We start from the raw sequence: 72,089 nt of genomic DNA, 5'->3' as shown, positions 1-72,089 counted from the left end.
CAGCCATAACCCCCCTGTGTTTGCTTGTACTTTTGAAATGTAGATGCGGAAAAATAGTGGACCCAGGACTGAGCCCCGTGGGACAACACCTGTGACTGGCTGTGAGTATGACATGGCGCCAGCAACTATGACCGTGTGGGTTCTGTCACTTAGCCAGTTTGCAACCTCTGGCGAAGTATGTATTTACATTCAAGCAGACGGGTTTATCAATGATACCTGAGGGTGGTATTGTGTTGAAGGCCTTTGCCAGGTCTAGGTAGGCTGTATGGACTGCTTTGCCCTCATCAATGGCCTTGGTGACTGATCCTAAAAAGTCAGACACGTTTAAAAGGCATGATCTGTATTTGACCAAGCAAAACTGGGTTGGATCCAAAGTATGCAAGTCCCCTATGTCATTATGTATGACTTCCATCATGATCCTTCTCCATGGCTTTGCAGATAAGGCTTGTCAAGCTAATGGGATGGTAATTACCAGGGTCAGTGAATGCACCATCCTTGTGAAGTGGGACTACAGTTGCCTTGTGCCACTACTTGGAATGCGTATCCTGAGGTGAGGCTACGGTTAAACAGCTGTCCTAACTGTGGGTTTAATTCCCCATTGAGTTCATGGAGTACACAGCTGGGACACCATCTGGTCCCATGGATGCTGTGTTTACTGCCTTGGAGAGAGCATTTCACACCTGTGTGTCACAGAAGTTCCAGGATCTACAATCCTCTGGTATAGATATCTCTCCATGTGAGGGTGAGGGAGGGGAGAAGTTAGCACCGAACCTGTCGTCCATTATGTTGGCAATGTGTGTAGGTTCAGTCATCCTCACATCATTCTGAACCCAGTGTGAGCATATCTGGGAGTGTCCTCCCAGTTGTTCAACATAGCTAAAGAAGGCCTTATGATTGTCTGTCGAGTTCTTGTTGATTTCTCTGTTGAATTTCCCCTGGATGATTTCCTGACAGCCTGTAGGTTTTCACATACAATGAGCAAGGGTGTCTTACCTTACAAGTATTCCACTCTATCTTGTAGTAGCTACCTCCAGTCGTTCTAGAGCTTGTTCATGGCTGGGGTCCACCAGACTGGATGCTTGGCTTTGGTACAAAGAGTCTCAGTTTTGTATGGGATTGCCTGACTCATGCAGTCCTGTAGGTGCTGGTGGAAGGCATATGTACGTAATTCAGCGGTTTGAGTAATGTTTACCACTGGCTCAGGGCCTCAAAGGAGACCACAGTAGTGTTCAGAAGTGTAAATTCGGCTTTTGAGAAAGGTATATGTATGGTAACCGGCACCACACACAGCATTGCATGCCAATAGCAGAAGCTATTGTAGGTTGTCCAAACACAGGTGTGGAACATCATAGCAATAAACCACGCCTGGATGTGGGTAATGCTAGATATACTCACGGCAGACGTGGTGCGTTCCCGAGTCCGACGCCCGAGGGACCACACACATATGCGGCCTTATGCATAGGCCAACTAGGCAGCCTCCTAGGGCGCTCTACTCAGGGCACCTTTCAAGCCTTTATTTTGTGTAGGTAGACCAGGACGGGGTTAGCGGGTGATGTGGCGGTGGCATCATGGAGTACTTCTGCCTAGGGCACCACGTGACCTAAGGCCACTCTTGCCGTGGGTAAATACAGCAGTACCCACACCCAGACGCGGGTCATTGCTAGTATGACATATCATCTATGGCAAGAAACCATATATTCCCCAGACATAATGGCACAGCATAATGCCTGTCCGCCGCCTAAACGCCGACATACGCCACCCGCAGCGGTGTGGACGCATCGCGCGAGATGTCCGTTACCAATGTCGACACTGTCTCGCTCTGTGAAACAAAGTCAACATAGCGATTCAATACTAAACAGCGACGGAGAGGCCGATGTCCTCGTTGCTGAGCTGTTCAACCTGTTCCGCCATGTTAAATGTGTGTAGCAGAGCGGGACTGGCCCAAACTAAGCAACGGACATGTCCGTGGCTCAGTGAAAGCCATCACGCAATATTAAACCCATGTAATATGGCGAGACAGGTCATGAATACCGAGGGTTACTAATGGAAATAGGTCCGTTCGACCAGACCGTGTTCAATTACTATAACAACATCGACAACGGGTACGCCGGCCAATCAGCGCACATGGTTAGGAATTATGGGGGGGGACATGGTATCATAGACACGGACAAACCGTGGCCATGTGACTCATCTAACATTCATACACGGTCAGGGCAGTTCCGTACACTGGGCGGACAAGAGCAAACCCAAAGCACCACAGGGACACCCTGACCATCGAAGGCCTGTATGCGTTGAGGATATAAGCTCCTGTGATCTGAACATCCCTGCGGTCAAGACATATGCATCCTGGGCCATGAACGGGAGGGAATAAGGAATGTTTAACATGTAGTACCGCACCTTTCCCAGCAGGAGAAGGGATGCCAGTGACGTGCGTGAGTGCGGGGTGGTGGTGGGGATATGTAAATGTAGCTAAGTACCATGGGTATGCATATTAATGACACCGAACAGCTAACGTGTAGTGGTCACAGTAACCGGCAAATGTGAATGCAGTCCTGTTTGAATTACGACTATGGAACATATAAATGTGAACGTGTACGTAATGCGTCCATGCTGCAAAGACTGTTACATGTATAAAGGTGTACATGCGTTCCGCACACGTCCATCAACCGGATCACAGATATGTTACTGGAATAGTCACAACTAACACAGACCACGTAACCACACAGGGCCAGTAAACATATGGAGACAGAATACGGATATGCATGTGCGCCTGCGCGTAAACCACAATTAGGAAATGCACGCGGCGTGTGCGTGTGTGATCCCTCGAAGCAGGGCAGGTTAAGGATGTGTCCTCCACGTCAACCAGACAGGTCTCATAAATGTCAGCCTCTGAAAGTATGGAATCGGGCAATGCCATGTAAAGTACCATTAGAAATAGTGAGAAACACACGCTATGTGATGAGACAAACATAGAATGTGGATAGAATAACGTATGTGTTAGTAGTATGGATTGATGACGGTATGCATCAGTAACCCGACCCACTTGTCAGAAGGTGCCTCCGTACGAATTGCGCCCAGTTGGCTCACACTTGTTGACCGGGCTACGCTAGCTGGATATATGTCCAGTGTCAGCAGAGGCCCGTGGAAAAATGCCCCACACACAATCATAGCACAACATACCAAAGTACTCATATATGTAAACAAAAAAGAACAACAATAGAACGTGTCCTGAAAGGACTGGTTACACACAGATCCCAGACGACAGACAGATATATGGCTGGTGTGGAAGCACGTCACAATTATGGGATCAGGTCCCTAAAGAAGCAAGAAGGTCACACATGACACGCCAGCGAATTGCCAGATAGACACTGGTCAATGTAACACACAGCAAGATTGAGGGCCAACCAGCCGTACACCATGCCAGAACCTGTACAGCGGAAAGGTATGGCATGGTAATTGATGTGTACACAGGTAATCCACAGACAGTAACAAAGAAAGGTATGAAACGAGGGGTTCACATGTATACATCTACACACAGCAGCCCGACGGCCCGTATATATGACGCATGGACATAGATTTGTCACCGGAAAAGAAGATGTAAACAACTACAGTTCATTCCATTTCATATTGATATAGTTATGATACAGTCATATTCACACGTAACATTGTGACTTTCATTTACATTCATATTTATACATATTATGCTTCAATTGTACTTATTGATTCCATGCTTTGGAATCGTAATGCAACAGTTATACACATTGATATTTCATACCATGATCAACACACTACATTCTAAGGTTTACTCACAACAATTATCAACTATGTGTCAATATACTGATTGTATTGACCAATATTGTAGTTATATAAACACATTGTTGTTGTATTATTGTTTCCATTAAGTAATGTATGCAACACTGACTTGTATATGTCACGTTATCTTCAAGACATGGAGCACTGTCCACTTAACTATGAGCAGGTTTACTGATTAATTGACTTTAAACTGACTCTGAAGGAAGTGTATAAGGGACGACTATGTAATGTATTTCGTACTCCGACGATGACCCATGTTAGTGGGTGAAAGAGCTTAGTATGTTTTGACTGTGGAGTGTATCGTTTCTGTCATTGTCCATTTTGGCCTGATATATGTTCAAGGATGTCTTTTATGAAGATGACCAGGACTAAAGGTTTGCTGTATTTACGCTTACTGGCACGTGGATATGGATAGGCCAAGTAATACATAATATGGGTAGGCGAACAGACATCCGCGATTGGGGAACATACTGGCCAGATGTTGACAGTCCAACACGTTCTACACTTTACATATGCACATCGGTGTCCATTGTAGGACTCCAAAAATATACCCATTTGAGACATGAAACAGCTGCGGTCAACCCAGACGGTGTACAGCCGTGACTACGGCACAGCTATACATATGCACCACCAGCGTGTTCAAGGTTGATGACAACTGTCCATGAAATGCAGGACATATGAACAGAAATCCACAGATTGTCGTGTCCATATAAGTGAGTCCACATCCCAGTCCCGCATCCATGAAGGATGTGTAATGGGTACCGTGGAGGGTTGCAGCCATGGGATCCTGGGTATGCAAAATTGGGGCTCGGTGTTGTTTGGCAGATAATCCGTTGTCCCGCCCCGTGGGAGGGATGTGGGTATAGCCCGTGCCTTACTCCCCACCAATGATGCAAAGCATCCACCAGATAATGGTAAAAGCAGGTGTGAAATGTGTACAGCCCTATATTACTGTCCAGTAGGCAATTCCCATGGATGGACAGGTGTACGACCAAGATGGCACCCATAACTGGAAACCTGGTGGAATTACACAGCTGCAGTAAGGCATAACACAGGAAATACAGATAGGGAGTACAGTAGACACTCCCCATACAAAGTCAGACCGCCATGCGAATACCGGCGTACACAGCGCTCGATCCGCCAGCAACAAAATGGGGAGCACTCGCTACCATACAGCGGAACAGATGGGCGACCAGTGGAACACATACCAATGGCACACCAACAACGTCAACTCGGACGGTCATAGGATGTTGAAACACTGGCGTTCCCACCTATAAAGTACATCCTTCAATGAATCAATAGGGTCCACATGGTCTGGCTGTGTCATATTGACAATACAGTGGCGGATATGTCCTACTGGGCTGTCTGAGGATTTATGTAAAGCAGTTGCCAACCTGCAGCTTTGGATATACATCCATTATTTACAGTTCTAGAACATGGGTTTCGTAGCACAACATAATATGTGTAGTCAAACAGACATCCTCGAATGGGAACATACAGCAGCGGTCACAATCACTGGCCACATGGACCCGGTCCAACATGTCCAACATTTTACATATGCACATTTGTGTCCATTGTAGGACCCAAAAATTACATTATAACAGAACGACCAGCCATTTTGACCACCAGATGATGTGATAGCGTGACTATGGCACAGCTATACATATGCACCACCAGCGTGTTCAAGGTTGATGACGACTGTCCATGAAATGCAGGACATATGCACAGGAATCCCCAGATAGTCCAGTCCATAGATGTGTGTCCACATCCCATTCCTGCACACATGGAAGGTGTGCAATGGGTACTGTCGGGGGTTGCAGCCATGGGATCGTGGGTATGCAGAAATGGGTGTCGGACTTGATTGGCAGAAAAGCCGTTGTCCCGCCCCGTGTGTGGTGTGTGGGTATGGCATATGCGTTACTCCGCACTGATAATGCAAATCATCTACCTGAGAATGCTAAATACAGCTGTGACATGTGTACAGCCCTACACCAGTGTCCATGAGGCAGTTCCCATGGATGGACAAATGTACGTCCAGGATGGCACCCATAACTGCACACCTGGCGGAATCCCACAGCTGTAGTAAGGCAGAACACAGGGAACACATTTAGGGAGTACAGCAGACACTCCACATAGAATGTCAGGCCGCCGTGCGAATACCGGCGTACACAGCTCTCAACCTGCCAGCAAGTGACTGGGGATCACTCGCTTGCATACCGCGGAACAAATGTGCGACCTGCAGAACACATACTGATGGCATGCCCACAACGTGAACTAGGATGGTTATAGGATGGTTAAGCTATGGCGTACCCACATATAAAGAACATCCTTCAATGAATTAATAGGATCTACATGTTTCGCTCGTGTAAAGTTGACAAAACAGAGGCGGGAGTGTCCCAATGGGATATCTGCAGATAGGTGAAAGCAATTGTTAGCTTGCAACATTGGAATTACACCATTTGGGTACAGTGGCGGATAACCCGGTTCACGTAGCACTACATAATATGGGTACTCAAACAGACATCCGTGATTGCTGAACATACGGCAGCAGTCAGACCCACTGGCCAGATGGACACAGTACAATAGGTTCTACACTTGACATATGCACATTGGTGTCCATTGTAGGACCCAAAATTATCCGAATGCAATGTGAACAGGCGGCGATCTAGAGAACCAGAAGACCTGATAGCCGTGACTACGGCACAGCCACATATGTGCACCACCAGCGTTTTCAAGGTTGATGACAAGTGTCCATGACATGCAGGACATATGGATCGGACTCCCCAGGTTGCCGAGTCCACAGACGTGCGTCCACATCCCATTCACGCATACATGGAGGATGTGCAATGGGTACCGTCGAGGGTTGCAGACATGGGATCGTGGGTATGCAGAAATGGGGCTGTGTGTCGATTGGCAGATAATCCATCGTACCGCCCCGTGGGAGGTATGTGGGTATAGCACATGCGTTACTCCACAATAATAATGCAAATCATCCACCGGAGAATGCTAAATGCAGCTGTGATATGTGTACAGCCCTCTACCAGTGTCCAGTAGCCATTCCCATGGACGGACAAACGTTCGGTCAAGATGGCACCCATAACAGCACATCTGCTGGGATCACACAGCTGTAGTAAGGCAAAACACAGGGAATACAGATAGGGACTACAGTAGAGACTCCACATACAAAGTCAGACCGCTGTGCCAATACCAGCGTACACAGCACTCTTTTTCCCAGCAAGTGAATGGTGATCACTCGCTGCCATACCGCGGAACAAATGGACGACCTGCGGAACACATACTAATGGCACACCAACAACGTCAAATAGAAAGGGTATAGGATGTTAAAGCTATGGCATACACACATATAAAGAACATCCTGCAATGAATCAATAGGTTATACATGGTTTCTTCGTGTTAATGTGACAATACAGAGGCGGGAATGTCCCAATGGGATATCTGCGGATTAGTGAAAGCAATTGTTAGCCTGCATCATGGGAACTACACCATTTGGGTTCAGTGGCGGAAGACCCGGTTTACGTAGCACTACATAATATGGGTACTCAAACAGACATCCGTGACTGCTGGACATGCAGCGGAAGTCAAACACACTGGTCAGATGGACACAGTCCACTATGTTCTACACTTTACATATGCACACTGGTGTCCAGTGTAGGACCCCAAAATTTATCCTTACGCAATGCAACCTGCTGGCAGCGGAGACCCAGATGAAGCGGCAGCCGTGACTACGGCACAGCTACATATATACACCACCAGCGTGTCCAAGGTTAATGACAACTGTCCATGAACTGCAGGTGATATGCACATGAATCCCCAGATTGTCCAGTCCATACAGGTGCGTCCACATCACGTGGAGGTTGTGCAACGGGTACTGTCGAGGGCTGCAGCCATGGGATCGTGGGTATGCAGACATGGGTCTCGTGTTGATTGGCAGATGATCCGTTGTCCCGCCCTGTGTGAGGGATGTGGGTATGGCACATGCGTTACTCCGCACTAATTATGCAAATCACCCACCGGAGAATGCTAAATGCAGCTGTGAAATGTGTACAGCACTATACCAGTGTCCATTGGACAGTTCCCATGGATGGACAATCGTACGGCCAAGATGTCACCCATAAATGCAAACCTGGTGGAATCACACAGCTGTGGTAAGGCACAACACAGGGAATACAGATAGGGACTACAGTAGAGACTCCACATACGATGTCAGACCCATACACAGCACCCAATCTGCTAGAAGGTGAATGGGGATCACTCGCTACTATACCGCGGAACACATGGCCGACCTGTGGAACACATACTAACGGCACACCAACAACGTTAAGTGGGAAAGTCATAGGATCCTGACACTATGGCATTCACGCTTATGAAGAACATCCGTCAATGATTTAATAGGATCTACATTCTTTGGTTGTGTCCGTGTGCCGATACTGTGGCGGACATATCCTAATGGGACATTGGAGGATGACCTAAAGCTTCTCCTAGCCTGCATCATTGGATCTACACCATCCGGTTTCGGTTTAGAATACCCTGGTCAACGTAGCACTACATAATATGGGTAGCAACCACACATCCGCGATGGGGGAACATACAGCAGCGGTCAAACCCACTAGCCAGATGGACACAGTCCAACAAGGTCTACACTGTACATGTGCACAATGGTGTTCATAGTAGGGCCCCAGAGATTCATCCGTACGCAATGTCAACCAGCCACGATCGGGAGACCTGAAATAACTGACAGCCGTGTCTACGGTACAGCCAGACATATGCACCCCCAGCGTGTTCAGGGTTGATGACAGCTGTCCACAGAGGGCGTGACATATGTACAGATATTCCCATATTGTAGAGCCCATAGATGTGCGTCCACATCCCATTCCCGCACACATGCAGGATGTGTAATGGGTACCGTCGAGGGCTGCATCCATGGGATCCTGGGTATGCAGTAACGGGGCTCGGTGTTGTTTGGCAGATAATACGTTGTCCCGCACCATGGGAGGGATGTGGGAGTAGCACGTGCCTTACTCCCCACTGATAGTGCAAAGCATCCACCGTCTAATGCGAAATGCAGGTGTGAAATGTGTACTGCTCCATACCAGTGTCCAGTAGACACTCGCGAGGGATGGACAAGCGTAGGACCGAGATGGCACCCATAACCGCCAACTTGGTGTAACCACACAGCTGCAGTGAGGCATAACACAGGTAATACAGATGGGGAAACCAGTAGACACTCCACATACAAAGCCAGACCACTGTGCCAATACCGGCGTACACAGCTGTCAATATGCCAGCACCGGAATGGGGTTCACACGCTTCCGCATCGGGGAGACATGGGTGACCTGTGGAACACATACCAATGGCACAATATCAACGTCAGCTAGGAAAGCCATACGATGGTGAAACTATGGCGTCCCCACCAATGAAGGACATCCTTCTGTGAAGTAATACTGTTAATGTCAATTGACCATGGAATACACATAATCCACATCAAAGACCCGCTGGCACCTTATGGCACACAAAGCATGACACACATAGGTAGATGATACAGTCAACGTAGACGTTTCGTCCACGACAGGTCACATGTGGTATCCAAAGGTTACTCCATAGACATGTCAGCGCTATCACCCGTACGCTCCGTGAGACGTACACATAACATAGACGCGTCCAGGCTTTATATATCCCCCCTTACACTTCCATGTGTTACCTTCTGTGCAAACAATGAACATGTAACCACAGCATAGAAAGCACAGACGCAATGTTTACCACACACACATATGTTAACACCTCAGAAGGCATCCTATTAACACATGTATCATATGATATTGTACTATGCCGAATACTCATCATTGAATGATCTAACAATGTATATGGCAGATATGCACAGCATATCACTGTAATACAGTGGTACAGAACTGAATGAGTGGACGAATGTGTGCTAACCCTACATCTGTACCTAAACTACATCCATGTTACGGGGGCTTGCTCCACCTGCCTCTCAAAAGAGGCCTCATCAGTGTTCCATCGGTCAGCCCTGGTGTGTGGGCAACCCTCCACCTACTAAACCAAATAGATCCGCATACTATAGCATAGCTGATGAGGTCCCCCCTCTGGTATTACAACCTGGACATCGTAAAACGCCGAATGTAGATGTATGCCTTGTGATCTGCCCACATCCGGCCGTAGGCGTACAGCATTCCTGCAGCTGGCCAGGGTGCCGCACTACTAGGGCCACCTGTCTAGTAGGTGTGTCATGTAGGTATACCATGATGGGGCACCATGTGCTGTGGTGGTGGGTGCCAAGGAGCCCTACAGCCTAGGGCAGCAGTCGATCTAAGTCCGCAGCCGTAGGAGGGGTAGTACAGTCTGCAGGTATGTGCAGACATGCACATGAAACTGCGGTCCACAAGGATTAGCCATGGTGGCGACACATGCACAGATGGCTGTAGCGGGACACACACACAACCATGCATACAGCACAGGTAGACATACACACACCATAACTAGCCAAGTACACACAAGGTGTATGGCGTGTACGGGTACACTGCCAGGACAGCAAGGATAGCTGTGTGTTACGATATCCAGCAGATGTCAATACGGTGTTCTGGAATACGGACAGTGCATGGACAATGAGTGGATACGCAATGGACCACAGTCATATGTGTCTCCCGTGCAAATATGTGATACATGGGAAGGACAGCCATCCATGCTAGAGCAGCAGTACGGCCACAACATAGGTACGTAGATATACAATGACAGAGATACAGACGGACACATGTGGCAGGCCCAGGTGTGTCATGTACACAGCATCACCCCAGCACACCATAGCATGGTGTACGTGGAGATCACGCTACGGTGGTCGCCGACCACAACAGACACACAAGCGGTACACGAACTGCATACCGCCATCCAGAAACACAGGGATGGCGGCAGGATAGGTGTGTTATGCATAAACCACAAGGCAATACCATATGAACCCATGCAGCTGGGAGCATGGACACACACACACATGTGGCAGGCATGTTGTTTGACCACACACCCACATACCCAAACGCACAAACGTACAACACAGGTATGGAATGTGCTACGTGGACCACCGAGCACACCACCAGCAGAGGCACATGTACAGGTGGGTGGCAACATCCATAAAGGAATGGCCGCTGATAGCCGAGGTATGTGTTGCGAAGCGTCTAAAAGCTAGTTCATCTGCAGAGGCAGCTGGAAACACACACACACACACACACACACACGGAAGGGCCGGGAGTCGAACCTACGCCTATCTACATGATCTCACTACAGTATGAAGCATTTACAGAACGCGCTACCGAGTTTACTGAGCACAGCGCTGTCAGAGGCATACTTCTAGGCGGGTGACATCACTCATAAGACAATAGCCAGCAATAGCCGATGTATGTGTTGCGAAGCATCTAAAAGCTAGTTCATCTGCAGAGGCAGCTGGAAACACACACACACACACACAGAAGGGCCAGGAGTCGAACCTACGCCTATCTACATGATTTCACTACAGTATGAAGCATTTACAGAATGCGCTACCGAGTTTACTGAGCACAGCGCTGTCAGAGGCATACTTCTAGGCGGGTGACATCACTCGTAAGACAATAGCCGGCAATAGCCGAGGTATGTGTTGCGAAGCGTCTAAAAGCTAGTTCATCTGCAGAGGCAGCTGGAAACACACACACACACACACACACGGAAGGGCCGGGAGTCAAACCTACGCCTATCTACATGATTTCACTACAGTATGAAGCATTTACAGAACGCGCTACCGAGTTTACTGAGCACAGCTGTCAGAGGCATACTTCTAGGCGGGTGACATCACTTGTAAGACAATAGCCGGCAATAGCCGAGGTATGTGTTGTGGAGCATCTAAAAGCTAGTTCATCTGCAGAGGCAGCTGGAAACACACACACACACACACACACGGAAGGGCCGGGAGTCGAACCTACGCCTATCTACATGATTTCACTACAGTATGAAGCATTTACAGAACGTGCTACCGAGTTTACTGAGCACAGCGCTGTCAGAGGCATACTTCTAGGCGGGTGACATCACTCGTAAGACAATAGCTGGCAATAGCCGATGTATGTGTTGCGGAGCGTCTAAAAGCTAGTTCATCTGCAGAGGCAGCTGGAAACACACACACACACACACACACGGAAGGGCCGAGAGTCGAACCTACGCCTATCTACATGATTTCACTACAGTATGAAGCATTTACAGAACGCTACCGAGTTTACTGAGCACAGCACTGTCAGAGGCATACTTCTAGGCGGGTGACATCACTCGTAAGACAATAGCCGGCAATAGCCGATGTATGTGTTGCGGAGCGTCTAAAAGCTAGTTCATCTGCAGAGGCAGCTGGAAACACACACACACACACACACACACACACACACGGAAGGGCCGGGAGTCGAACCTACGCCTATCTACATGATTTCACTACAGTATGAAGCATTTACAGAACACGCTACCGAGTTTACTGAGCACAGCGCTGTCAGAGGCATACTTCTAGGCGGGTGACATCACTCGTAAGACAATAGCTGGCAATAGCCGATGTATGTGTTGCGGAGCGCCTAAAAGCTAGTTCATCTGCAGAGGCAGCTGGAAACACACACACACACACACACACACACACACACACACACACACACAGGGCCGAGAGTCGAACCTACGCCTACCTACATGAACTCACTACAGCATGAAGCATTTACTGAACGGGATTACTGAGCACAGCACTGTCAGGAGGCATACCCCTAGGTGGGTGGTATCATCTGCAGAGGCAATGCGTCCGATAGGGAATGAAGACAGAGTGCGCAGTCACGCAGCCTGTTACCATCCCAAGGTGGCCGTACAGTAACACGTTAGTGCTGCAGTCGGGAATACCAAATAACTAGTGATCAGTACATCACGACAGGAATACGGGATGCACCACATGACACTCTACCCTATGGGAGGGCATCCGTCGTGCAGGATGTAGGCAGCCAATGTGGCATGACAGCCACATATGTGTCACCTGGATGGTCACCATGGCTATACAGGATGCCATTGGCCATGGCTACACGCCCAGTTGCAGACATCGGTGACGACTGTCATATGTACCCCCGGCGGTGTACTGGCCATGCCTCCCACCTAGCGGTTGCAAAGGGGAGACAGACATGCTCACGGGGTATCAACGCAGTCGGGCGCGGTGTGCACTGTCCTGTGTGTCTATCTACACAGCTGCTTACTGGGCATGCTCAGACACTTAGACTCGGCACAGAGCAGACATGCATACACATGGAGCAACAGCATGGGTGGCAGAATGTGGACCATCGTGTGTGTCCAGCCACACAACAGCAACCCAGCCATGGCACAGATGTGGCCGTTGCGAAGGGGATACAGGCATGCACCCGGGGTATTACTGCAGTCGGGCGCGGTGTGCACTGTACTGTGTGTCCATCTACACAACTGCTTACTGGGCATGCTCAGACACTTAGACTCGGCACAGAGCACACATGCATACACATGGTGCAACAGCATGATACAGGCATGCACCGGGTATTACTGCAGTCGGGTGTGCACTGTACTGTGTGTCCATCTACACAACTGCTTACTGGGCATGCTCAGACACTTAGACTCGGCACAGAGCACACATGCATACACATGGAGCAACAGCATGGGTGGCAGAATGTGGACCGTCGTGTGTGTCCAGCCACACAACAGCAACCCAGCCATGGCACAGATGTGGCCGTTGCGAAGGGGATACAGGCATGCACCCGGGGTATTACTGCAGTCGGGCGGTGTGCACTGTACTGTGTGTCCATCTACACAACTGCTTACTGGGCATGCTCAGACACTTAGACTTGGCACAGAGCACACATGCATACACATGGTGCAACAGCATGGGTGGCAGAATGTGGACCGTCGTGTGTGCCCAGCCACACAACAGCAACCCAGCCATGCCACAGACGTGGCCATTGCAGCGGGGAATATCCAGGTGCAATTAACCATGGGTAGGACCGCCCTACAGTTTGTTGCATGCTACAGACCACCCTCCCAAATCCAGGATACCTGCACAGCCGTCCTGAGGACACTGGTGAGTGTGCATGCTCTCACAACAGCACCGTATTGGGTGATGTCAAGCACCCATACATGGACTGGGAACATTACCCATGACACAACACCCTACGCCACAGGTCCCGGGTGTTCATACACATGACCGCTGTGAAACAGCCATGAACCATACCCACTAGGGGGGGACGTATACCAGTTCTGCCCATCACACATGGGGAGAAAATGCTCCACACAGGATGTACATCCCTCAATGGTGATGTCAGACCATATAGTGTATCCACTGGTAATCCACATCCTGCACCCAACACTGGCATGGGAGACATAAGTGAGGACCTCTTCACAGCAAACCACAGACATCATACGACCGGTGTGGTACCCTACAAGTCCACCATGCCAGTGGTGAACACAGGCCACACTGCCAACTCCCTTACGAATGCCTTCTCTGAGCACACACAGGGATGTCTGCACCAAGTGATCATGATAACATCAGGACCTTGTCCACCAAAGGTAGGCACATGGTCTGGTGGACCACAGCCACTGACAAACCATACATCAGCAGTTGGAGCTAATACATGACGGAGCATTATCAGTACCAGGGAAGCCATCACCCATTCATACCAGCGTCAACATACGGCCACACATACAATCATCCAAGGCCACTTGTGGTAGTGGTACTGCAGAGGGCACATGAGACAACCATAGGGCCTTCCTCAACTGTGGTAGGGACATGGGTGGGAGCACAGACATGGCCAGAAATGATCCAGAATGGTACAACGGTCACTGCACCCACAGACATTGTCAACAAACCAGTGGACATGTCCCATGCATACATCCACCCCCCACCCCAAGAGGGGACATATCCATCCCACCAGAGTCTAGCCTCGAAACATCTCATATGCCCTGGAGTAATCTGATATCTGTTAGATGGTTAACACAGCACCAATGGGCCCCGATGGTGTCCCTGGCTGTGTGCTACCCAACCTCATTGAGGCCCTCACCCCACACATATGGCCACTGTCTCATGTTAGCCTTACTACAGGCTAGGTCCCCGCTGGATGGCATATGGCATCTGTGGTCCCACTATGCCAGGGTAGTGCTGTTATGGACTGCAGACATTACCGCCCTATCAGCTTGACAAGCCTTGTCTGCAAAGCTGCGGGGAGGGCCATACAGGTGCCCATGAATACAAACAGTGGTGTACAGCCAATACCGGAACATACCCACAACAACTTAGTCAAGGGCAGATGCTGCCTCCCAAACCTGCTCGTCCTGTCTGGAGCAGTCACCAAGGCCATTGATGGGGGTAAGTCGGTTTGCACACACTACCATGCCCTGGTGGGAGCGTTCAGAACGCACTCCACATGGGTCTCATGGAAAGGCTCACCAGCGTACATGTGGGGACATAAGTCACATGATGGTTCTCAGAATGGTTGGAGGTCACACCACACAGGGTGTGTGTTCCTGGTGCCATGTCAGACTAAAAGCTGGTCTCGAGTGGAGGCCCACAGGGCTCCATCCTGGGCCCCCTGCCATTCGGCATTCGACCTTACAATGTGCATGCCAACATAGGGGGATTGTGGCAGACAAGGTATGCAGATGACTGCACACCGGCCACCATACCCAACACCCATCTGACACGGACATCCACCTAGGGCGTCATACACATGGATAACTGGTGCGAGAGCCATGGCCTGTTGCTACATGCCAGAGAAGGTGCAGACCTACCCAGTGTGAAGGACATGTTTGCCCCAACGTAACATGTAGGTGGTGATCCATTCAACATGGTGGACGTGTTCATGGAAATGGGTACCACACCTGTCAGTAACCTCTGTCAACACACACAATGCCAATGTGGGTGGGAAGACATTCCACTGTGGCCACCTGGTCTGGAAGGAATCACATCCACATCACAGGTGTTCATTGTACCCCTGTACACATCACACACCACAGCAATGATTGCGTGCAATGGCACATGTGGGCTGTACCTAACCTGACACCTGCAGCACTCAGAAGGACCACAAACATTCCACGAGGTGGGGATAAAGGTGCTGGGACATGTGTCTCACACTGCCCGACCAAGGGGACTCCGGCTGTATACCTTCCCAGCACGTCTGCTCTGTGGTGATCTGTGCCTGACATACACAGCCATGTCCAGCCTGGGTGACATGGACAAATTCCACCTCCTAGGCTCTGGGCAAACACGGCCACAGAAGCAAGTTACGCACACCTCACCACAATGATGACTAGGACGTGCTGGGGGAACAGGGTCAACGCCCAGAGACCCCCTACAACATGGAGAGGATTGCCAGCCCATGTGAAGCAGAGGCCCTGACTGCCTTTGTGCAGGAGTAATCATGATGTGTGGATGTGTGATCATGAGTATGCACCAGGCATCATCTCTGTGTCAGTGCTGGACAGGGGACAGGAGACTGATGGATGTGGTACCCTCATCCTAAGGGGTGTTAGCAGCCACACACAGTCTTGCTAGGTTTACACATGCCATAGGGCACATAGCCTGGTATGTACATGTGCCTATGTACGTATGTAGGGGTCCATGCCGGTTGCGGGTACCTGTGCTATGCTGCTATTGCCAGATGTGCCTGTGGGTACCCCACTACTACACATGGGGAACTGATAACAGTGCTCCCAGTGAGCACATGCAAGTACACCATAAGTGGCATACGGGTTAACTGAACCAATATGGTGCTACACATGTAACCAACACGCATACTGTGTACACAGAACAATGAATGCTGCACCTGCACTACATGGTATATCTGCTGCATGATGTCAGTGCACAAACCACATCACATACGCACCTGTCACCTGCCATACACAGCCACCACAACATACATATCACATACTATGCAGACACAGGTATCACATACACCTCTCACTATGTTGTCCACCCTGTGCATCAGACTATGTTTGCATAACCGTGCACCAATGGTGTAGCTCACGATTATGTGGCAGAGACTTCATCATATGCACAGGGTGATATGTGTGCCACAGGCATAGGCTGTACCAATGGATGACATCATGTGTGTGCATAAGGGCCTGTGCATTTACTGGGCATGACTGTGCAGAATGCATGTGGATGTGGTGGTGCCCTACAGTTGTGTTTGCTGTGTGTGGGTATGTGTGTACACAGTTCAGTCATCTGTGATGCCTACACGGGGTATACTTGGCAGCCCCAGACTGTACAGTGCAGGTGGTACGGCTCACTGTGTCGGCCTGCGGCGACGTGACCCGTGCCTGCCTGGGGTCGCACGGGCACTACCGGGTGGATGTATAGAGTGGCCACTCTCCGATGACACATGTCCGCTGGAAACGTGTCCACGCTGGGGCCATCCAGGGCCACTTCCACGTGGCCTGCTGTGTCCTGGTGTGGTTGGTGTAGTAGCAGCTGCACTGCTGCTGCTACCAGCACTGTGTGGGTGGGCATGGGTGGTGGCACGCACACGTCGACCTGTACTTGGTGGTGTTACTAGCCCACGGCCACGTGCCCTATGCCTCACCCCTACCAGGTGTTCCTGCACGGACAGCTCACGCTCGCAGATGGCCATGCCTCGGTCGAGGATCCCAGCCATCTCACCCAATCTCCTATCCAGAACATCGGCAAGATGCTGTTGGGCATTCACCAATGACTGGATGTTCTCATTTAAGGAACGGATTGCGGACCTCTGCAGCCTCTGCCCTTCGTGGTTCTGCCGTTCCGCACGTGCCTGCGCCGCCATTACAGTCTGGAACATGCGTCTGGTTATACCAGCTGCTGCACCCTGTACGGCAGGTGTATGTCTAGCAGTGCTCCTCCTACGAGCAGCACCTGCCACATGCCTGTCTGGCACTCCACCAGTCATTACACTGGCATTGTCGTGTGTACCCGCACCTTCTGCAGCCACCACACATTCCTGCTCGGTGCCAACAGACGCTGACTGTCCATCATCTATGGTCAATGGTGTTGCGGTATGTGTCGGCATCTGAACCTTGTGCAGGGATGAAAGGGACGTATGTGTGATGTTCTCCAATGGCACAGTGTCTGCCTGTGACGACCCTGCCTGTGCCTCATGAACATGGTCATCACCACTAGTATCTGTGGGGACACTAGCATCAGATGGGCCGCAGGAGGGGAATGCACCTACAGCACCTGTCAATGCAGAGACATACCGTAAGTTACATTACAGACATGCTGACACACACACAGCCACACACACACACACACACATGCAGACACACACACGCTGACACACACACGTGGACACACACACATGCAGACACATCATGCATGTGATATTGCATGTGGCATGCAGCATTCCCACACCACAGCCCAGTGAATGCAGCCCAGACATTAATAGTGGCAGTATGCATACTGCCCTGGAGTGCACACTACAACAGGCAGGTGTCTGTTAGTAGGCATGCAGTACACACATTCATGGTAGTTTGCATGCATCACCGTGATACACTGTCTGTCCACGGGCGAGTTGACTGTACACATGGCTGCCGTCACTATGTCATGTACACCACACACATGTGCGGTATCATGTGGACATGTGTCAATGGTGTCCCACCACATCACAACAGATGTCACAGTGCAGTGTTATGTGTTCAGTCTACAAATACAATGCATCTGTAACAAGGATGTCTGTGCATGTATGGTTGGTGTGAGCTGTGTACATAGCTGTGCAGTGTGGAGTACGGGCACTGTGCCACTGCACGGTAGCAGGACACCGGTATGTTTCTGTGCGATGTGTGACCTGGACGCATTACATTGCCATGTCTGTAAACCAGTTCAGCTGCTCAGCAGCACGTATATGGTGGACATTGGTGGCACCTCTATTGGCTGGGGACAGTCATTCCATTTCACTGGTGTACCACATCGGATGTCCAGGGGGTCCACTACAGTGATGAGCCCACTATGTGTGGACAGGGTGCAACGGTGACTACCCACTGCAGATGTACTGTGTGGCAACATGCCTGTAGGTATCACCCATGGCCTTGTTTGTCTGGGTCATCGACAATTGTGTGTGATGGACATCGTGCACACGGCCCTGTGGTGGCACATGTGACATACAACCGTACTAGTCTGAGGTGTCACATTCCCTACGGCTATGCAGACATTGTGGATGTCTGCTATGTCGCATAGGTCATGTCATGGTGTGACAATGTTGCAGACAGACATCCACGTGCATGGGACATGTCATGTGCCATGTCACAACATGTGCACCCAATGCAGGGGCATAGGTCACAGTGGTAACACCTGTGCTCTGGCCAGATCACAGCTCACTATGTGGTACTGTGTTCATACTGCAGAGGCATACCAATGCATACTACACATGCAGCCATTGTGGAACACCTTCACCATTGTATGCATAGCTGACTGCACATAACACACCAATGGGTTATGTGGTGTCATGCCACTCTATACTAACGGTTGTATCTACTGTACATGGGTGGTGTGTGTGTCGGATGGTGCAACCTGTATACCGTGACTGGGGCACACCCAGGTGTGCATGTCATACCTGGACACATGGGGAATATCAATACACCGTATCATGCCTTTTACTAGCAACAGACTTACCTGTGACAGACCCTTGTCTTTGCGACATGCCAGACGTACCTGTATAGGGATGACACAAAGGTATGCACATTATCCATTACTATCGCCACAGTAAGCACTCTGCATGTCACATCATGCACCTGCGTGTTCACATGTGCTCTGCACATGTGTGCATACACAACATAGCATACTGTAGTATGCATCCTGTGTGGCCATATACCTGGCATGTGTTGCTATATTATGTATTGTACTATGACACCCACTCCTACGTCGCTTGTCATACAAACATGCAACACTGACTTACCAGGCATCTCCGAGCTCATTGTTTGGGAGACACCCACCTCCACGATGGACGCAAGGGTTTCAGCGTGTTGTTCCATGGGTGTCCCCAGACCGGCCAGGAGCTCCTCCGTGGCTGTGAGTGGGGTCTGGGTTGGTGGCCCACCACCTGTCCCACCCTGTTGTCTGGCGATTGCAGCGGCACGCTGTCTCGCATGCCGGATTAGGTCTGTGCAGTGCCTGCGGATCTGTTGATATGTGCGGTTGTGGCCACCCAGGCTGTTCACCCTCCTGCGCATATCCTGCCACATCTCCTCCCATTGTTGTGCCTGCAGTGGCACATGGCTAATTGAGATGTCATAATTATCATGTAGCAATGGTATGATCACCTCGTCTTCTTGTCGGCTAAAGGCAGGCGGCCAGGAACGTGGCATTATCTGTAAGACATAACGGTGGTGGCAGGTCACATTTACACTGCTGTTCTGGCATACTGCTGGGAATACATTGCTATGACATGTACAACATCTGCACAGTAATGTCTGCAAGGCATCATGGCAGTGATACAGCCAATGTGTTGCCGTCACACCATTGAGCAGTGGGTGTCATTTCATATCTGTGTGTCACCTCATCACACTGTACACGCACCATGTTGATGTTAGCCTGCTGTGGACATGTGTACCTGTCTACACCTGTGTCCATATCAGTGAGCACGGGTCCCCTTGTGACAACAGTTGTACTGTTCACCTGGATGCTGTCTATATGTCAATAGACATCATGTACGTGGCCATTATGAACATCAGCAGTGGCACTGTACACATACCCATGGACACCTGCACATGCATGTGTTGTGCCATGTACATCCACACAGCACTGTATGGGTGTTGGCCAACTTTCCACGGCTCACCTGTGTTGCACATGTGATACACATGGGACAATGTGTAACCATACCACATTAGCAGGGAAGGTCATGCATAGCATGTACACACGCACTTTGTCCACAGCAGCACACAGCACCTGTAACACCACAGGGTGCATCACCGTAACATTACTGCTGTGTATGGTTGATAGTGACAGTGCCTTTTAGCCATCGCACCATGTAGGACTGTGATAGCACATGCAGCCTTGCTGGGCAGGGCTGCATGGTATGGCAAGGTATGCCACATACATGGCACTGGGATGTGATCCACCTGGGGGGTAATGATATTGGCAGGGTGGCTGTCCATTCCATATGTCATTGCTATGTGTATTTGGACATTACACATGTCTATCACCATGGTGTGGACACTGGCCTTATGCAAGGTAGGCTGCACGCTGCTTGGTGGGGGTGTGTCTGGTGCATGCAGGTATCACACACCCATGCATACACTGTAACCCTGACAGGTGCTATGTGCTGCGATATTGATCTACACAGTGCTGTATGTGGCCACACACTGCTATCCCGTGCACATGGATGGTTACCTGGACTGACGTGGGTACCACACATGTCTACATCCAGTGCCTGCTGCCACCCCCATGTCTGCTGGTGCACTACACACCGCCATCCCTCCCTCTGGAAACATGATGTTGGGCACAGCATAGGTATCCATGTATGGGGACAGGGATGTTCACATAGCAGGGGCACTGATGGTATCGTCGATCTGACCATACACATATGACGCACCCATCACACATACAACCCATTCATTATGTTGTGAAGAACAGTGACACAGCTATACCGCTACGCCGGAGACATTCACAGGCGTGCATACACAGATGCATGCATGTCCAGCTTTGGCATGGCCTGGACTATTGGTGTGGTTCAGCACATAACGTGTTTGAGTGTGGCTGGCGCAGAAGTACTGTGCACATGTCTACACAGTCTGCCTGTTCTACAGTAGTCATCATTTATGTGCTGTGCACATATCATATCTGCACATTGTGTTGGTGTCTGTCTATCCACGGGCCAGTGGTGGGACACACAGGGCTATTGTTGAACATATATGCATGCAACCCTGTACTGCTGTACTGCTAGCTTCTCAGGTGCTACTGTGTCATACACATGCACACCATACCCACGGATGTGGTAGTGGGTTGCCACCCGTACCCATCTCCTGTTGTGGGTTGCTATCATCCCACACCCTCTTTGTATTGTATGTTCAGGCTATGCACCTGTGTGGGGCTTGTGGGCGTGCAATGCAGTACTATGTGCCTTTGCACCCATCGCAGAACACGTCATACAGGTACACTGGCGCCATACACTGCACAGCTTGATGTTGGCACATCACATGTTGTACACACATAACACATCTCCTGTGGGACATGGTCAAATGTACAGGCATGTCCATCAGTCACATGCCACTACTACCCCTACATGACGGCTATGCAGGACATGTGGCGGTACAGCAACTGTCACATGTGCACCTGCAATGCCCCCCTACCTGCATCACGTGGTACTGCCTGTGGGGTATGTGCGTCTGCACCATGCTATGGCCATAGATGACAGTTGTACATCGATATGTGCAACATACCTCATTGGGAGTTCTCATGTGCACATGTTCAACATGTCAACGCATTGTTTGTGTCTGTCAGACAGTCATTGTTGTGCATGGTTTACATGGCAGCCATGGCGTACTGTATCTGATTCCACGTACTTCATTGGGCTACCAGCATTGTACATTATCACGGCACATTCCTGCCATCACATAGCCATCCTAGATGACAGTGGGAGGTGTCCTGCCATGTGCACATATGTCACACAGTACGAGGGTGACTGACACACATTCTCAGGACAGGGTTCTGACTGCTGTGGATGTGTGTGATGCTGTCGACGACCATGACTGCACCAGATGGTGTCATCTGGATGTGTAACATGCACAACACACACCTACCTTCACATAGCAACACATCATCCACAAGGATGGACATCCCTGCATGAACACTGTATGCAGTATGTCTGTATGACCACTGCATGCACCACTGGTAGCCACCAGCATGGCTGCCAACAGCGGCAGTGTGTATCCTGTGTGAACATGGGTTACACCATTCACAACACACCTGTGTCAGTGTCCCTGTTGTGTGTCACAGTGCAGTTCCACACATCATGTAACAGTATGCATCATGCACCGGTATGTTGCAGACATGTGAACAGCTGTGCAGGTCAACATATGCACACATGACACATCACCTGGTACAACATGTCTGTCTTACCACATGCTATTGTGACCACCCTGTGATGACATTGTACAGGCTACGTGGAATGGGACATCAGATGGCTCAATGGTGTATTCACCCTCTGGGTGTGTGTCTAGCCGAGTGTACAGTAGGCAGTGGTCTGCACACAGGGATACTGTACATTTGCCTACTCTGTGACTGCGACTGTTGACTATGATCATACTGTACTTATGCAGGCATGTGGTATTGATCCAGTATGACAGTCATGGTCAACCACAGTACTGTGGCACACATGACCTGCGGACATCTGCCTAGGGTGTGGGGCCCACATGTCCATCTTCACATGCTATGCTGCCTCTGCAGCAGTGTCACATGTGTGTCGCCAGCAGGGCTGTCACAGGCAGGCACGGCATGCAGTGATGTGTGACAATGCTTGCACCCCCCACTGTGCTGTACACATGCACTGCACACACAGTAAGGCATGCCTGACATTAATCTGCGGTGCCTGGGACCTGCCTCCATGCTCTACAGAGCACACCTGCCGGTCCAGATTGTACACAGATCATACCTCCCCGGCACATACCTGGACTGCAACACACACAGGTGAGTGGATCCCACATGACACAGTGATTTACACACATACTGTATGTTTTTCTAAGACAAATGCATCATAGGTACTCCATGTTCGGATACCCATGTTTGTGACTGCTAGACACATTGTAACACATGACGGTGAGTACACTGTACACCACAGGTTACATGCTGGCTGTGTTATCATACTGTACATTGCACCTCAGACAGTTGCTACTGCCATGTGCTGACAGCAACACGCACTTCCCTAGTATGGACTCCCATGTACCCACACATGCTTGGCCATGCACTACACATAGCTGGGTGACACATTACACAAGACATACCATACCTACACTACCCTTGGCATGAACCATACCTCCATGTGTCTGTGTGCTATACCTACAGACATCCCCCCTCTGGTTGATGGACATATATGCTTTGCGGCCCTGCTAGCCACACTCTAGACACACACCCATTGCAGCATACATGATACATGTGCTCAACAGCCGGTACTACCAACATCTGCTGATGGGGGTAGTTAATGGCATGGCACCCCGGCAGACGGACAGTATACATGACTATGCTGACACATATCACAATGCACTTCCGCTACATGTACGCACTGGTAGGGACCATGCTATTCCACACAGAGACATGGTGGTACTGGCCTGATGCCACGGTGGTATGCATGTTCCATGCACATGTGCTGTATGGGCACATGTGCAGGCTGTTGAATGGTGGGTATGTTCAAATGTGTGTGGTGCATCACTTGACAGTCATGGTGTGTCCTCGTGCTCCATCACATACTCCACAGCTAGCTACCTACACATGACCACCATACTTTGCAGTGTGGGCCCTCACGCAGTGTGGTGGTATGTCTGTGTTGTTTGGCTACATCCACATTCAATGTAGCATACGACAGTCACCCAGGCATTGCCGACAGAGATGCTGTTGGCAACATGCCAGCCAATGCGATACCTACCAATAATATACACTCTCACTCACTACAGGGTTCCAATCCATACATGGACATCGCATTGTCCCTGTGGACACATACATGGTACTGCCATGCACACATTATGTCCTCGGACACTGTCCCAATGTTACCTCCAATCTCCATAGCTGTTCTATCCCGCCAAACTGGTTGTTATGTGTCTCTGCAGCAGCCCACTTAATTAAATGCTAGCCCATTCATGGACGTTGTGTACCTTGACCACCACACCACCGCATCTATCACACTACACATGGGTGGTAGTGCATTGCACGTCTGGGACTGCATTCATACATACATGACTGCACCATTCGGTATGGCACTGGGGCACATCCTCACATACATGCTTCACACACTCATTGACGACTTCCATGCCTTTACTGGCACCCTTGTTGGGCTGTGTGCCACAGCACACCACATCCACATGATGGTCACCTGTCATACCATTGCATGGGTGGTTGGTGTAGTACAGAGGGTAACAGATCAGACATTATCCCCACATTGCCCTTCAGCACCATTCCACATTCTGGTATTGGCAATGTACAATCCACCATCACATCATACCCTGTGTCTCAGGATGTTAGGCTATGTGACTCCTGGACAGGTCACACAGTGGTGCAAGCATATCATGCTACCTACGACATGTAAGGTACATGTGGCATTACACAGTCCTCAGTCATGTGTCCCTCATGTTCACTATTTGCTTACATACACAACATGCTGTCACGGAGTAATGTCCATGTCTACATGTCCCACATCTACATACCTGGCAGCATTCTAGCTCCACCAGCTCATACTGCTAACAACCATACAGGTGTCGGTGTGGCAGATATATCGTGTAGATGTCATTGTGTCAGATACATCACAGATGGTGCATACACATCACCTTTGCATAGCAACAGTCATCCACTGGGTATCACGTGGATACTGTCCCTATACATGCATATCACATTGTACATGGTTGCTGTACACACACATGCCCCACATAGTAATGTGGTTGCCATATTCCACTGTGGCGTGGGTACACATCTGCAGGCCCACACATATCTGGACTATGTGTGTTGCTGGGACATTGGTAGCCTTTGTACTTGTGCCATACACACATCTACACACGGGCAGGGTTACTATAACACATTCGTGGTGTGCCTTCCACAATGGCTACAACTTTCCATGTCACAGTATAGTCATGCCGCGATGTATACCAGGCTCAGACAGTTTACATATGCAGATGACAGACGGGAACACATCTGTACTCATCTGCATACCGCTTACACAGTGGTGTCATGTACTCTGCCATGGGCCATGTCCTCTGCATTACTGATGCATGTAGTACTCCTACATGGCGTTTGCAGTGGGCAGGGTGAATGAAGCAGTCATGCATATGTGCACACAAGCCACATTGCTTAGCCTGGGCTTCTGTTTACCTACACAGACTGGACACACACCATGCTGTAGAACATAGGTCCTGTGCACATCCCACAGGGACACGCTGTGGCACTGGTCATGTGATAGCTCCCTTGCTGATTGGGTGACACATACACATGGTACCACCACAACAGCAGTACTGTGTGGACATGCAGTTGACATCCACCTTTGCTGTCGAGTGGACAGTACCATGGGGGGGGGGGTGGCACGACTGTGTACATTGCACATGTGTTTACACATGGACCTGCCAGACATCATTGTTGCACACATTGCACCTGCTACAGATAGCTTGGACATGGTTACTTGATGTTCCTTCCATTTTGGGTGGCTATTCTGCTACTGCTCTGTCCCATATCTGCAGGCCATACATATCCTGTTAATGTACATAACACTAGGCCATACGTCCATCATGCATGCTATGCCTGTGATACTGTGTATAATGTCTGAACGTATCCATCATGATAGCTTTACATTATACATACTTGACATGGTCACCCCTACTGCGAGGCATACATGCACGTCATGCACACATTACGTATGACATCGACAATATCTGCCCATACACATGTGTGCTGTGACACTATACATACATGTCCTATCCCCTGCTGTGGCACATCATAGCTGGACATCCACTGCCAGCATCAGCGTGGGTGGTGGCATTGTTCTGTGTTTTAAATCACGATGGCACCCCTTGGCCTATCCCAGCTGTGTACATGATGTCCCACTGCTGTGCACACAGTGTCCACAGTGGTTGGTATACTCAGCAGGTTAACACTACATAACCACCTTTCACCACTCTCTCCTTTATGGACAGGTATCTTTACTGACAAACACCGTTCACATACAGTGCCGATTCGTCATACATATCATGCGTTACACACCAGTACATCTCGTGGGTTCTACATACCTTTCCTGTATTGCTTTCCGTATTCCATTTGTGTCTCGCTACTGACAAGTGATCGGCTCTTGTAGGAATAACATCTTTGTTCGGTATGAACATACAGTTTGACTATCCTGGGAGTCTTCCTTATATCCGTCGTCACCTGCGGCATGTGGGTTCATCACACCAATAGCTGTTCCTCGGTGTGTACTTATGCGCATATCACCTGTGCATCTCCTCCATTCGTACGGTACTCGTCGGAACTAGGCCATGGTTCATTCATCATCTGGGTGTTGGTTATCTGCACTACCTTCGTGGGGATGGTATGTATTGTGTTATATTATGTGTGACTACAACCGCTATGTGTGGCGTCAGGTACATTTGGCTGTGGTGTTATCCTTGGATTGTGTGTGTTGGGTATGGTATTATGTTCCACATGTGGGTGTGCGTGTCCTCCCGGCGTCTGTCGATGGCGTTTTGCATTCTGATGTGTAACATAGCTCTTGTATTCCTGTACACAACGGATGCAGGTATGCATCCGCTGCTGATAGTGGTTCCCACGCGGGATGTTGCGGGTATGCCGCTGTCATTAACTGCCTGTATGTTTTTGCTGCTATTTCGGTTTGTATCCCTTTGATATGTGCGATGGGGTATATCGGCGGCTGTGGGTGACGGGTACGGGTTGTGGGCTTTGCATTTGTACATACACGGTATGCTTCTGTGTGTGCTCCATCCCTGCCTGGGGAGTTACATGTTACCTGTCTGTTGTTCTAGGAGTGTAGGTTTTGTTGATGTCATCTGCTGTCGGTACCGCCTGCCTGTGTGCTTCCAGCATGTATTCCTCCGTCACATCGGTAGTATATCTGCAGCTGTTCGTACGTGCCGACTATCCCTTGGCATTTTGTCACGGATATTTACGGTCATTGTGGTCCTGTAGTTGGGACGGCCTGTATGCTACCGGTTGCCACCTATTTGGGTGGCGATTGCTTGTTTAACACTCGTAGAACACACAGCGGTGTTTACGGGACGATACGTGTCCACGATCGGTGCCGGGGTAGCACATGCGTATTTCCGCGGTACATAACTATTGCTGCGTAACGTTGCCGATATATCGTATTGGAATTAACATGTCGGCGCCATACATCCGGCGATGGTTTGTACATGCGTCCTTTGCATGTCATGTTGGCTATACTCCTGTGGTAGATTCTGGGACATTTTCGATTTGCATCGTTTTACGTCGCCACGCTCCTAGCCAGTGAGGAGCTCTCAGTACTACTTTGTGGGTACTGCTATACATACGCCTGTGGTTCCTATACTGTATGCCAACACATGTTATTCCACTCCGCCTGTCACATGCCACCTACATACACATTTTATAGTGTCACACACATTACACTGGCACAGCGGAACACATGACACCCTCACCTCACACATAGACATACTGCCGCTTTCGCAGGGATGGTTGCACACAGTACCTACGTTGACCACATCGCCGGCGGCGGTGTCTACCCCCACCCTCATATCCTATGAATATTACACGCACATGTCCTGTTACTGTATCGTGGCCTGGCGATCATCCCGAATGGCGAATATGCATTTAGGTGGGTTGACCTTTCCATGGGTGGCGTTCCCTGCTCTGTCCACCCTCCCGGATAGTCGGGTTGTCATTCAGTATGTTTACTATGTTGAGAGTTCGCATCTTACTGCATCTGTAACCTTGCATCCCTGTGATTCCCTGTTTAACTTGTTGTACTTTATATCTGTGTATGTGTACATATATTTCTACGTGTGCAATGATATCTATATCCATATTTGTGTATGCACATGTGTAGACACCTTGCGCTGAATGTGGCAGCATACGGCTACGCCATCTGCTGTCGGACCCGCGTGCGGTTGAGGTGTTGCCGTTCCATGCTCCGCTGGCTGTTGGTTGTGCAGTGTTTGGGTGCTACCTATGTTGGAGTCACACATGGGACCGCCCATACAGTACACATTACGGGCGGACATGTTTGTGTGCCGTCCATTTCACTGTGTGTGCAGGTAGGGAGGTGTCAGTCCATGGGGCCTACGCTGTCAGAGTATGTGCTATACGTTCCCTCTTTGCCAAGGCATAGGCATATTGGGTACGCCTCCATCTGCCTACTGGGGCTGGCACAGTGTGTTCATGGCGCTGAACGCCCTGTGCCTGTGCTTGCCTTGCCAGTTGTGGCGGGCTTGGTGGCCCTACACCATTATGTCCCTGCGGCAGCTGTTTCCGCAGGATCATATTATGTAGCATAGCACATACTATGAATATGTGGGCACATGTGCCTGGAGAGTACTGCAAGGCTCCACCAGATGTATCCAAGCACCAGAACCGTGATTTCAACATCCCAAACACACGCTCTATGATTATTCTGGTTTGTGCGTGTGCCTCATTATGGCGTTCTTGCATGTGTGTGTGTGCATTTCTGATGGGTGTCATCATCCACGGCTCCAATGCGTAGCCAGCATCCCCCACAAGGTGACCTTGTGTGATGTCCCCCCTGGTGAATACCTAATACAGCTGTGAGGCATGCCAGATATGGGAGTCGTGGTAGCTTCCGGGGCTGCCAGCACACACATCCATGATAATGCCCTGCGCATTGCACACGACCTGGCAATTGATGGAGGGGAATCCCTTGCAGTTTATGTAGCGTCTACCCTGCTCACCGGGTGGTGACTTGATTTCTATGTGCGTACAGTCTATCGCACCCAGTACCTCCGGGTATTGTGCCACACGGTGGAAGTGGCGCATATTGCTAGCCAACTCCTCCTGAGATCTGGGGAAGTATATATACTCATGGGCATGTCGTAACATGGCATCCAGAAACTGGTGTAATACCCTGGATGCTGATGCCTGTGAGATGCCCATTATATCCCTGGTTGGCCTTTGAAAGGTACCTGTTACCAGTATTCGCAAGCTTACACATACCTTTGTGTCCACTGGGATGGGCTCCCCTCTGTTGTCTCTTGTTCTCAGGCTTGGCCGGCACAGCTCCACTATTTGCTGTAACGTGTCCCTGTCCACCCTGTAACGCTCTACTATCTCCAGGTCTTGCAGCCCCTGGTAGGTCACCCTTGGTCTGAACACTCTCCTTCTCCTCTGAGGCCTCCGGTAGTTGTCGGCACCCTCCTCCACAACTCCGTCTGTCTCTAGCACATGCTGTTGCATCATGGCCACGGCAGCACCCAACATATACATTTTAAAAGTTCCCCGTGTGTTTACACCGTAAGGCACAGCGTTTGGGAATTTGCGCTGTGTGTTGTGTGCATTCCCACTTTATAGTGTTCCGCTGTACACCCGGTGATGTCATTGGGTGTGTCTCTGCTGCCGTATCTGTGGGCTATCTACCGTGTTTTACCGTTGGCACTGCAACGCTGTTGCCTTTGCTGTTACATTACACTTGCCTGCATTGGTTTAGCTTTAAACCTTACTTTACTGTTTCTGCACGTTGCACCTACTATTTACGGGAGTGCATCCTGCAGGCACATGACATGTCATGCATTTTGTCTGCCGCCGCCGTTATGCTAACTCTCTCCTTGGCTGTGCTGTATTGGTTCTTCGCTCTTTGCATTTCTACAACATCCGCTACTTTCTTTGCATTCATATTCCTCCCCTTTCCCGTTTTGCAGATTTCTGCATGCAGAGTTGTCAGCTGCCGCCAATTGCCCTCCGTCGGTTGATTGGTGTTAATTGCTCATTACGACTCCAATTACACTGCTTCCGCATTTCCTCATATTCTCCGCATCACCTTCCTGTATCCATGGTTGTTGACGGGGCGGCCGTCACATGACTGGTTTGGGGAACATCGTCATCCTCGTGCACATGCATCTGTGCGCGCATTGTATACTCTCAGTGCATCTATTTCCTCACATGCCGGTCCTGATGCTGTGATGTGCATTGTACAGCCCAGGTTTGCTGGGCTCCAATGTGCTTCCTCCTACAGCGGCACACCCCTCTGCGATTGACAGGTGTTCCCTCTAGGCCACTCCTTGGTGTTTTGCTGCTGTGCCGTTTGGTGCAGCCTTACGCCGGTGGGGGTTTTGCGATTCAGTATTATCTGCCTCATTTGCATGGCATTGACTACAAATACATGGTTACGGCGCCAGACACCGACGCCACTCCTTGGCAACCCTTGGGCTGTGGTTGTGGCTTTCCATTCATACTATGGTGTATTGTGGCTGTGATGCTGATGTGTCTTATATTGCTCTTTTATGGCATTGTCATATTACTTCATTGTTCCTCACCTTCCGCGGACATGTCCTGGGGTTCTGCTGTGGTTTTTGCGTACATGACATTTATGTCGTTATTTACATTTTCTGCAGGTTTTCCTTTGACATTCTCGATTTCTTTCCACATTGCCATGTTGCACCACTATGACACATGACGTTGGCAGCCTTCCGTTACTCCTATGTCATGTTTGGATATATGTAAACCGTTTTTTTTTGGTTTACATTGCCGTGCTGTTATGCTATGCCCGCGCCACTTCGTGAATTGCTACTTGCCTTCATTTGCATGGTGCAACACCGCACATGGGGTATTTAACATACCTACGCCGGAGGCGGCGCAACTCCGGCGTACGCCGCTGATGCACGTGGGTTTGGATCGTACCTGAATCGCTCTGTGGCCATGTCTGGAGTTGTGGCGCCTACGCCATGCGTGCGCCTGGCGCAAGGTTCATGAATCCCAGGGTATATTTAAAAGTGAAATAGGCCTATAGTTATCCGGGTTTTGAATATCTGCATTCTCTTTATGTATAAGAATTGTTCTCAAAGCATTAAAGTGTGGATCATTAATTTTATTATTGATTATATAATTAAATACATGTGGAAGTATTTTACCTAATATATCACAAAAAGTTTTATAAAATTCAGTAGTCAAACCATCCGGTCCTGGAGCTTTATGTGATTTCAAATTATTAATTATATCTGTTATCTCCTCAGAGGAAATTGGTTTAATTAAACCCACATGAGATTCATCACCAATTTTCGGAAAGATAATCTTCTGCAGAAAATCATTATTGATCTTATTTGTAAGTAATCCCTGATGCTCACCATAGATTTGAGAGAATATTAATTCAAAGGTATTCATAATGTCTTCAATATTGGTATATCTTTTATTATTAAACTGTATTTCAGTAATTTGAGAAGGTATTTTCGATTGATTAATGATATGAGCTAGTGCTTTTGATGGGGTCTGATTATAATTAGCGTATTTTACCAGTATTTTATGTTCATAAAATGACAATTTACTGTTTTGGAGTATGAAAAGATCCTTTAGACATTTTAATAACTCCGTTTCAGTTTGTTTGTTATAGTTCCCAATTAACTCCTGATCTATTAGCTTAATTTTAGATTCCAGTTCTTGTATGTCTCTAGTTTGTATTTTCTTATAATAAGTAGCCTTTTGAAGAAAGATTCCTCTTATTTGTGCTTTGGTCGTTGCCCATTCTATATCAGGTGGATGTCGGTGTTTGGAGAGATTAACTAGTAGAAGATTAAAGGTCTCTTGAACTTCTTTAATTATATCTTCTTTATTTAATAAATTTGGATTTAGTGACCAATTATAACCTCTATGACACATACTATTTCTAATGTCTTTGTTAAAAGTTAATGTGATTCTAGAATGATCCGATAAGTGTCGAGCTTGTATAGATACACAGGGATCTAAACTAATTAGTACGTCTGAAATTAAGAAAAAATCAATTCTAGACCACATTTTATGACAACTTGAATAAAATGTGAAGTTATTTGAATTTATTTGATTTTTTTGTGTATTTAAATGGGTCATATAATTTAAAATCTGCTTTTAAGTTCCTTTAATGCTATTACTGCTTGATTATTAAAAGACCTGTGTGAACTTGATTTATCCAATTTGGGATATGTATTATAGTCTTAATTTATTTACAGATTGCTAGTTTTCCTGAGTGTGCAGTAATTTGTATGTGTTTGTGTTAATGGAGGAGTATTATTTACATTGCTAACTGGCTATTTTTTCACTGATTGCTGGTAAGTCTGGTATTCTAAGAGGTTTACCATCCTCTTTTAGATTTGCAGGATTTTAGCTCAACTGAGAAGATATGGTCATTGTTGAAAGTTTTAGTGTGGCTTATTCGATAGGTATTTTTATACGGCGAAATTGAAGTGTATTAACCCACCAGATGTGCAGTAGCATGCCCCGCCCAAACCCCGCCTATGACCATTTTGACTGCACCGCCCACCGTTTGATTGAAAGATGCCACCAAAACACAAGGTGAGGTAGACCTATATTTCGCCATTAATAAAGCAGTTTTTAAATATTTTTCATGCTAAAGACATTGACAATTAATGTGAAATATACATTTTCTGAAGTGAAAGAAGTAAATAACTAATTATTGTCATTATTTATTAAGAGCAAGTCAAAAATCAAAAGACGTCCTTTAAATAGGGAGAGTTGACAGATATGCATACCACTCATGTGTAGCTGTGCTGTGAATTTGAATGGAAAGGCCATTTGTGTCATTATTATGCTTACTAAATGCTCTGTTTTTGACATGGATTTACCATTACATTTGCATTGCGTGTCAATCACGGCGCATTGCTGTTGTTAATCCCCGTCCTCCGGCATGTCAATCACTGCGGGCACGCCCATTCCTGCGCGAACTCGGTGGTGGGTTAATCCACTTCAATTTCACCTTTTATACAATATTTATTGTGTTTTCCTTTTGTGGATAGTGACATTAATGTTTAATATTAGCTGTGATAGCTTAGTGGATAACTACTGTGACTATAGTGTACAGGGTCCTGCATTCAAGACCTGCAAAGGCTGTTTATTTATATCTGACATGGCTTAGTGGTAAATCACTTTGGTTGTGGTGTGCAGGGTCCTGGATTCGAGCCTTGTAGAGGCTGTTTATTTAACCTATGAACCTATGCATCAGTCGCCCTGCTAGACAGGTGTCAAGGGAAGTAAATATTGTGGGAAGAAATATCCAGGGAATTTTTATGGCTAGGCTTGTATAGGCCCTAGGGTTCGATTGCCCAGTACCAACCTATGAAACCGGACTTGTCACTTCACCTCCTGGTGCTCTATGCGGCAGTAATTATGGCCATGTTTTATTGCTCAGATACTGGGTAGGTTTTTCACCTGGCTCAATTGAAACAAAAGTCTACTTCACACAAAAACATGGCTCCAGTGAGACATTCTGGTACATGCTTACAATCCTACTGAAGGATGCTACAGATATTATTTAAATTCTCTTTCATTATTTATGTCAAATCTTGAATTTGGAGTATATGTTGTAGGAAGAAATCAGGGGTAACATTTAAATATCACCCTAATTCGTGTTAGTAGGAGAATAACCAGATTTGTAACAACATGGATTTCCTAAAGACTAAGAAGTATGAAACTCTAACTTCTGACATCACAGACTGAAGTATGAAACTCTAATGTCTGACATCACAAACTGACTGTAATCTTCAGTGATTTACTAGAAAATGAAAACATTTTATAAGGAGGAGGGTAATAGTATGACGCAAAACCAGGGATAGTTGAGCAGTATGATATAGTTAATGACCGGTAATATTGCCTTCATAGTTTTTCAGTCTGATGATTTTTGTTGTGGTGTGAGTGACCAGTTATTTACACAGATTTCCTTATCTGGCTGTAATTTTTACTTGGTTTTCATTTGGGCAGTTGTTCTAATCACAGATTTCATATTATATTATGTTACATTACATAACATTATATTAGTAGGGTGTAGGCAAATTAAATACTTGTAAGGACAAGGTCAAGCTTGATATATATGTGTTTACTGACATCTGACTATAGGGAAAGTCTAACTGGGTAGGTCTATTTTTATTAGAGGCCCAGGGATAAAAGTTCCACATTATTTCAAACACATTTAGAAAACAATTTTAAAAGCCTCAAAAATAAAATAGAGCATCTACAGTTTACATAATTATACCAGATTGGACATAGTGTGACAACATTATTTAAAGGAAATACAACTTATGTAATAAGCATTTAATTAATGGATAAATTTTACACACTTTTTTTGAATTTAAAGGTAAACTACTATAATGCATACAGGAATTACAATATGAACTTAGGGAAAAGTAAGTTATTACATGTCTAGATAAAGTTAGGTAGTGAATGAAAAGAGTGAGTAAGGAGGTAACACAGGGTCAGAGTTGCTGGAGCTATGTCAGACTCTAAGGCAGTCACAAGCGGTGTCCCACAGGGCTCAGTCCTGGGACCCCTCTTGTTCGGCATTTATTTTTCCGAGGTACAAGCAAACATAGGAGGATTGTGGCTGACAAAGTTCGCAGATGACTGCAAACTGGGCACCATAATTGATACTCCAGCGGACACAAACATCCTTCAGAGAGGCCTCATAGAAACGGATAATTGGTGCCAGAGCCATGGCCTTAAGCTGAACGCCAAAAAATGTATAGTCATACCCTTTGGGAAAAACAAGGTACCGACAAATTACCACATAGGCGGTAATCCATTAAGTACGGAAGAGGTAATCAGGGACCTAGGGACCCAGGTTGACAGTAACCTCTCATTTGACACTCACATTGCCAAAGTGGTTAGGAAGACCTTCTATATTGCCCACCTCATCATGAAGGGTTTCACATCTACATCAAGAGAGGTCATTGTGCCCCTGTACTCTTCTCTTATCAGGTCAGTGATTGAGTACAATGCCCCATTTGGGATGTATCTCACCCGACACCTGAAGCAGTTGGAAAGACCCCAAAAGTTCCTCACCAAGAGGATAAAGGGTCTTAAACATATGTCATATGCTGCCCGACTGAAAAAACTCCAGCTCTATTCAGTCGCATACCGCCTACTCAGAGGTGATCTGTGCCTGACGTACAAGGCCATGTCCAATCCTGAATTAATGGACATGCTCCACCTCAGAAAATCCAAATCCATCAGAGCCACGAGAACAAGTGTCTTAAACCTCAACACAGACATAAATAGAACGTGCTGGAGGGACAGATTCATAACCCAGAGGCTCCCTACACTCTGGAACAGAATCCCAGTCCATGTTAGGCAGAGCCCCTCACTGACTCTATTCAAGAGAAATCTCGACGAGTGGATGGGAGATCGTAGGTTTACCCCGGGGGTCATCTCTGTGTCACTACTAGACAGAGGCATAGTAAACTAAACCCTAAAAGGGTGTAGTATTCTCATCCTAAGGGGGTGGTGTAAGCCACATACACTCTGGCTAGGCTTATAAATGCCCTAGGGCAGGTAGCCTAGTATGAACCTATGAACCTATAAGGTATGAAAAGGAACTTATTTATTTATTTTACATTTGTTGACCGGGAAGGTCCGACTGGATATATGTCCATTTTCAGCGGAGGCCCATGGAGAAAAGCTCCATACAGAAGACATAAGACAGAACAGCATAATGCAGTGTAAAATACAATAGGGAAATACAATCCAGAGAAACTGTTACATATTTATTTATTTATTTATTATTTATTTTACATTTGTTGACCGGGCTAGTCCAACTGGATACATGTCCATTTTCAGTGGAGGCCTGAGGAGAAAAGCTCCAAGTTCACAAAACATTTAATATTACAAGTAAATTAGAATCAACAGTACAAAAAATGTATAACAAAACATTAATAAAAACAAAGATTGGTACATAGTATAAAAAGGACTTGATTATTTTCCAAAAAATAAGTAAGTAAATAGAGAAAAGATAGTGATATATAGGATACTAAAGACATCTACAGGATAAGATAGCATTTGGAAAATAGGAACAGTAGGTAGTTAGGTTAGGTAGAGCAGCTAAGAGTAAAAAAGGTCAGTGAGTAAATAAGTTCAAAGAAACAAGTTTAAAAGAGAAATTTAGAAGGAGACAGGGTAGTATAGAGGAAAAGCAAGAGAATGGCAATTAGTCAGGGTTATTAGAAGAGCATAACCAGTGGTTGGAGAGGAAATGTTTAAGGTTAGTTTTGAATAGTGGGAGAGATGTAAGAGCTGTAAGGTCAATTGGTAAGAGATTCCATATTTTCCCAACAGAGTCTCCTGCAGAGTTATTAGATAAAGAAGTTTGCATCAGCATTTTTTTGCTGAGTGTAGCTTTTTCAGGTTACAATATGGTGTTATGAGGGTAGAGAGAATTGGGGTGTTGTTTGGTTGATAAAGGACTTTATGGGCAATAATAAGTTGGTTGAATTGAAGAAGGTGAGGTAATTCCAGCCAGCCTAGCTGTTTTAGGTTTTGACAGTGATGAGTCTTGTATGGTGAGTTAGTGGCAAATCTGGCAATGTTATTATATGATCTAGCTAGTTTGTTAAGATTGTTTTGGGACAGGATGGTATAGATGGGGGAGGCATATAATAGGGTGGAGATTAAGTGAGTTCTTGCTATTGTAGTTCTGGCTAGAGGTGTTAGAAATTGTTTGATTTTATACAGGGATCCATGTTTTTTGTTGGTAGATTTTATTGTAGTGTTTATGTGAGTATTAAATTTAAGTTGATTATCTATTGTGATACCTAGGAGTTTGGTGGTAGTGTCGGGAGAAATAATGGTACCATTGTTAGATTCCAATGTAAAATGAAGAGGGGGAGATGAGTGTGAGGGTGTAAACAGCAATAATTTGGGGTTTTTTGGGTTGAGAAGAAGGCAATGGTTTAAGAACCATTTTTCTATTGTGGTGAAAGATTTTTGTGTCAAAGAATGAAGTTCAGTTTGGGATGAGGCTGAACAAATAATTGTGGAGTCGTCGGCGTATTGAATGCAGGTAGAGAAGGGAATAGAGAGATGAAGGTCATTGATAAAAATGGAGAATAAAAGTGGACCTAAGATTGAGCCCTGTGGGACTCCTAAGGAGGTAGGAAGGAGTTCAGAAAGATGATTCTGCCAGAGAACTGCTTGTTTACGATTGTCCAGGTAGGATGTAAACCAGTTCAAGGTGGATTTATCAAGAGATAGGGACTTCAGAAGATGAAGTAGAAGTTTATGGTTGACCATATCGAAGGCTTTAGAAAGATCTATGAAGAGTGCTGACGACAGGAAATCATTGTTTCGATTTTTGTTGATACAGTTGGTAAAAGAAAGCAGGGCTGTGGTAGTACTGTGGAAAGGACGAAAGCCATGTTGACAGTACGCTAAGAGATTGTATTGGAGTAGGTGGGTAATTAATTGTTTATGGATGCATTTCTCCATTATTTTAGCAAGTGGAGACAGAAGAGCTACGGGACGGTAGTTAGAGTATTCAGTAGAATCACCACCTTTGTGAAGGGGAATATTATGTGAGATTTTCCAGATTGATGGAATAGTGCATTCTTTAATTGTTCTGTTAATCAATATAGAGATTGGGTAGGCAATAGCTGAGGCTCCTAGTTGGAGGTATTCCCCAGGTAATTTGTCAGCTGAGGGGGTAGAAGGTTTAAGTTTTTGAAGTAAGGAGGAGATATAGGAGGTGGGAATTGGTTCTAGGTGGAAAGGAGGGGGAGTGGGGCTTGTAGTGGGCAAGTTGGCAGTGTCAGGATTTTGTTGATTTGCTAAGTTTTGTACAGCTGTAGTAAAGAAAGTATTAAAGGCATTTATTTGCTGTTTGTGTAGGGTCCTCAGAGTTGGTGCCAAATGGAGTTGGTGTGTCTACTTTACCTGGGGATATAAGCCTGTTAATAGAAGTCCAGAACTTCTGCGGTTGTTGAAGGGATGATTTTTGTAGTTGGATATAGAAGTTCTTCTTGTCCTGTACTATAGCTTTTTTAGTTATATTTCTTTGTTGCCTGAAATTTTGCTAATCAGTTATGTGTTTTGTAGTACGCCATTTGGTCCAAGATTTATTCCTGGAAAGGATTAGCTTTTTAGTCTGACTTGTGAGCCATGCTGCTGGTTTGTTTTTCATTCTTATGGTACGAATTGGGGCATGATGGTCTAGGATTGTTAGGAAGGTATTATTGAAGTAGGATACTGCTTCATTTATTGGAAGGGACTTAAGGGGTTCCCAGTTACAATGTTTAAGTTCGGTTAGGAACAGTTCCTGGTCAAAGTGTTTTTTACTGCGTATAGTTCTAACAGGGGGAGAAATGTTAACATTTGTTTTATGTCTGATTATATATATTAGAGAGTGATCGCTAAGGTCATCAGGTAGGGTTCCTGTTGTGTAGTTTTGCTCTGGACCATTGATTAATATCCAGTCCAGGATGCTTTCTTTGTTATTAGATTTGTTAATTCTAGTTACGGAATTGATGACTTGTGTGAAACCATGCAAGTTGATCAGAGAGGATGGATTGGTATTGTTGCATAAATTCCAGTCGGTATTAACGTCTCCTAGTAATATTGTTTCTTGTGGATAATTTAGAGAAAGCCAACTTAATAGGTCTTCTAGTTTATTGTGATTGTTACCTGGTGGGAGATAAGTACAGATGATGTTAACTGATTTCTGGTTGTTTAGTTGTAGTTTTGAAATAATTATTTCTGCATTGCCATCAGAATGTAGTTTGTGGTTTATTTTACTGATTTGTAATCCTGCTTTATAAAGAATTGCTACCCCCCACCTTTTTTCTTGAAGCGGTCTTGTCGAATAATATTGTAACCTGGGGGAATAATTTCAGTATCTGTTATTGTTGGTTTAAGCCATGTTTCAGTTAAACAAATTTAATTTACATAATTAAATTATTCCACTATTAGTATAATTCAAGATAGAGATTATACAATATATTTGTAGGTCATTTTCCAAGTTTCCAGACCAACATTCAAAAAGTTAATACATATTTATGTGTTTCTTTGTAGGTTACATAAAATACATTTTAGATTTCACTTAAACAACATGTTAGTACAGAGTAATTAGGTTCGGATTCAGAGACGCCGCTAGGAGACCCTAACTGGGTGCACAGTAAAAAAGTGTGGGGATTAGTCAGGGGTAGAGCAAAGACAGAGCCATCACATAGTGAAGTATTGATTAAGGTTTTTTTTTAATTGGGTTGGAGAGGGTTGTAAGCTTCTTCATATTTAGGAATATCATTATCCTAAGGTTGAGCAAAACCAGACAGGTTTTGGCTAAGAACTATTTCAGAATTGTTTTGAAGGACTAGAGGGAGGGTAATGACCTGATGAATATAGGTAAGGAGTCCCAGGCCTTAGCAACATGATATAAATATAGATCATGCCCTGCAGATTTGATAGGGTTGTGGACAGAAATCACTGAATCATACTGATGGAGTATGAACATAGTTGTGTAGAATGGGATTTACTGCTAGACAAGCAGATGATTGCTGGCTAATGTTGCAGATGGGAAGAAGCTCTGTACATTTTAGCTGATGGGTTAGTTCTAACCAATTTAAGCTTTTAGTGCTATACAGTAGTGGGTTCTGAAACAGGCATTTGCTGCAAATTTAGCCACTAGTCAATAGCATTGCTCAAATTCTGTTTGTTGTGCTGCCTGTAATTTAGTCAGAATGGGTGCTCCATAAACTAGTGAAGGGAGGTGCTAAGTAGTGGCAAGTGTAGCTTTAGTTATGTTGGTGAGAAAGTTTTTGGATTGCAAACATTCCAAGTTTTTGATGTTAGTTTTTCTATGCAGTTTTATATATGTGCATGTCAAATTTAAGGTTAGTACTAGGCTAGCTACTCTTGCAACCATTTTATCTAGCTAATTTCCACTTTTGTATTTGAAGTAACTTATCCCTCTTGGTTATAGATTGGCCTTACCTGTCCCATGGTTGTTAAGTATATATTAACCCTAATGAGAATAACTGGGATCTTGGATCATACTGTAGATAATCTGAGTGGACCCATTCCTAAGATAAGGCATTTAGAAGCTGCAGCTGCCCATTTGTAGTGCATTGGGCAGTTCTGTGCTAAATTTTCTGTTTCCTATCCATTTATCTAAGTTGCACTTGAAAATGGACAGGGGTGAACTTTGTTTTATGTGGATGGAGAGTCTGTTCCATAGCAGCGGTATCCTCTGCAAAACATACCTGTCCCTCCAAACTGTTTTATTAATGTTGCAGAAGAGGTTTAGATGCCTAGGCAAAATATTTCTGATGACATTTGACTTACTGATGTGCAATATATCCATCAGTATAGGTCAGAGGATGCCTTCTATGCCAGACACATGTCATGTCTTAGGAGAGTGTAGGATACAGAGTATAGTCACAAGGGTTTCAGTTGGTACATGTAGGCCCTGTTGTTCAGGCATTGTATACTTTTAGTAAGGTATCTATTGTGAGAGCTCTAGTTGTTGCACGTGTCTGAACAGATACATGCTAAAGGGGCATTATGTGCAATGACTGGCCCAATGAAGGCTGAGTAAAGGGGGTTACAGCCACAGATACTTGTTGGTCAAAAGTTAAGTCACTGTCCACATAATTTCACAAATCCTGGCCAACTGGGTCAAGTCTGAGGGGCATATTGTCAGTGTGGTAGTTCCCAGGGGTAGATGACTTCCCAAAAGATACAGTAATGCATTTTTTGGTATTTAGCTTCAGATCCTGATTTTGACACCAGTTATTTATTTGAGACAAACCTCCCTGCAGGATGGCCAAGTAATTTGAGGATTCAATGATGCTCCTAGCTTGCAGTCATCTGCAAACTTAGTCATCATCATCATCATCATCATCATCATCATCATCATCATTATCCACTTTTACCATTTCTGTTAGTATTATTATCATTATTATTATTATTATTATTATTATTATTCAGTATTATTTATAATCATCCACTATTCTTTCTCATTATTTGCTATTAGAAGTGACTTCAGATGGTGTATTATTAATTGAGAGGATTTTAAATGGTGTTTTTCATTTTCAGGTGAGAGAACTCTGGGGGAAACAGTAGTATTTTGGGGGGTGAGCATTAGTTATGAGTTACAAAGCCATGTTTCAGTGTCTGTTACAGCTTCCTGAGTAATTTTTTGGAGATGTGCCAAGTTATCTGACAGACTTATGAGTGTGGAGTCATCAAAGTATTCTATTAGGGAAGCCTGATGTGTGGATCAGTGGAGGGTGTTGGTGTGTTAAAGAGGACAAGACCAAGGATGGAGTGCCATTTTACTGACTGATACCTATTAGGCAAGTAGCTTTTAAACCATAGAAAGGTGCTTCACAACCAACCTTATGTGGACATTTGAAGTCGAAGCTTGCTGTGACATCACAACCGACCTTATGTGGACATTTGAAGTCAAAGCTTGCTGTGACAAATTGTGTTGAAGGCTTTAGACAAGTATAGAAATAAGGGGGAGGCTAATTTGTTATCTCTTTCTTTATTAACAGTATCTATGAGGGTTAAAAGTGCAGTGTTAGTACTATGAGAGGTATAGAAGCCATGTTTTTCAAGTATTTCAGAGAGGGTGGGTTTAGCATGATGGTTAAGGTCTTCACCTCATAAACACATAGTACACAGTTTGATTCTGACTTCAGGGCAATTAGCCTACTGTTCTCCCATGAACCTAAGATTGCTATAAGGTTTTTTTTATTTGACCCATTGCTCCTCCTACTACTATTGGAACTCTCTGGTCAATTTTACCCACATTGCTTTTGTTTCTGCCTACAAATCTTGATATTTTATGACTTTGTGTCTTGCTGTACATAAGACAATGTAATGGCAATGTGTAGCAACTTCAATGATCAATGCAACTTTTTTTTTTTTTCATGAACTACTATATCTGGTTTTCTTGCATCTCCTTTTTTGGACGGTTGGTAATTGGTGATCCAGTCTGATGTACAATTCATCATTCTCTATAATACTTTGTGGCTCGTGTTCTCAATGCTTCTCAGCTACTTCTGTGTTGTGGTGTTTGTACAATCTTCAATGGAAATATCTTCCCACACTATTATGCCTTTCATTGTATAGGCCCTCTGCCATAAGTGTATTACACCCAGCAACAGGGTATGTGACTCATTCTAATTATTATTTTTTTTTTTTACAGAACCTACATTTGTCTGCTTCTCCCACATGTTCAATGGACTTTGTTAAGTAATATCTATGTAGTCCACTATACTAGACTGCTATTATTAAACTTTCATCCTCTGGTTTCAACTCGCATCCTTATCGACATGGTTTTTTTTCCAGGAGATCTCTATACTTCTTATTATATTTGTGGCTTTTCCACATTTTCTTTCTCCTCAATGGATCATTTTTACATTCTTTCCTTTGCTTTTTCGCACATTTTCTTGCTGTATGATTTTTGTCGACTTTTGGTTTGATTTCCATTCCTGCTTGCCAATTGAATGATTCTGCTAAACTAAGCAGAGTGGTCATCTTAGACTTCATCTCCTCATATTTTAAAACTTTCAGGATGGTTTGTATCTGATGAGGTCAGCAAATATGTATGCAGTCAGTTTCAAGGAGGCCTATACCGCCTTCAGAACATGGAATATATAATCGTGGTATAGACTGGCATTTATATTTCATTTGGTAAGCGTGGAGCATTTTGTATTGTTTTTCTGCCCAACCTTTCGGGAACAGCTAATCACACCAAAATTGTAAGTTAATACAGGATGGGTAAATCACGTTTATGGCTCTAACTTTATTCCTAGATGTCAAGGTTGATTTTTCTTTATTTTTTTTTTTTTTTTTTTTTTTTACAAGAAACATCTTTATTAAATTATCTAGGGTGGCCATGGTGGTTCAGTGGTTAGCATTGTCACCTCACAGCAAGAGGTTCTCTGGTTCAATCCTCAGCTGGGTTGCCTTCTGTGTAGAGTCTGCATGTCCTCCCTGTGGTCGCGTGTGCTCCCTCTGGGTGCTCCGGTTTCCTCCCAAAGACATGCTGCAGGTGGATTGAACACTAATTGGCCCTGGGTGTGAGTGCGTATGTGTGTGCCTTCTGTGGAAGGTTGGGTGCTGGGCTGGTAACTCAACACTGTAAAACTCCACTGCCAATCATGAGCAGACAGGTGATCCACTGTGGCAACCCCTAACCAGGAAAAGCCGAAAGTAGAAGAAGATCTTTATTAAATTATCTCTTATGACATAGACAATCGTACATTTATATAAATGAAAACAAATCACATTGACATATTTTTAGTTGCAATTGTTATACATCACTTATAATCTATCCAGACATTGTCAGTCAAACATTACATAGCTCATTCAAATCCTCCCTTATTTTAGACCTCATTCCTCCACCAAAACATTATTCAGCGTGTACTGTTCCCACAATTCTCATTTTTAAGTCTGCCATCTCATTACACTCACAAAAATATATATTCCCATTTACCTCTTTTGTTCCCCATCACACCTCCAACATTTGACATCTACCCGTCTCCAAAAACAGAGCTTTTTTTGGCTCGACAGTGCTCTGACATATCCTTCTTTGTGGGCCTCCCAAGAGTTACACTGCTGGGTATTCTGCGAGCATGTGTGTGTCTGTCTGAACTGTCCAGGTTTAGCCACATAGTTTTGGTCTGTTTCTCAAAAATTTGAGGCTTTGTGGCAAATCAGAGGAGAGGACTGAAGTCACTAACTAATGTTATATATATGAGTTTTATACTTCATATCGTTCAGAAAATGCATGTCAGCTCAAATCCTGTAATTCTAGCAACTTCTAAGTTAAAAAGAGCAGTACTTAAAATCTATCCCTATTTTTTGGGCCATTGTATCCACATTATTTTAGGCTTTGTCCAGATGTCTTGTACTAAGGGGTTGAGAGGTAAATATACCTCTCAACTGTCCATTTTTTTGTAGACTGTACAGATTTTTGCCTCATATTTTTGACATATTCCTCATAAAATGTGTGGTTTTCTGGCACAACACCGAGGATTTAAATAACTAAATAGAGTTTCAAACTTCATTTTCTTCAGAAAATGCATGCTATGACAAATGCTGTTACTCTAGCACTTTCTATGTCTATAAGAACAATATTTATAATATATCCCTAATTTGAAGCCTTTGTTCCCCCCATTATTTTATGCTTTGTCCAGATTTCTTGTGCTAATAGGTTGAGAGGTATGGAGGCATGGTGTGTAATGCCCTAGGTGCTGATTAATTGGTGCATTTTAAGAGGGTATAGAGGCCTGCATTCCTTAGTGTGTCCTCCATTGTATAAGATGCCAAGTAACTATGAACTTTTTGTCAGTTTCTTAGTCATTCCTTATTGTAATACTACCAGCTTACTAATTTGTATTTAATGTAACTTACTCAATTAATCCTACAAGGGCAGCAGGCACTGAATTTGTAGATGAAACACTGAAATGTAAAATTGTTGCTAGTAGCAGCCTCTTCATTAGTTACTAATCTCTGTAATGTGGAATTAGTCTGATGAATTTTACTTCTGCAGAAATTGTGCTTCTTGACAGATACAGGTGGATTGTATTGATAAAAGTTTGAGAGGTCTTTTATGGTTAAATGTTCTGAAATGAGCAGTTTTGTCATTATTGGGTCATACCTTCTGTTTCATTGCTTACTGGAAAAATGTTCAAAACTACAAATCTAAAACACACACTAATAAGTGGTGCTGTATTGTATTATACAAGGAATATAATTTAATGCAGTTAGGAAGGTGAATGCACATACATGTATGCATGGCCCTAAAATGTGTGCGAGGACCCTATGGTTTGACTTTTTTTTATTTATTTGACATTTGTTGACTGGGTAGTCCGACTGAGCTATTGCCCTTTTTCAGCAGTGGCCCAAGAAGCAAAGCTTCAAAGTTATACACAGAGAAATGGGAATGTTACAGTAACTAGAATAGGTCACATGCCTCCCCTCCTCCCCTACCCTTAGCAAGAAAATCTGGACAACACAAGAAATGACAAAGCATTTGGAGCATTTCTCCCGGGCCTCCGCTGAAAACAGGATATGAGGCTAGTGATATATATATACATATATATATATATATATATATATATATATATATATATATATGTAGGTTTACCATCAAAATCTCGGACCTTGGAAGGTTGAATGTCACTCTTCCAAGGTTTCGTAACACTGATTTTTAAATGTTTGAATCCACAACAGCAAAGGCACACTAGCATTTTCTGTTGTGCATTCATCATTTTGAACGGAAATGGCACTATGGTGGGGAAATTTAACCATTCCTCCACTGTAGTGTATGTGTGTGTGTGTGTGTGTGTGTGTGTGTGTGTGTGTGTGTGTGTGTGTGTGATATATGCATGTATATATATATATATATATATATATATATATATATATATATATATATATATATAGGTTCATAGGTTCATAGGTTTATACTAGGCTATCTGCCCTAAGGCATTTATAAGCCTAGCCCAAAGTTTTGTGGCTTACGCCACCCCTTATATGAAAAAATACTGTGCCCATTAGTTTGTTGTGCCTCTGTCCAGCAGTGACACAGAGATGATTCCCGGGGTAAACCTACGATCTCCCATCCACAGGTCAAGATTTCTCTTGAACAGAGCCAGCGAGGTGCTCTGCCTCACATGGACTGGGATTTTATTCCACAGCATAGGGAGTCTCCGAGTGATAAATCTATCCCTCCAGCACGTCCTATTTATATCCGTGCTAAGGCTTAAGACGCTTGCTCTAGTGGTTTTGGTGGATTTGGATTTTTTGAGGTGGAGCATGTCCATTAATTCCGGGTTGGACATGGCCTTGTATGTCAGGCACATGTCACCTCTGAGCAGACGGTATGCAACTGAATAGAGCTGGAGTTTCTTCAATCTGGCAGCATATGACAGATTTTGGAGTCCCATTATCCTTTTGGTGAGGAACTTTTGGGGTCTCTCCAATTGCTGCAGATGTCGGGTGAGGTACATCCCGAATGGGGCATTGTACTCGATCATTGGTCTGATAAGTGAAGCGTACAGGGGAACAATGACCTCACTAGATCTGGATGTGAATCCCTTCATGATCAGGTGGGCAATGTAGAAGGTCTTTCTAACCACTTTAGCAACGTGAGTGTCAAAAGAAAGGCCACTGTCAACCTGGGTCCCCAGGTCCCTGATAACCTCTTCTGTGCTTAGGGGATTGCCGCCTATATGGTAGCTTGGGGTTACCTTGTTTTTCCCGAAGGGTATGACTATACATTTTTTGACATTTAACTTCAGGCCATGGCTCTGGCACCAGCTATCTGTTTCCGTGAGTCCCTTCTGAAGGATATCCGTGTCCGATGCACTTTCCACTATGGCGCCCAGTTTGCAGTCGTCTGCAAACTTTGTCAGCCAAAGTCCTCTCATGTTGGCCTGTACTTCTGAGAAGTAGATGCCGAACAATAGGGGGCCAAGGACTGAGCCCTGTCGGACACCACTTGTGACCAGCTTGGAGTATGACATAGCTCCAGCAACTCTTACCCTGTGGGTTCTGTCCTTAAGCCAGTTTGCAACCCATCTTGTGACAAATGGGTTTACATTTAAGCTGGTAAGTGTTTCTACAATACCCGAGTGGGATATTGTGTCGAAAGCCTTTGCAAGGTCAAGGTAGGCTGTATGGACTGCCTTTCCCTCATCAATGGCCTTGGTGACTGTTTCGAAGAAGTCGACCAAGTTCAAAAGGCATGATCTGCCCTTGACGAAGCCAAACTGGGTCGGGTCCAATGTCTGCAAGTCCCCTATATCTTTGTTTATGAGCTCCATTATGATCCTCTCCATAGCTTTGCAGACTAGACTTGTTAAGCTTATGGGGCGGTCATTACCAGGGTCCGTAGAGGCACCGCCTTTGCGGAGTGGGACCACAGTTGCCGTACACCACTCCTCGGGCACGTATCCTGTGGTAAGGCTGAGATTAAACAGCTGCCTTATGTGTGGGTTTAATTCCTCATTTAGCTCATGTAGCACAGAGCCAGGGACACCATCCGGTCCCATTGATGCTGTGTTTTTAGCTTTAGAGAGAGCAGCTTTCACCTGCGCATTTGAGATGTCTGGGAGGCTACACTCTGCTGGGATAGTTATCTCTCCTTTAGGGGGGGAGTGGGGGGTGAAGTTTGCACTGAACCTGTCTGCCAGTATGTTGGCAATGTCTGTGGGTTCAGTGATTTTTGTATCATTTTGGACTAATTCTGAGCATATCTGGGAGTTTCCACCCAGGTTCCTAACATAGCTGAAAAAGGCCTTATGATTGTCCTTTGAATCCATGGCAATTTTTCTCTCAAAATTGGCCTTAGTTGATTTTATGAGTGCTCGTATTTTTTTACTAATAATGATCAGGGGTGACTTCCCTTTTATGGATTTTGTTCTATCATGTAATAGCTTTCTCCTCTTATTGTAAAGTTTGTTAATGGCTGGGGTCCACCAGAATGGACATTTGCCCTTTGTGGAAAGAGTCTTGGTTTTATTTGGGATTGCCTGATCCATGCAGTCCTGGAGGTGTTCATAGAAGGCATTTGTAAGGGCTTCCACAGCTTGGGTTGTGGTTTCCACTGGCTCAAGGGCCTTGAAGGATACCACACCAGTCTTGAGTAGTGTGAAGTTTGCTTTAGAGAAGTTCTTCACTGTGGTCTTTTTTGTTTGGGGTGGGGGCGGGATGTGGATTTCCAGTGAGATTAGTTTATGATCAGATCTCACCAATGAGGGATATACTTCCGGTGTGGAGCATTTTGTCCCCATGTTTGTGATAATGAGATCTAGTATATTTTCTCCTCTCGTGGGAACAGTGACTAGCTGTTCCATGGCATTTGAATTTATGAACTCCGGGAACCTTTGGGCTAGAAAGTTAGGGCTTGAGTAATGTTCCCAGTCTATATTCGGGTAGTTGAAGTCACCCAATATGATGGTGTTTTGAGATACATTTATACCCTCCAGTGTCTTCAGGAAGGCTGTGTGGGGTTCTTGAGTTTGAGAGGGTGGCCTGTAGCATTCTACAATTTGTAGAGCAGTTTTGCCTATGGTTAGTTGCACCTGGATGGTTTCCGAAGCTTCGTGCATTGCCACCAACCTGGAGGTGTGGGTATCCTTTATGAATATGGATACACCCCCTCCTTTTGTGGTGTGGTCCGGGTTTTGGGGCCGGAACGCATGATATGAGGTAAAACCTAATAGTGCCGAGGTGCTCTCAGGAGCCTTGAACCAGGTTTCAGTTACAGCACAGACATCAATGTTCTCCATACTGAGAAGGGCCTCGAGTGCGTGCATTTTGAGATTTAGACTTCTGGCATTGAGCAGCATTACCCTCATTTTCTTCCCATTTTTGTTTTCTAGGGTGGTAGGTTTAGAATTTGAGCCTTGCCTAAAAAAGGCACTATGGAGGTGGCAAGAGCCTTAGCCAATATCCGAATCCCAGGGTGACAGGTGCAAGTCGTCCCTGTAGAAGCAGTGTGGCTTGTCAAGCATGTCATCCCAGGCAGACAGACACTGGATCCCCTTTGAATGACACCAGACATTAAGCCAATTGTTAAAGCTGATCATCTTGTCTCTATATTGTGGCATCATTCTTGGTGAAGGAAGGATACTGCTCAGTGTCAGGGTCATACCTGCCTGGGCTACATAATCAGAGAGCTTCTCTATGTCTCTTTTCATGTAGTCCAGGGAGGTACGTCTCAGGTAGTTCACACCAGCATGGACAATGACTGTGTCATATTTGTACTTGCTGTGGAGTGACCCGAGTGCTTGTGTTATGTGGCGGATTCTAGCGCCCGATAGGCAGCTTACTGTGACCCTCTCCTTGTTCAGCCTGGTGAGTGGGACGTCAGTGTGTCTGACTATGGAGTCACCTATGACAAGTATGTTTGGTGTTGTATTTGGCCTTAAGGGCTGTGACTGCTTTGCACACTGATTTTGTAGTTTATGTGTTGCTTGTGGGGTGTCTTGAGGTAGCAGTTGTTTGGGTGTCTGCTTTGGAGGCCTCTGCTGTTTAGGTAAATTTTTACTCAGAGCCTCCGAGTATGTCTTTGTGTGTTTATGTGTTTGATTCAATGGTGTGGTAGCATTATGTGAGGCTGGTTTTGTGGTGTGTGTAGTTGCCTTCTCCTCCTGTATGGTCTTGCCAGTCCTGAGTTGAGAGAGCTCAGCCTCCAGTTTGGCTAAATAGCTGCATCTCTCGCAAGTATTTGTGTTATGTGGGAGGAGGAGAGGGTTGTCTGTGTACATGAGGCAATTGTAACATTGCCTCAATATTCCCAGATTCACCAACTGGGCAGGAGAGGACGCCGCCCTTCGACATGCTAGAAAAATTAAGAAGTTAGGTATGAGACTGAATAAGAGAGGACTTAGTAAGGAAGTGGGTACTCCTGGGGCTGTTTCGCAAGTGAGGGAGTTTGTATAATATAGAAGTGACAAGTGCTGAGCTTTTTTTTTTTTTTTTTTTTTAGAAAAAAAAGAAAAAAACTTTTAGGAACAAGTGCTGCGCTTTTTAGTCAAGGGATATACTGTTTAGGTTACTAGTAGAGCAGTTCTAAGGGAAAAAATGAAGAACAGACTATGCAGCCAGAAAAAGTTTAACCTTGTTAAACTGGCGCTGCCCGATGCTGCTCTAGTGGCAACTCCGCGCTAAATCGTGCTAAAGCGTGCTTTATAGCAGGGGGCTGGAAAAGGCAGGAAATGACCCAAAATGGTCACTGAACTACAAGTTACTGTCTTAAACCACTCCTCTGAGGACAAACAGGCAGCTCAGTACTCCCTACTCCCACTGGTGAGTAAAGAAACTTTCCCCCTGACCAAACAAAGAAAATGGAGAAGTACAGGAACCAAGACAAAGCCCAGGGATCAGCAAAATCTGATCACTGGAACAAACTAGCCAGGAAAGTTAGGAGAACAAGAATATTTTTTTGTTTTTTTTTTCAAGTTTTTTTTCACAGACAGAACAGAAAACACAATAAATGCTTTGCTTTTCGATTAAATGATATCAAAAGCTAGTACACTTGAGTGCATTAGCCTGTAGTTTAACTTTTAAGCAAACTTAAACTAAGAAGTGCAACCAACAATTAAAGCTTATAAAACAGGAAAAACAGGTAATACCACTATAAAATAGACAGAAACAGCCGTTGAATAACACAAATGGTCGAAAAATGCAAGAAAAAATACTTAAAATCTGGAAAGTTGCTTTTTCCTTTCTCTGCTGCTTTAGGAACTCTGCTGGATACCACGAGGAGCTGTGCTGAGTTCTCTACAGCCAGAAAAGCCTGCCAAAGCATGCTTTATAGCAGGGGGCTGGAAAAGGCAGGAAATGACCCAAAATGGCTACTGAACTACAAGTTACTGTCTTAAACCACTCCTCTGAGGACAAACAGGCAGCTCAGTACTCCTCACTCCCACTGGTGAGTAAAGAAACTTCCCCCTGACCAAACAAAGAAAATGGAGAAGTACAGGAACCAAGACAAAGCCCAGGGATCAGCAAAATCTGATCACTGGAACAAACTAGCCAGGAAAGTTAGGAGAACAAGAATATTTTTTGTTTTTTTTCAAGTTTTTTTTCACAGACAGAACAGAAAACACAATAAATGCTTTGCTTTTTGATAAATGCTATCAAAAGCTAGTACACTTGAGTGTATTAGCCTGTAGTTTAACTTTTAAGCAAACTTAAACTAAGAAGTGCAACCAACAATTAAAGCTTATAAAAACAGGAAAAACAGGTAATACCACTATAAAATAGACAGAAACAGTCGTCGAATAACACAAATGGTCGAAAAATGCAAGAAAAAATACTTAAAATCTGGAAAGTTGCTTTTTCCTTTCTCTGCTGCTCTAGGAACTCTGCTGGATACCACGAGGAGCTGTGCTGAGTTCTCTACAGCCAGAAAAGCCTGCAAAAGCGTGCTTTATAGCAGTGGGCTGGAAAAGGCAGGAAATGACCCAAAATGGCCACTGAACTACAAGTTACTGTCTTAAACCACTCCTCTGAGGACAAACAGGCAGCTCAGTACTCCCCACTCCCACTGGTGAGTAAAGAAACTTCCCCCTGACCAAACAAACAAAATGGAGAAGTACAGGAACCAAGACAAAGCCCAGGGATCAGCAAAATCTGATCACTGGAACAAACTAGCCAGGAAAGTTAGGAGAACAAAAATATATATATATTTTTTTTTCAAGTTTTTTTTCACAGACAGAACAGAAAACAGAACAGGGTTGGGAGGGTGGCCTAATGGTTAAGGTGTTTGCCTTACAAACACAAGGTACAGGGTTTGAGTCTTACAAGGGATAATTGGCTAGGCTTAAAATGGCTTGCAAGGGCAGTTAGCCTAGTACTAACCTATGAACAGAAAACACAATAAATATAAACACAATAAATATATATATATATTATATATATATGACTTTCATATGGCTGAGACCATATGAACAACCTTTGGAAGTTCGAACACCTTAAAAAAAAAATTGCCAACATGTTCTTAGCAGGGGGGCAAGACACCCTGGGCCCCCCACAACCCCTGCTATTTAAATCTACCAACTCCAAGATCGCACTACTGTATGGAAAAGGGAAATTTTCCCATTCCGTGCTGTATAGAGATCTGTGTTCAGAATTGTCAGACTTTCAAAAGTCGTTCGCATGGTCTCAGCCATATGAAAGTCAGACTTTTAGAAGTTTGATCATCTGTAGGGGAGACACACATTCTGAGAGCCACACAATGTCCCTCTTCATATTGTCTAGGGAGGTACCTCTCAGGTCATTTACACCCACATGGATCAAGGCTGAGTCATACTGGCAGTTGTGGTCCAACGACTTGAGTGCATTTGTAATGTGGTTGATCTTGGCCCCCTCATAAGCAACTGACTGTAACTTTCTCTTTACTCAGTCTAGTGAGAGGGATGTCAGTGTATCTGACAATGGGGCCTCCATTGACTGGAATATTACATTCTGTGGTGTCTTGCCATATAGGGTTAGAAGTAAATGCTCCATGAGATGTGGCTGCATGGGTTGATGTGGTTGTTGCTTTGAAAGAGTGCATTCAGGTTTGTTGGGGGAGTTTATGTGTACTTCAACTAGGAGGTCTTTGGGGTTTGGGTAGGTTACATGTAAATGCCTCAGCATATATGGGTCTATGTCTTTGCTTTGAATTGTGTGTGATCGGTGCAGTGTGTGTACTACTAACAATGTTATGGACATTAGGAGTGCTTTTATGTGAGAGCTTTGCCTACAGTGACGTGTAAATACACCTCCCACATACCATATCAATTTGTTTAATAATTTACTAGTTGTCTATAAATATGAGGCAGTTTCTACATTGCCTCCGGATACCTATATCCACCAAGCTGGTAACAGAGGTAGTGGGAAAGTTCATATCCATGGCAACAGACCATTTTTATTGATTAGACAGTTGGAGAAACTGTATTTGTTTTACTGAGTGCACTTGTTTTTTTTAATTCTAAACAGTTTTTGCCAAGGACTTTGCAAGGGACAGTCCCACTTTGGGCAGTTGTGTCTTGCAAAAAAAAACACTAAAAAATGGCAAATGTCCTGAGATTTTAAGACAAAACATATTTTTAAAGTTTTCTTTAATAGTTGCATAAAACAGTTCTTTTGTATCTGAAACAGAAATATCATATGAAAAAGCATAGGCAATGCAAAATGCTATAAAAATAAGCTTTTATTTTGGAAAAAAAGTGAAGTTCTGTCCACTGCACTGGCTGTGGGTATGTTTTGTCCTGCAAAATCTTACATTTCTACAAAAAAATGTCCCACTTTGGGCATCTGAAAAGGTGGCAACCCTAAATAAACATGGTATGTTATCTTGTCCCATCTCATCTTCAGTCTTGCAACCTTGAGTTTGGAGCTGAAACCTTGGCTCCGACTCGGCCTATAATAAAGCTTGAGAGCTTCTACTGGCTCAAGGCAGAATGCCTGTCCTATAGTGTTAGCGGCTATTCCCCAGATCTCATTTGCTGCTTGAAGCTTTGGGATTGTCTTCACTGGCTCAGGCTTGGAAAATTTTATATTTTATGTATTTTCTAACTTTTCTGTCAAATTGTTAGATATTTTTATGTATTAGTGCTATAGTAACAGTCTTGTACTATGTTTAGGCCTTTTCAAACCTTGTAAGTTTATTGTACGGCTATCTTTCTTTCTTTGGGCCTTATTTTCTCCACAAGAATCCCTTTTTAAATTAGAGGATTTTTGCACCTTTTTTCTCTTTTATAAGCCTTTTAGGAGTAATCTGTTTAGGAGGAGATAGTTGTTTAAATTAGAGACTTCTTTTTTCTTTTCTTTAAAAATAAAAAAAATCTATCTATAGTACTTTATTTTAGATACTTGTTTCTTTGCTGCTTTCTCTTTAACAGTTATAGTTGTTGTTTTAACTTTTATTGAGAAATGTTTTCCTTACAGCTACTATGTCTAAGGAACCAACTAAGTCAGGATTCAAAAAGTGAGATTCCTGCACTCAGAAGATGTCCATTACTGACGGACACACTAGGTGTGTGTACTGTCTGGGTCCACTCCATCTTCAAGACTCCTGTTCCTCTTCAAATATCTTTGGAGATGCTTTCTGGTACTGATTACTTTGGCTTTCTCCTTTGCATAAATATTGCAGTAAATCAGACCTCTCTTTCATTCCCATCATCATCATCAGCCCCCCCCCCCTACCCATTTTTTTCCACAATGGGTTGGGGTATCGTGTCACCAACTCTCTCGATTCAGTGCCACACTCCTGCCTTCTTCAATACTCATGCCTGACTGTCACAAATCCTCTTTCACACAATGCATCCACATCTTTGCTGGACATCCTCACTTCCTCTTATCTTCTTCCTGTCTGTCAGAGCACTTCCTCACCAGATTGTTCATAGGTTCATAGATTAGTACTAGACTGACTGCTCTTGCGAACCATTTTATGTCTAGCCAATTACCCCTTGTGAGACTCAAACCCTGCACCTTGTGTTTGTAAGGCAAACACCTTAACCATTAGGCCACCCTCCCAACCCATGGCTTCTGCTTTTCTGCACATGTCTAAACCACCATAATCTGTTCTCTTTGATATTTTCTGCAATTGGAGCTACTTTGAATTCTGCTGTTATGCCTTCATTTCATCTGACCCATAATGCATCCTACCACCCTTCTCAGGCACTTCATTGCCATCACCTGTAGCTTCTTCAACTGTTCTGCCTTTACTGCCCAGGTTTCTGTACCATACAGTAGTACTGGTTGCACCACTGTCTTGTACATCTTACTTTTTAGCTTGTTTGGAATTCTTCTCATAGACTACACTTGAGACTCTATTTTAGTGGCTGCACCTCCTCTGATTCTAGCTTAGACCTCTTCATTCAGGCTACCCTTCTCCTCAACCACCATCCCAGATACTTGAAGCTGTTTACATGTTCCATTATTTTCCCTTCTATCTCCATTCTCAGCTTCTGCTGATTTCCCCAATTTGCTATCATTACCACTGTCTTATCTATGCTTAGTTTCATGCTATGTGCCTTCAGTTTTGTGTTCCATTCTCCTATCATTTGCTGAAGTTCTTGCTCAGAGTCTGCCTGTAATGCCACATCATCTGCATACGGCAACTTTATCTGTCCCCTCCAACCTGTTTTCTAATGTAGTCCATCAGCAGTATAAACAACAGTGGGCTCACAGCTGAACCCTGGTGTACACCCACTCCCACTGGGAACCCCTCTGTGAGGCCGAATATTGTTCATACTTGAGTCATTGGGTCCTTGTACATAGCCTGCACTAATTCTACCAGTATTTCTGGGACTACAGACTACCACAGTACTGCCCAGATCAGCTTTCTTGGGACCTTATCATATGCTTTCTCCAAGTCTAAGAATGCTCAGTTGGACTCTCTTGTCATCTCTAGCTTCTTCTCAACTATCTGTCTCACTGCAAACATTGGGTCAATTGTGCTATATCCTGATCTGAAACTGAACTGCTCATCTCCCATCTTACAATCTACTAGTCTGAGTATCCATTTATCAATCACCCTCTCCAGAACTTTCATGCAGTGTGATAGGAATTTTGATGCCTTTGTACTGCCCGCAGTTGTGGATGTCCCCTTTGTTCTTGTACACTGGCATGAGTATGCTTATTCTCCATTCATCTGGAATATGCCTTTCTCTTCACACTGCTATGAGTACCCTCAAGAGCCATTTCTCCCCTATCTCACCCAGCATCTTCACCATGTGTGCTGTAACCTCATCTGAGCCTGCTGCTTTCTCTGACTTCACTTTCCTTAGTGATGTTCTTACTTCTAGGGTGGGCTCCTCCTCTTCACTTGTTGTAGGCTGTTTCAGTGGCAGTGCAACTTCTGTGGAGTTTTCTTCATTCAGAAGCTACTGGAAATGCTCCTTCTGTCTGCCTTTTATCTCCTGTGGATTGACGAGCAGGTTGTTGCTGGCATCCCTTATGAAGGGTGTCTGACTATCTTCTTTATCTTTTTTGCCTTGTAACCTGATATAGTTTCTTTGTGCCACTTACTGAGTCACTTTCCAGAAGTTAGCAGAGTGTGTCCAATGGCCTATTCTTCACTATTGCAACTTCTCTCTTAGCTTCATTGTTAGCCAGGCAGTAGTCCTTCCTAGCCTGGTCAGTCTTTTCTATCTCCCACTTCTTGCATTCCTTCATTCTTTTGATGCCTTCCTGGACTCCTGCATTCTACCACCAGCTTTCCTTATGTGCCTTTTTTCCAGACCTGGCTCGGCCACATATCTTTTCTGTTGTCCAAACACACGCTGTTTTTAGGGAGTCTATATTATGTCAGCAAAATGGCATTACAGCGAATGCCATTTCACCAACACATACAGATCGAGCTCTGAAAAGAGCGAATGCTCAGGCCACCAATTTATTTCCCAGGGAAAGAAATCAGTTGGCCTGAGCCATGACATTTCCCTTTACCCCACTGTAGTGCAATCTCAGAGTTGGTATATTTAGTTAGGGGGGTGTGTGGGGGGGGGGCCCACTTTGTAATGTTTTATGTGTTGTGTTTTGTTGGTTCACCGATTTTTCCATGGGAAAAAAAATCGGTGAACTGGGTTTTTGCTATTTTTAGAGATCGATCTATATGTGTCAGCGAAATGGCATTCGCTGTAATGCCATTTCACTGACGTAATATAGACCCATTTTTAGGTGCTGTCATTCTTGTTCAGCTCCACCTATTTCTTCCTTTTTTTGGGGTGCTAGAGCTCTGAGTAATTCCTTGAAGTGTTGTACTTTATCTCCAGTCAACTTCCGGGTCTTCAGCCTGGTCTCTGTTGACCTTAGATTCTTCTCTGAGCACTGCTTGGAGCTAATTGTGGCAACTAGTGGTTTATGCTCTGGGCCAACTGTTTCACTGGGGATGATTTTGCAAGCATGGATCCTACCCCAATGCCTTTTCCTTACTAGGAGAAAGTCTACCTGAGTTGCATGATAGCTACACTTGTATGTGATCTTGTGATTCTCTCTCTTTCTGAACCATATGTTGGCTACTATTAAGCCATTTACCAGACAAGTCTAGAATGGCTTCTTCTTCTTTATTCCTGTTGCCCCACCCGTGTGGACCCAAGCAGTCCTCATATCCTGTTCTGTCTATCCCAATATGTACATTCAAGTCACCCATTATCAACACCAATTCATGTTGTCCTGCTTTATCTAGTAGGTCCTGCAACTGCTGTCTGAATGCACTCTTTTCCTCACTATCACAACCCTGCTGTGTGGCATATGCTGAGATTATGAATACTGCCCTATCATTGCAATGGAGTCTGATTGCCATAAGTATGTCATTAATTCTGATGATATCCCTCACTGCCTTCTGAAGCCTCTCTCTCACCACAATTCCTACACATTTTCTAGCCTGTCCCCCTCCTGAGTAGTAGACTCTGGATCCCAAGCCAAGTGGCTTTGCTCTACTGCCCTTCCGTCTTGTCTCTTGGATCACCAGAAGCGTCATATCATCCACTTTCAAGCTGCGTCCTGTCAGTGAACCTTCATTAAGCATAGCAATTCTCAGTTCATGTTTAGCAGGTTGGTTGGTTTTATGTCCAGCTTTCACTCAACAGAGCTATCCCAGGTAAACCAGGCTGGGAAACTTGACACCAGCTGGCCAATAGCTTATTGACCCAATGCTGCTGGGCTTTATGGTGGGCACACATTGACCAATAGGGGCACATATACCTCTCCCGCCATTAGCATGGGTCCCTGGAGTAGGTCGGAGTAGGCCATGTCCTCAACCCACTTATCACCGGTAACTACCCATGCCCCCTTGACAACATTAGTCAACAAAACCAAATCACCTAGAGCCATATTTTACACTGTTGAGTGGCTAGCCCAGCCATGGTACGCAGTCTGTGATCCATGTTCTCCTATCTTGGGGATACTTCACACCACGGTAGATGCCCAAAGTGGTTGATTTGTACAACTCTTCCCCTGTAGGGCACCATGTAGAGTCTGTGCTTTTTTCCTTCTGATTTCGCTTAATCTTTTTGAATATCTGATATCCAGAAATTCTGGGCTTCTTGCATAATAGTAACAATACATAATTTTTTGTTTATTTTCAGTAGTCCACTTTAACATCTTTATGGCTCTTTTCTGGCCTATCAGTTTTTGTGGACTACTACTTCTTTCTACAATGGGGCAGGGGCATCCCCCCCCCCCTGAACCTGGCCTGACCCCATTGTTGGAAGGTTTCTGTGTCTCGAAGATTCTACATTGTCAGTTTTTACAGTCCTGGAACCAGTGTGCATATGAGGATTTTTTATCCTTGGACTTGTGTACCCAGATGTCTTTTTTTATTTTTTAACTTACTTCTGTCCATGATGTATGCTATATAAAGTACATTGTGTACATCAGTGTCATACCCAATAAAGTATAGCTTATTTAAAGAGAAGCTCATTGCTAACCAGTATCCTACCTTTTTTCTACATTTCAGTATAGCTGATTTTGGTTATTATATGTATTCCTGGATCTTCTTGTTACATAAATTTGCAAGGAAAGCAATTTCATGCATTTACAACTCAGTACAAGAAATCCTCATTGGAGGTTACCAGTCTAATGGCCCTAGAGCCTTTTTAAGCCTAGCCATTCTTGCCCTAGTTTTCGTAAGTATCAATGCCCAAGGACTAGAAAGACTTTGGCGTATGCCTGTACCTTAAAGCATCTATACGCTGCTACTGTCCATAAAGGCCATAGGTGACAAGCAGGGTTGAATTTATGATTTCTCATCCATTAGTCCAAATGTTATTTGAACAGGCTTTAAAGAGCTCAGTTTCACATAAATGGGTAGTCTTTTCAGAAAAAGGGTAATCTCTCAAGCACACACCTGTTCCTCCAACATGTTTTACTTATGTCACAGATGACATTTAGATACTTAGATTGGGTAATTCTGGTGATATTTGTTTTGTGAATGTGCAGTATATCCATCAGAGCTGGATCTGAGAAGACCTTGTAGGCTAGGTATAGATTGCCCTTCAGTAGTCGGTAGGAGACTGAGTACAAGGACAAGGGTTTGGGGTTTTCCACATAGGACATGTTATTTGCACCCCATACTCTTTTAATGAGGAATCTCTGTGGCCACTATGATTGTTGCAAATGCCTGGTTAGGTACATGCTGAAGCATACAGTGTACTGGATTATTGGTCTAATGAGGCTAAGCATAGTGGGATTATGGTCTTAGATCTGGATGCCATGCCACAACTTATAACTTGCCCCACACAGAAGGATTTTCTCACCACTGTAGGCACATTGTGATCAAAGTTCAGGTTACTGTCAACTTGAGTTTTGTAATTTTCAGGGATGGTCATCCTCCCAAAGGATATAAATATGCATTTTTGGCATTGAGTATTAGGGTCTCTTTTAGATCAGCGAACGCTTTAAAAAGCGAACGCTGATTGATCAAACTTATATAAGTGAAAGCTTAAAATATCAAAGTAACAGAAACCCAAATTTTTTCCTAGGGAAAGAATTTGGTTGTCCATTTTTGTTGCTTCGGTATTTTCAGTGCTGTGGTGGAAAGTTAAGGGTCAGGTTCAGGTAAGTGTGCAATTGTGTGGATGTGAGTGTTAGGGTGGGTTAGGTGAGTTAGGGTTAGGGTGCGGGTTAGGTATGTGTGCGATTGTGTGGATGTGAGGGTTAGGGTGGGTTAGGTGAGTTAGGATTAGGGAGCGGGTGAGGTGAGTGTGCGATAGTGATGGACCTTAGGGTTAGGGTTTGGGTTAAGGTAAGTGGATAGTTAATGGTGTGTGTACAGTTTAGTGTAGGGTTATGTGTCAGATTTTAGGTGTATGTGTGTGGATTGCTGTTTATTTGGTGTGCTTGTGTTGTGTGTATGTTTTGGATCAACAATTTTTTTTCCCTAGGAAAAAAATCGCTGTTCTGACAGTTCGAGATTGTAAGCTTTCGATTACATAAGTTCGATCAATCAGAGTTCACTTTTTTAAGAGTTCGCTGATCTAATATAGACCCGAGTATTAGGCTATATTTCTGGTACCAGTTACTTTGCTCTCAGATCCTTCTCAGGGATATCTACATCTTTGCAGGAATCAGTCATTACACCCAACTTGCAGTCATCTGTAGATTTGGTCACCCAAAGGCCATCTATAATTGCTGTGACTTCAAAGAAGTGTATTCCAAGCAGGAGAGGTCCAAGTGCTGTGTCCTGTGAAACACCACTAGTAACAGGCCTGTTGGTGGTGGCGGATTCCCACATCCTAACTTCATGCATCTTATCCATGAGCCATTTGACTATCCATCGGGTTACATATGTATGTCTACATTTTTGAGTTTGTCTACAATACCCAAGTGAGGTAGTGCGCTGAATGCCTTTACCAGGTCAAGGTGGGCAGTATGCACTTTTTTGCCCATTATCCATGGCTCATGTGGCCTTCTCAAAGTAGTCCACTAGGTTTAGTAGCTGTGACCTTCCCTTGATGAAACCAAACTGGGATGGGTCCATGGTTTGAAGATTTCCTATGTATTTATTAGATCAATTATAACTTTTTTCCATGGCCTTGTATTTAAGACTATTCTAAATTATGGGTCTGTAGTTCTCTGGGTCTGTTGATGGTCCATCTTTATGTAGAGGGATGACTGTTGCGGTCCTGCAATTCCTAGGGACAAAGCCTGTCTGGAGACTGTGGCTGAATAGACATTCTAGTGTGCCTGAGGGGGTCATTTTTCAAACTATATAGCAAGCATCCCTGGATGCTATCAGAGTTCATTGCTGTACTATGTTTAGCTTTGTAGAGCACAGCACAGTGAGGACCCATGCTTTAGGAACCGTTGGGGGATAAGTGGTAGATGGTATTTCCTGAGGAGTAACTAGTAATCTTTGAGTAATATGGACTGTCTTCGGCTTGTACCTTACTGCTGTTATGTAACACTTTTGAGTAAAGTTACTGGCCTCTACTCTTTCATCTTGGACTTTCTTAACTACTTTAACTAATTAAATGTTTCTGTCAAGGCTTTTCTCTCTGCACTATAAGGTTGAGAGCTATGCCTTACATTATAACTGAAATGTCATGAAATCACAAGAAATTAATGGCTTTTAGTGCATGTATATTCATATATACTAGACAGACTTTTTTGTCTCTAATCAGAACTAGTCAGTACAACGTCATACATAAATAAGTAAACAGGCATATATTCCATGTGAAATTGTAGTTTTATTTATTTTGCAAAATAAATAAGCAAGCAAGCAGACACAGGCTCCATGTGAAGTCATAGTTTTATTTATTTGTTTCATAACTATCATATCTAGGCATAGATAGAAACATCTGATATAATGTAAGAGGTTTACAGTGAAACAGTGTAAAATGCAAGTAAAAGCAAGTGTGGTATTTTGTTGCAATAGACGATTTGCTGATTAATCATGACAATGCAAAACATCTGTAATACAAACTCATTAAAGAACACCGTTGCACATAAAACTACAAAAATAAATAAAAATGGAGAGATCCTTCTATACTTAACATAGCCACTCTATTAAACAACTTATTTATATTTATACATTTTACGTATGTATATACAAATATCCGTGGTGGTGCAGCAGTAGCATTGTTGCCTCACAGCAAGAGGTTCGATTCTCAGCTGGAGTGCGGGGAGTGCCTTCTGTGTGGAGTCTGCATGTCCTGCCCGCGGTTGGGTGGGCATTCGAAAGACATGCGTAAATGGACGTGCCTTTGTTGAAGGTTGGATGTCAAGCTGGCACCTCGGCGGTCGAGAAAATCTACTGCCAGTCATTAGCGAACTGGAGTTCTACTGTGGTGACCCCTAACCGGGAAAAGCCAAAAGACAAGCAGCATATGTATATACAAATATTTCAGGCATGAGCAATAATGCCATTCTAGCCTGCAAAGTTATAGTTTGTCCACATTTTCATTTCTTATATTTTTTCAGCCATCATCTTGCTTGAATTCCACTTCTGCATTTTGCCAAACCGTTTGACATTCTTTCAGAAAGTGGTATAATTCTTTATTCTATTTACAATTTTCTGTTTTTGTCTTGCACCATGGAGCTCAGGTTGACTCAAAGGGGTCTGTTAGCCTCCCACTTACATGGTTATCAAGCTGAAATTAATAACTAAACAAACAAACAGCTGAATAAAGAAATAAGGGGAATAAATCAAATGATTTCATCAGAGGTTAAGTTTAATTCATGGTACCTTGGAGAGTACAGTGCACATATATTTGTTGTTTTTATTACTTGCTTGTTTACAGGTACCTTGTTATGTGTGTTTGTATAGTTGGTACTCTTACAGGACATAAAACACAGTAGAGGGTATTAAGAAAGTAAAAATAGCACAGTGTGTAAAACTATACTATGCAGTAATTATTGTCATACAGGGCATGTGCAATTCAGAGATATCTGTAGCACAGTCATGGTAATATGAAAATTGGTCTGGTTAGTAGTATATACTAATGACCATATACTGAAATTCAAATGAGATAGATTATAGAAGTACATTCATCTATAAACTGATTTTTTTGTCTGCATATGTATTCTATATGCAGCATGCACATTTGTAAGATACTTGGTAATTATATATTAGGTTGATAAGTTCATAGGTATATACTAGACATGCAGTTAAAAAGACCATTGATAAGCGTAGTCAGCTAAGCCCAAACATTGTTGAGTGAGTTAAGTTCCATGGTCAGGAAGCACTGTCCTATATACCCCAAAGAGGATTTATGATTTCCAGGCTATTCATTCAGAATACTACTGAATACAGACCATGTGTAGGAAGTTTATTCAATAAGTACATGATTCCTAGGGGTAGAAATCTGTTGTGCCAGCAGTGTTTCATTTCTTTGACTATAAAGATTACAGACTTTGTTATGGGTGTTCATGGTGGTGTGAGTTTTGCATAGCTGTAAGAGGTCAAGCAGGGTGGAATGGGCCATGTACTCTACTGATGGACAACACTCTGTCTGCTGAAGAACGGCATACAAAGCAAGAACTGCACATTTCAAAAATGCAATTTGAACCCTTGATATACGCAACGCCATGAATAGTAGGCAACAGTAAGGATTGTGGAAGGGTGTACAGCTCAGCAAACTATGTGGCTTCAGTGTAAATATAATTTGGGCTTTAACACAAATTGCACATGTTATACCTTAGGTACCACAGTATATTGCAGGTAATGTCAACATGTTCCAGGAGGTGATATACAAAACAGGTGTTTCCATTGGGTCTACTGTTTTTGTTCGAGGTTTCACTACTTTGAACTTCACTTCTCCGAACCCACTTGTTCGAAGTAGTGAAACTTTGAAAACTGACTATGGAGATCACAATACAGCACAGAATGGGAATATTCCCTTTTCCTTGCTGTAGTTTGATCTCAGAGTTGGTATATTTAAGTGGGGGGCATAGCCCCCATGGGGGTGCAGGGGGGCTTGCCCCCCTGCAAAAGTATGTGTTTTTTTTTTTTTTTTTTATTTCTCAGGCGATCAGGTACCTAGACTAAAGTGGAAGTGCACTTTCGTGGAAGTGCACTTTCGTTGAAGTGCACTTTCGCTGAAGTGGGGTCATAGTTTTCTTTGTCAAAGTAATGTAACTTCGATGAAGAAAAGTAGACCCATTTCCATTCACATAGAAGAGCACTGGCAAGGTACCAGGTGATCAAACATGAAGGAAGCTCCAGTCAACAAAAGTTATTGTTGGAAGGTGCAATGTGTGTCTTACAGGTAGCACCCAGGTTTTGCAAATAAAATAGAGCAATGTTAGGTGTGGTAAAAGAGCTTACATTTCAGCTATCTTTCATAAGCATTGTACTTCCATCTTCCTAATTTCTTAATGTTTTCCCATGATGTCCTTGCCCGCTGCACATGAGAAGATGCTGCTGTTATTCTAAATTAGCATGGAATTTAACTGAGCATGGGGTATATGTTTGGGGTCCAAGCTTCATCACTCCACTGTTTTCTACAATACAGCCCTCAACTGAAGTTGGGTAAGCAAGGTAGTCTTCTCATGGCAGAAAACTGCTCCTTCTTAAATGCTAGTTTATGACGAAACTTAATGTAGGCACTGTACTATATTCCAGTCTGTTGTCCCTGAGGCTGGAGCCAGCAACTGGTACTGCACCTCCTGATCAGTCATAGGTTGCTCCTATTTATCCTTAGAGTATTCATATTTTGACCAGCTAAATGCTCCACATACGGCTGATAAACAACAGGCTATGAAAAACAGGTCCCTATTATATTATCGAAAACTCAGTTCAGCGAATGCCATTTTTTTCTGCACTTACATTGAACATACCATTCACCAAACTGTTCATAGTAAGAGCATGATACAGGGAGGATAAGAAAATGGGTTTTTTCCTCACTGTAGTGCGATCTTGGAGTTGGCATATATAATTGGCAGGTGACCACAGTCCCCCACAAGAGCAGAATTCGATGAACAACATTTTTGATTAAATGGCGTTCGTTAAAGGGAGCTTTCGCTGATATAATATGGACCCATGAAAAACAATCTGTTGCATTACTGATGACATATATTTTGGAGTTTGTCCTATAAGACTCGCACTGCCTCCCTATAGCTTTGTGCAGCCAGCTGATAGCTTGCCAGGTGTAATGTGTGCCCTCCATTGTTTTACTGCTATGAGCCATACAACTGGACAACCTTGCACCCATCTAGTGTCTCTAAACTGCTATAGGTCCCTTGTGTAAGTCACCTAATTACCCCTACTGAAGATGTTTATCTGTTATTCTCATATATCCACTGCTACTGTGAAGGAATTTTTACCCACACTGGTACTGGTGCTGTTTCCAATGCCACTGTCTTGAATTGATCCCACTGTGAAGGGAACATAATGTAAAATATCCAGTTATTCTTCACTTCACCCTTTTTGCCAGTTGCTGCCTGCCTGAACTATACATTTGTTGTCCAATTTTGAGTTGGGAGTACCTTTTTTGCCTTCTGTTTGTATATCCAGGAAGAGCTCTTACTCTGTAATGGCAAATTAATGTCCACATGTAATTACTCTTGGCCACCTGCTGCTGAGCTTGCTCCCTCCTAGGTACCTCTCCCCACCAAATTCTTAGGGATATGACAACAGTTATCCTGAAAAAAGGCAGTGCAGTCTGAGAGTGCACCAACACACAAGTAAAATTATTATCTCTAAAAATTTAGATGACTGAAGGCAAGAATATTCTTGTTACTTGATAGGTTCATAGGGGGTTACTATGCTACTGACCAAAGGTGTTTATAGGTCTGGCTGTGTGTACCCAATATAATACTAAAGATACCTAATGTAAAGGATCTAGCCTAAACTCAAGATTTTAGTTAGCAATGACTGCTCATATCTAGGAGGGTCATAGGTGAAATCTCTGCAAAGAATTTATGGTTTCCCATCCAGGCTACACTTAAACAGGATCATAGAGGGGCTCTGTATGATGCAAATTGGTAGCCTATTCCAGAGGAATGGCAACCTCTGGGAGACATATCTGTCTCTCCAGCAGGTCCTATTTTATGTCGCAGGCCAGGTTAAGGCCCCTGGAGCAAGTGACCCTTATCCATTTTTGAGCTGAGGATGTGCAGCATTTCCATTAGGTTTGGATCTGAGATTGGTCTGCAGGCCAAGCACAAGTCTTCTCTAAGTAGTCTGTAAGCTACAGAGTACAGTGACAGTGCCTTCAGTCTATCAATGTATGACATGTATTGGAGACCCTGCAATTTTCTTGGTTAGAAATCTCTGAGGTATTTCAAGTTGCTACAGGTACCTGGTAAGGTACATACCAAAGGGAGTATTGTACTCAATTATTGGCCTGATGAGGGTCGAGTACTGGGAAGTTTTGACCTCTTTCATTCTTGAGGCAGTGCCATTGCTAATGATGTGAGCAGCATAGAATGCCTTCCTTACCACAGTAGACACATGGTGGTCAAAGTTTAGGCTACAGTCGACTTGCATTCCCAAGTATGTCACTACTGAGTTTGTACATAGTGTATTATCATTTATATGATAATCTGCAGGGATATCGTTTTTACTGAGGGGGATGTTAATGCATTTTTTTAGCATTGACTTTGAGTTCATGGCTTTGGCACCAATCACTGATTTGTGTTAAATCCCTCTTGAAGTGTATTGACATAATTTGAGGATTAATGATTGCACTTAATTTTCAGTCATCAGCAAATGTAGTCAGCTGCAGCCCCTCTGTTTTGGCCTGAACTTCTGAGAAGTATATTCAAAACAGTAGGTGGCCCAGCACTGAACCCCGTGGAACTCCACTGCTGATAGGTCTGCTGGTTGAGGTAAAGTCCCCAACTTTGACTGAGTGTGATCTGGCGGTGAGCCAGTTAGCTAGTTAGTAACCCACCTGACAGCATAAGGGTTGATATTCAACTGGGAGAGTTTATCAGTGATGCTCAAATGTGGTATTGTGTTGTGTTGAAGGCCTTTGCTAAGTCTAGGTAGGTTGCATGGATGGATTTGTCTTCATTTATGGCTCTGGTGACATTTTTGAAGAAGTTCACCAGGTTTAACAGGCATAAGTTCATAGGTAGGTACTAGACTATCTGCCCTAGGGCCTATATAAGCCTACCCAAAATGGTTCCCTGGCTTTCGTCACACAAGAAAATAATTTTCTTGTGCCCCTGTCAAGCAGTGCCACAGACGTGATCCCCGGGGTGAATTTCTATTTCCCATCCAGTCGTCAAGATTTTTCTTTTTTTTTTTTTTTTAAATTCTCTTTATTATTTTATACAACAGGAGTAACAAAGATTTTTCTTAAAGAGGGACAATGAGGAGCTTTGCTTGACATGAATGGGTAGTTTGTTCCAGTGTATGGGAAGTCTCTCGGACAGGAATCTATCCCTCCAGCATGTTCTGTTTATTGTGGTGACAAGGTTTAGGTCCCTGGAGCACATGGTTCAGAGAGACTGAGATTTCTGTAAGTGTAGCATGTCCAACAGCTCTGGGTTTCACATAGCTTTGTATGTTAGGCATAGATTGCCTCTGAGTAAGCGATAGGCAATGGAGTAGAGTTGGAGTCTTTTGAGACGGTATGTGTATGGCATCAGTTTGAGGCCGGTAATCCTCTTAGTGAGGTATTTATGTGGCCTTTCCATTTGTAGGTGTCTTGTGAGATCCATGCCAAGCGGAGCATTGTACTCTATAATGGGTCTGAGGGATGAGTAGAGAGGAACAATGACCTCCATTTTTTCTAGAGGAGAACCCCTTTGTGATGAGGTGTGCCATGTAGAAGGATTTCCTGACTACTGTGGTGATGAGGTTATCAAAGGTGAGACTACTGTCCACCAGTGTCCCAAGGTCTCTTATCATACTTTCAGTGTTTAGTGAGCTACCGCCTATGTGGTAGTTCATGGGTACCGAATTTTTCCCAAAGGAGATGACAATGCACTTCTTGGCATTGAGCTTGAGGCCATGAATTTGACACCAAACATCTGTCTCTGTGAGGCCCTTTTGTAGAATGTCTACATCATTAGGTGATTCTGGTATGGCTCCCAGTTTGCAGTCAACTGTGAACTTTGTTAGCCAAAGACCTTCTGTGTTGGTCTGCACTTCAGAGAAGTAGATGCCGAACAGGAGAGGACCCAGGACCAAACCCTGCGGTATTCCACTCGTCACTGGTCTGAAGTCGGACTTGGAGTCGGCTATGTTTACTGTGTGGGTTCTGTCAGTGAGCCAGTTGGCCACCCATCTTGTGACATAGGGATTTATACCTAGTTTAGCCAGTTTATCTATAATTCCAGAGTGGGGGATGGTGTTGAACACCTTGGCGAGAACTAGATAGGCTGTGTGAACCACCTTACCCTCATCTATGGCTTTGCTGACTGCTGTGTGCACTACCTTGCCCTCATCTGCGGCTCTAGTGACTGCTTCAAAGAAGCATGATCTGTCTTTGACAAAACCTACGGCTCTAGTGACTGCTTCAAAGAAGCATGATCTGTCTTTGACAAAACCATCCTATGTCAGATCAAGGGTCTGGAGATCACCTATGTCCCGCTTTATAGGGTCCATGATGATTCATTCCATGGCCTTACCAATAAGGCTGGTTAAACTTATGGGTCTGTAGTTTGAGTTACACTTTTAATATTCGTCAAGTGACATGACAAATGGAAAAAACTGTTATGTGTAAAACTAGCAATAATGGGTTAGTGACACAAATGCTGTTAACAGCAGATGTGATGGCACCTTAGTCAAAATACCACCTGCATGCCAGTATATGAGAGTGTGAATGTATATATCCACCAACACACCACACATATAGCTGGCTGTACATCTGTATACATAAACAGACACAGACAAATTCAGAGACATATTTATATGTGTGTGTGTGTGTGTGTGTGTGTGTGTGTGTGTGTGTGTGTGTGTGTGTGTGTGTGTGTGTGTGTGTGTGTGTGTGTGTGTGTGTGTGTGTGTGTGCAAACATACAAATATATATAATGACATAAAGATATACAGCAAATAGTTTTTAAACAATCAAGGCATTACATATGATAAACATATAAGGACACATCATTTATTTATTTAAATTATCTATTTCCATCTTGATAAGGGGGTAAGTAGTCTCACCAACATAGCCATCTTAGTCACAAAAGAGGCAAGGTAGAGAAAAGTTATGAGAATTCCAATATTAACAGTGAAGTATACCACTAAAACAATTATGTGCACTGCATACAAAATAAAAAAAAATACAAGCATTATCACCTATCCATGACATATAAATATGACTGACATTCAAGAATGCCTTGAATTGCAAGCCAGTCAGTAAGACATAGGCTACTTATTGCATAAATACTTATGCACACAGATAGGAAAATATAGGTAAATATAGAGACTACATTTGCTTCAGCTTTCAAATGATAACCAGTATAACTCTACTGCAGACAAATATTCAGCAAAAGAGTGAAGGATCCTAACATTTTAACACACTGCAGGGAAGAAAAAGAAATTAAATTCAGTTGGATGGAATCAGTATATACAGACAGTCACTGTGTGATTCCTGAAGGGTGTCAGCTAATGGGAAAATACTTTTAGTACAAGATTCAATTTCAGAGTTGTCTGACATGTTTTTTATTGAAATGTTAGACAATTTTATTCTTCTAGAATCTTAGGACATTTGTTTCCCAGATGCAATTGTCCAAAGCAATGCTGTCCTGTGAAATGAGAGAAACTGTCTTACAAATGTATGTCTATATGAGTACATGCACTAATAAGCACTCTACTGCTGACCATATAAAAATAATTACCAGTGAAGGAGCAATGAGCATGAAACAAAATCAAATGAAAGAAAATACAATTGCCTAGGCTGGGATAATCATTCCACTAAGTTTTACAAAAAAAAAAAAAAAAAAAAACACATACTAAAGATGTCATTTCACTGCTGCAGAGGCTTCAGAACTGAGTGTGACTAGACGGCATATATGGCTGAGGCTAAACCAGTCATTCAACTTATCATGGGAAGGGGAAGGAAAATACAAAAGGACAGACTGTAAACATTTAGCACTTAACCCACCCCCGACTGAGGTTTGTGAAATCTGATTTGTAATATGCTAACAACTTCTCTGAAAACCCAACCTTTGTGTGAACATGTGACTTACACAGGACTAAAATGTAAACTAAGTCCTCTAGCAGGCAACTGATTTTAGAAATGAAATAGTGCCCCTTTAACCAGAAATTCCCAGCTCAGAAGGGCAGAGTCCAGCCTCTCCTCCCACAAGAGTGCAGACCACGAACCTTCTTAATATAAAATAACTGGCCTGAAGCCCAAGTGCTTAAACCCAGGGGCCGCTCGTGCTATAGGATTGCAGGACTGCAGCCCTCCCACCTGTAAAATGAAAAGAAAAAAAAAGGCAAACATAAAATCAAAACAAGAAAAAAAAATCTCACGAAAAAAAACCCTCCACACATGCTCACAGCACAGACTTCTGGGTTGCAGGACAGAGATGCCTTTCTCCCTTATCCAGACTGCCTGTTAGGCAGTCTGGATAAGGGAAAAAGGCATCTCTGCCCTGCAACCTATAAGTCTGTGCAGTTGTCGTAACCTGCACACAGAGAAGACTGGACTGCAACACCCGCAGGCTGGAGCCTTCAGCCTATCACAGGAAACAGAAACCAGCCACCAGCCAAACCGGAAACCAAAAGTAAGTTGTGTGTGGAAAGCAAGCCATGAGGGAAGCTGTACATTGGACAGAGTGATAAGTGTAATTTTATAGTTTGCTTTTATTATGCTGTCGGTGTTATTTTCTTATGATGCCATCCATTATGCTTATATTTGTGTGTACTGCTGGTGTTATTTTCTTATGCTGCCATCCATTATGCATATATTTGTGTGTGTGTGCTGCTGGTATTATTTTCTTAAGCTGCAATCCGTTATGCGTATATTTGTGTGTGTGTGCTGCTGGTGTTATTTTCTTATGCTGCCATCCATTATGCTTATATTTGTGTGTGTGTGTGTGTGTGTGTGTGTGTGTGTGTGTGTGTGTGTGTGTGTGTGTGTGTGTGTGTAATGCCCCAGTCACTATCTGCTGGTGGCTAGAGATGTCAGGCTTGAACCCTGTACCTTAAGTGCAGGTGGCAAGGCCCTGACTTCCCTACCCACCACCATTTGTAAATAAAAACAGATTTTTGCCTCATATTTGTTCTGTTTCTCATAAAATCTGTGATTTCTTTTTTTATTCAAAACATAAAATCTGTGATTTCTGAATGTTTGTTTTTCCCTTGCAAAGTCAGTAGTGCAGTGGCGCACTGGTAGCATTGTTATCTGATAGCTACAGATTCTCTGGTTTGATTCTTGGCTAGGGTGCCTTCTGTGTGGAGTCTACATGTCTGGAGTGTTTCTCCCTGCTCTGCTAAAAGTTGGCTTTTGTTCCAGTTCAGACTTTCCCTGTTAACATGTTAAATAAAAATAACAGGCATTTGAATTTCAGACTTCATATTTTTCAGAAAGTACATGGTAACACAAAACTCTTTATTCTAGCAATCATCTAAGTTTATAAGATTGAATATTTGAAATTTGTCCCTATTTTTTGACTATATTCCCCCATTATTGGCTTCATCCAGGTTTTTTGTGCTAAGATCGAGAGCTATGGCGAGAACTGAATTCACTGAATATGTTTTGGGGCTGATTCCCCCATTAATGACTTTGTCCAGGTGTCTTTTGCTAAGAGGCTGAGAACTATGTTCACAAAACAGCTGCTTTTTCATAGTGGTATGTTTCTCTGACTGTTTTGCATAGGTCCTGGGTTTAAGACTTGGCAGTAAAATGTATGGTGGTAACACAGCATCCTATTCTAGCAACTTTCCAACATTATACAAGCAATGTTTAAAATGAGTTCCTGTTTTTTGGGCTTTTGCCCCCCCCCCTCGATAAATGTTGGCTTTTTCCAGATTTCTTGTGCTGCAAAGTTCAGAGATACAGCTGAGTGTTGAGTAGATTTTACAAGGAGCTGAGAGCTGCAGGGGAACTGAAGTTTAGCACTGCTTATGCTGAGTCTGCTTGTATTGTTAATAGCACAACAGGTAGTGTACTTTTGATGCAGAAGGCTGTGGGTTCTACTCCCACATTAGGTAGATGCATTGCTGATACTGTACTGTGTTGTAAAGGGGGATGGATGCTGCAGTCCTTTTTGGCGAAGATACCTAGTAACAATGAACCTGTTGTCATCCATTCCCTTCTGCAATATTACTAGCTTATTTTTTTTTTATGCAACATAGACAATTTATTCCTCAAGGGCAACAGACACTTTACTTGTAGATGAAACAATGAAATATCAAGTTGTTTGCTAGCAGCAACCTCTTCATTAGTTACAGATTTCTTTAATGTGGGAATTATTTAGATGACTTTTACTACTTCAAATATTGTGCATATTTACTGATACTGGTGAACTGTTACTGGTGGACTGTAGAATTTTGAGTAGACTTTTATGATGGAAATGTACTGAATAAGACAGCTGGTGCATGCATTTTGTTTCATTGTTTATTGGACAAATGTTCAAAACAATAAATTTAAAATGCTTTCTAACAACTGTACTGTATTGTACAAGGAATATAATTTAATATAATCAGGAAGGTGTATTAAAGAGCACATGTATGTTTCGTGTGCAAGGGGCCTATGATTTGAAAACAGCCCAAAGTTAA

Source organism: Protopterus annectens, chromosome 4.part0, assembly GCF_019279795.1.
Source record: "Protopterus annectens isolate FY-2018-M chromosome 4.part0, PAN1.0, whole genome shotgun sequence".
Taxonomy (NCBI): domain Eukaryota; kingdom Metazoa; phylum Chordata; order Ceratodontiformes; family Protopteridae; genus Protopterus; species Protopterus annectens.
This window is presented reverse-complemented; position numbering follows the sequence as displayed.